The sequence below is a fragment of the Petromyzon marinus genome, unplaced genomic scaffold (assembly GCF_048934315.1).
Source record: "Petromyzon marinus isolate PM22_M1 ecotype Great Lakes invasive population unplaced genomic scaffold, UKy_Petmar_22M1.pri1.0 PM_G_Scaffold_14, whole genome shotgun sequence".
Taxonomy (NCBI): Eukaryota; Metazoa; Chordata; class Hyperoartia; order Petromyzontiformes; family Petromyzontidae; genus Petromyzon; species Petromyzon marinus.
This window is the reverse complement of record NW_027422695.1, coordinates 2745176-2817264: the sequence shown is the minus strand read 5'-3', so window position 1 is coordinate 2817264 and position 72089 is coordinate 2745176. Positions and strand designations below refer to the sequence as shown.

The 72089-nt window shown below is 46.3% G+C and overlaps 1 protein-coding gene across 1 annotated transcript; it reads right to left on the bottom strand.

The window, feature by feature from the left end:
* Positions 1–46859: 46859 nt before the first annotated feature.
* Positions 46860–66814, bottom strand: LOC116937363 (heterogeneous nuclear ribonucleoprotein L-like). Its single transcript, XM_076059960.1, has 14 exons — positions 66743–66814; positions 64616–65018; positions 62661–62779; positions 60212–60449; positions 59745–59830; positions 59517–59613; positions 58013–58082; positions 54091–54177; positions 53347–53603; positions 52870–52991; positions 51991–52192; positions 51321–51378; positions 50377–50472; positions 46860–47603 (listed from the first exon to the last, which is right to left on the bottom strand). Exons 2-14 carry the CDS (start codon positions 64868–64870, stop codon positions 47548–47550), a joined length of 1743 nt encoding a protein of 580 aa, XP_075916075.1. The 5' UTR covers positions 64871–65018; positions 66743–66814; the 3' UTR covers positions 46860–47547.
* Positions 66815–72089: the final 5275 nt, after the last annotated feature.

Genomic DNA, 72089 nt, shown 5'->3' with positions numbered 1-72089 from the left:
CCACCAGAATACAATTGTTGTATTGGGGCAGTCATCAGTGATATTGTTTGCACCTCACTACATTCACAGTTTGTTAAGTCCTTGATCTTCTAATCATGGGCAGAAATGGGCAGCTCGATGGGTTGCATTTAGACTAAAATGGATAAGATATTTTTTTCATAATTAGATTTTGTAGTCATTGGTAACAGAACTGAAATAACAAACTCGCGAGCCTTGGCAACTTACTTTAATCTCATCTGGCCAGTCAGAGTCAAACCCAAGATGTCAAGTTAGTAGCCGATCCGGTGCTTGGGCAAATGCAAAGCAATGTCCCAATGAAACAACCTGCTGCCACCACCACCACTTTTTCTGTTAATCACGGATTGACTTTATCATCGCACGGTGAAAGGTCAGTGTTGTAAAAAATATTCAAGCATTTTTTTTCGGATTTCACATCATTAATGGTTCTCCATCGTTATATATCAATAGTGGACACCTTGTTCACATTTTGAATGTAAATGACTATAATCTTAATTTTCATCTTATTGAGATGGAGATTTTAGTTTTTATCTAAGTGTTATAACAAGAAAATGCCACATCTACTTCGAGAAAGAGACTGATTTTCTGCTAAAGGCAACCTCCTTTCTACGCAAACACGATTTACAATTAAGCGTAATGGTTGGTATGGACTGTGTCATATAATCAGAGGCCACAAACAATAAACCAGTCATCAATAAGAGACACGGTGAAGCCGATAAATTATTAATGAAAAAATAATGTACACCCCTTTGTCAATCGACTGTTAGATGACAGTCTTCCCACATTGTTTTACGATTTTTTAAAATTTGATTCTCATTCGGCCCGATGGTGTCAAGTGTAGTCTCCAACCCTGATTCACTCTCTCTCTGTGTGGCCTCTCTGTTTACGTATTATAAAGAATGGACATTGCCCAAAAACATCACCAATTATATACTTTTTATTTCAAAAGCAATGTTAATGACAAATATGTTGAGGTTTGATTACGTTTTTTTTTACTTTTAGATAAGAATCACGATCACTGGCGCACCGCTGCAGAATGCATCTGTGAATCAGCTGTTTTCAAGGCATTTAATATGTCCTGGCCATACAAACGTCAGGTCGCATTATAGGACACGCCATAATTCACGGGCTGTAATAACACTGGGATTCCCCCAGGATATTGCACAGGTTAGCAGTCCCAGCACACATGAACGCAGGCCCTGTCTCAATCCTCATTAATTCTCATTACCGTGCCTTCGCATGGCTGGGCAAAAGGCATTTCTGCTAAACCCAAAACATTCAAGCAATGGAGGAGTTGTATGGCGGGATCCACGGAGTAGGAGCCAGCCGCATCAATGTTCTGCACCCACTGGAATAAAAAAAACTCGGTAAAACTAGGCCTAAATTAAGCACCGAGTAAGGGCAGCCTCCTCAGGTTAACATAGCTCTGTGGTCAGGTTGAACAGTCAGTTTGCTCACCACCGGAACAGTTTTGCGTGGAGTTGACCGATCAATTTCACAAACCACCCAGTAATTTCTTTAGGAAATTTGCAACTGGCATTAAAGTCTTTGTAACATAAATTTACAAGGGCGGGCCATTGTGCACGCCAGTGTCATTTGCCGTATTCGATGTTTTGCTTGTAAAATAGGCAAAAAAGCGACAATTAAGGTTGTCCCTTCATTTGTCAAATCGTCGGATGTAGCCAGCAAAGTAGATAGATCATATTTCCCAAAGGGCAGGAGGCTGTTTAAAAGACCTCGGAATTGACACCGCTGTGTAGGTTTTCGCTGTATCGTTGAGTTTGTGCTGAAAATGTTTCACGTACATTTCCTGAAGAAGACCTCAGCACCTGGGGGTGAAACGTCGCGCGCGTTGCTGAAAAACACGCAGTGCGACTCAACTCACTCAACAGAAGAAAAAGCTTGGCCAGCCGCCAACAAAGTGTCAGCAGCTCCACAGAAAGAGCGCGCGCCGGTGCAGCTCATCCAGCAGTGGAGAGAACGGCTGTCAGCGAACCAGCACGGGCGCGTTCGCGCATCTTCAAGGAGAGAGAGCGCGCGCCATCAGCACCAGCGCTGAGATGGCAGCGGGCCCGCACTCGACACCCATCATCGTGCGACGACGGCGAGCGTCGTGCTGACTCATCCAGCCAGCGGTGGACAGAAACTGTGACAAAGCCGTTCGTATGCCCCCCCCTCCCCCACACTCTCCCCCTCACTCCCGCGCCGCAACACACAGGAAACACATTTTGGACACAAGAGATGCTAACCTCGGCATTTACGCAAAGATTTGAACCAGTGATAAAGAAGACATACGATACGCATATCGGGATAATCAAGAAGGATTGCCACTCCAAGGTGGTGCATTAAAAATCAATTCATAACGAAAAATACTGCTGTCATTGAGTTGCTTAATAACCAATCGTCCTACTGTTAACAATGTGATAAGAATTGACTTGAAGGTCGATGAATGGATGTGGTACTGTGTGGGCAATGTTTAAACACGAATTTACATATTATACGGTTAAGGTTTTGATAGAATAGTTTGCATGTTTTAATCTCTCTCTCAACAACCGATTGATTGTGTTACGCGTCGGGAATTAACCACAGGTGCCGTTATCGAAGTGAAACAACGCAATCGTGATGTGTACCATGTTAATGCTGTGTTGAAATCCCGATATTTGAGAGTTCTCATATTATTAAAAAATTAAAGTTTAGCTAGAAAATATAATTGATTAAAGCATAAAAGTTGTGTGTGATTCTTCCTGAAATTCTGCATAAAATTGTTCTGCGAATGAGATTATGAACCTTGAGGGGACCTATCACCGCACATAATCCATAACACATAATTCATAATGTTCAATCGAGAGTAATCGTATCCTTATCGATAATACGGAATTAAATAGCAGAGTCGAACCGACTCTCTCATTCATGCTCACAACACCTACGGAACTGCATGCGATTAATTGCGTTATTCCAATTCATAACACAATCCTCGTCACGGAGGCTGGACCTAATTATCATAACGACCTGCATTATAACCACACCCACTCGCATAAAGTAATACGATTATCTCTCGAATCAGCATAATTGATGCACATAATTACACGAATTAACATAATTTCGGATAAATTACGCAAATTTCATTAAATTTTCATTATTTTCATCAATTTTCATAACACCCCCATATACAACACTGAACAGGCACGCTCACCATCATGAAGGTCCTTAATGATCGTGAGCAGAGGGCCAGGGAATTCGAAAGCACAAAGAACAACCCAGAGCCCAGGCCTACTGATGGTATCATAGGCCTTGACCAGGTCAATAAAGCAGAGATGTAGGTCTTCTTTGAATTCCCTACACCTCTGCTGTAGCAGACGGATAGAAAATATGGCATCTGTGCAGGACCGCCCTTTCCTGAAACTACATTGGGGCTCCGCAAACCTCTCCTCAGCGTGCCTGGCAAGGCGATGTTGAATAATCCTTGCTAGGACCTTTCCCGGCACACTGAGGAGGTTTTAAACCTGGGTGAGTGATGGTGTTATTGTGGGCCTATCCGATGCAAAGACCAGAGGGGGGTTGATGTAGGCATTAACGCTTCAATGAGATTTGGTTAATCTCAGAAAATGCACCACCTATTATTGGTGGGTTTAACGACCCATTTATATTTACGCGATCGAACCCAAAAAAGCCTCATGGGTATCGGTCGCGAAAGCCTACGTGTTCAACATTATATGACTGTATCATTAGACCTCCTTTGCCAGTACCAAAATGTAATAATAGGGTTTTTCCCCTTATTTTCTGGCAACAAAACTGAAACGTTTTTGCAAGGATTCATGTCTGCATTAACCACAATACTTGCAGTCAAAATGCAAACAAAACACATACTATGATAATATGATGCATTGTCCTTGAAACTGATTGGTCCACACCAAGGGACGGCTTTCTTTTGAGCCTCGACCCAATTGGTGCTCGACCAGATGACATCAAAAGGCTCAAAAGAAAGCCGTCCCTTGGTGTGGACCAATCAGTTTCAAGGACAATGCATATATTATGATAGTATGTTTTTTGTTTGCATTTTGACTGCAGGTATTGTGGTTAATGCAGACATGAATCCTTGCAAAAAGGTTTCAGTTTTGTTGCCAGAATAAAAGGGGAAAAACCCTATTATTACATTATATGACTGCTCAGCCCGAGCCATGTTAACGATCTGATATTTGCATTGCCCTTGGACTGCTCGCCCTTGTAAAGGTGTTGTTTTCTGGTCTCCTAACACCGGTGCAGAGACAGGGCAATGAAGGATTGCCGTGTCTGGGTGTCGGATAATCAGCTGTCTAAGGACAACGCCGCACATTGTTTTCAAAGCATCTTTGTTTCCACGTTTTTTTGCCGCAAGCGTGACACACGTAGTTATAACGTGGACGCTCCATGATGCCCTGCACGAGGTGTGTGTCTGTTGGGTGTGTGAATATCTCAACACCTCCAGTATTACTGCCGGAGAGGGTAATAAAGGCTTTTTATTCATAACAGGCATCGTTTTTTAAAGCGCGGGAAACCAAAGCTTGCTCACTTACGAGCTTGACCAGTAAGAAATTATTATCCTGACACAATGTTAATGTGAACAAAACAACTCAATAGGAACATGCGTGTGTGTGTGGGGGGGTATAAGATATACAGGGTGTCCGACATGAATATACAAAGAAGTTTAATAGTTTAGTTTAACACGTAGGCTTTCGTGACCAATATCATCCACAATACAGGTTTTTTAAGGGTTAGATCATGTATAAATCTAACCCAAAAAACCCTTATTATAGTTGAATAGTTTAATTGTTATTCGTGATGCTGACATACATTTTATCTCTAAATACATTAGACTTACGAGTTTTAGTTTGTGAATATATCAATTGGCACTTGTTTCAGGTTAAAATCCCCGGTTTCTGATATAGCGGAAAGTCCGCCCGTTCGCCCGACTTAATGCCATTCGATGTTTTAGCTCTGGCGGTGTTAAAGGTAAAGTCTTACGCGAACAAACTACGGGGACCTTGAAGAGCAGTGTCGATGCAGTGCCATCATCACCCACACCTACAGCTGTGTTGGGAAATGTTTCCTTAGAATTAGATTGATTGCAGTGAATGTCGGGACAGCGTGTTTATTAATCATAAAGTATTTTGGGTTAGATCGCATTAAGTATAAATGTGTTGTAACCCTCCACCACCCGACACAGCCAGTAAGGTTTGTCACGTAAACAACGTGCCAATTAGTCACTAGTATAATTCATATACTAATAGTGTATAGCAGTGTGTGGTGTAGTGTATAGTGTAGTCTATAGTGTCGTGTATAGTGTAGTGTAAAGTAGTGTATAGTAGTGTAGTGTATAGGAGTGTATAGTGTAGTGTATAGTAGTGTAGTCTATAGTAGTGTAGTGTATAGTGTAGAATACACTGCACTTTCGCGGTGTATTTCGAAACGTCTCATTTCCTTAAGACTCCTCGAGATACTCCCCATCGTAGTCTCCGTGCACACGGAGAGTTTTTTCTTGATATAATTCCCGACGCCCCCCGAGCCCACGGCCGCTCACGGCCGCGTACGTGCATCCCAGCGTGCGCCACAAAACGGTGTTCGGAAAAAAGACCCCCTCCCTAGACTCCTCATACGGCTGGCCCCTCCCTGTGAGTCACCGAATGCCGCAGAAGGTGGCGACGAAAAGCAAACCTCTTGCCGCACACGGCGCACATGTACGGCCTCTCGCTCATGTGCGCACTTGCGTGCGTGTGCAAGCTGTGCGCCTGCGTGAACCCCTGCCCGCACTCATCACACACGTACGGCTTCTCGCCCGTGTGCGTCCTGGCGTGCTGCTTCATGTTGGAGCACCTGGGAAAACTCTTCCCGCACTCCATGCACACGTACGGCCTCTCGCCCGTGTGCGTCCTCACTTGCAAGTTCAAGTTGCAGGCCTGCGCGAAGCCCTTGCCGCACTCAAGGCACACGTACGACGTCTCGCCCGTGAAGCACTTGCCGCACTGCCCGCACGCGTGCCGCTTGTCGCCGGGGGCGCTCGCAGTCTTCTTGTCTCCTGCAAAGGTACGGACGGGCAGAGTGAGCGGTGTGGTGGGAGCGTTGTCTGGGCGCATTGTGCCCGTACGTGGCTTCCCGTCAGCGTTGGGCTTAAGGTTTGGGCTTAAGGTTCGGGTTAGATCACGTCGTTAAACCCGCCACCACCCAACACAGTAGTAAGTGCACCTCAATGTGTGCACTTACTACTATAGTCCTTAGATACAACTACTGTAGAGCGGGCGGGGGGGATGGTGGGGGAGGGGTAGCAGCCCAGCCCCAGCCTGCAAAGGTGCCACCTTGGCCGGCTGGGCAATCTAGGCGAGGCCGGCGGCTCTCCACGGGACTAGGCCTCACCACGGCACTTTGTATAGTTAGTAGATACTGCTAGAGTCGATATATACTTTTATAGAGTCGGTATATACGATTATTGAGTCGGTAGATACTACTATAGAGTCGGTAGATACTAATATAGAGTTGGTATATACTGCTATAGAGTCGGTAGATACTACTATAGAGTTAGATACTACTATAGTCAGTATATACTACTGTAGTGATAGCAGATACTGCTATAGAGTCGATGGATTATATTACAGAGTCAGAAGATACTACTACAGTCAGTAGATACTAGTATAGTCAGTTTCTACTGCTATCAAGTCGGTAGATACGCCTATAGAGTTAGTAGATACTACTATAGTCAGTATATACTACTGTACAGTTATTAGATACTACTATAGAGTCAGTAGACATACTACAGTCAGTAGATACCACTACAGTCAAAATATACTGCTGCAGAGTCAGTAGATACGTCTATAGAGTTTGCATATACTGCTATAGAGTCAGCAGATACTACTGTAGAGTCAGCAGATAATACTATAGTTAGTAGTTACCATAATCAGTAGATACTATGCTATTATTTAATTTATTTTTCTTTCTATGTGAATTTACCGAAAGAACCAAAGAGTAATTCCTGCAGTCATGAAAGATCCAAATCAAGTTTCTACTCCTATAGAGTTGGTATATACGACTCTAGAGTCAGTAAATACTATTACGGTCAGTTGATACTACTACAGTCAGTAGATACTACTACAGTCAATAGATACTACAATACAGTCAGTAGATGCTACTATACTCAGTAGATACTACTGTACAGTCAATAGATACTACTAAAGAGTTTCGAGATACAACTATAGAGTCAATAGATGCTACTATAGAGTCAATAGATACTACTCACTTTATTGTATATAGGGTGTGTAGGTATATTTGCCTATGGTGGGTAAAAACATTATTTTAGGGGGGGTCGACAATTTTCGGAAACCTTTTAGATCAACTATTTACCCCCCACTTTGTTACTTTTTGATTCAGGACTTCTGCAAGCCTCTAATAATTTTGTTGACGGACAAATGGACAGACAAATGGAACACCGGGCTTCCACAACAGCTTAGTATTTGTGTATGTTATGTTTTTAAGAGAAGACAAGTTTCAAAATATATTTTCCCCCCAGGCAATGCCGGGTACTTCCCATTAGTACTGGTGCTTCCTGATTTGCTATGTCGGGTGGTGGCAGGTTTAACGACACATTTATATTTACGCAATCCAATTAACAAAAATATATAAATTATGGATGATGTCGGTTGCAAAAGCCGGCTAGGTGTTAAACTAAAGGTTTGATTACAGTAAACCCACACTACGCACCAACGCTGGATTCGTTGAGTTTTGCAAATTTGCAAGTTACTAGATGCGTGCCAATTCCCCCAACGGCAAGTCCACTCAGCTCCACGTCCTCCTGTACCACATCACTCCATCTCTTCTCTAGCTTATGCCGTGCCCGTTTAGCCCCCGAACAAGCTGTTTAGGCATGCGGTGGCTGGACAGGTGGCCTACATGGCCCAGCCATCACCACCACCACCTCCATCGTCTTCAAATCGTCATCATCATCATCAAAGGTAATTAAAGAACACAGTTATTTTTAATGGATTATTTATTTATTGCAGTAATTGATATTGAACAAACTTGATTTGGCGCTTTTGTGACTGCAGGAATTACTCTTTGGTTCTTTCGGTAAAGTCACCGAAAGAACCAAGAAGATGAATCCCTGCAGTCACGAAAGCTTTAAATCAAAATGTACTCTTTGGTTCTTTCGGTAAAGTCACGTATAAAGAGGAAATAATTAATTAAATAATAGCATGCGACGTTTCGATTGCAACACAAGCAATAATCATCAGGTACAAATGAAAGAGAAAACAAACCTAGTAAACTTAGAAATATAATGCAATACAACACAGATAGTCGGCCAACATAACAGTCAACACCCTACCTGGTTGATCACGTTCTTCCAAAGACTGCCAAATTTAAGAGAGAGATAAAACACAGAACCAGAGACACATAGACAGACAAGCAGAGAGAGATGACACAGAGACACACAGAGAGAGAGACACACAGGCACAGAGAGGTGTGTGTGTGTCGGGATCGAACCCACGACCTCCTGTATACCAGGCGAGGTAGTCAACATCTCCTAGCCACCGTGATGCTGATGAGAGAGGTACACGCAAACTCCAAATATACAGCAGGCAGTGTCAGGGTCGGGATCGAACCCACGACCTCCTGTATACCAGGCGAGGTAGTCAACGTCTGCTATCCACCGTGGTGCCACCGTGCTCACCAGCATCAATGTCTTGCAGTCTCTCCATGAAATCTAGCCACGTCCCAAGCCCTGCATTCTCATCTATTTCTTGCTTGACTAACGCCAATTGAATGTCAGAAGCCATCTGGCAGGGGGAAAGCAAAGAAAAACAACGACAATGAACGTAGACAACCAAACACATCCATAATAGAGGTTTGTTTGTTTGGGTTAGATGGCGTAAATATATAAATGTTGCGCCGTCGTTAAACCCGCCACCACCCGACACAGCCATTTAGTAAGGTTTAGTGCCACGTGAACAGAACGTGCTAATTCATTACAAAGTACAGCACTAGTGTGGAGTGTATGGTGTAGTGTATAGTTTATAGTGTAGTGTATAGTGTAGTTTATAGTAGTGTAGTGTATTGTAGCGGAGTGTATATTGGCATGTATAGTGTAGTGTATAGTGTAGTGCATAGCAGTGTATAGTGTGGCATATAGTGTAGTGTATAGTGTTGTGCATGGGGGAGTGGTAGTGTTGTGGTTAGCACGCTGCGCTATGCACCCGGCGACCCCGGTACGATTCCCGCTCATAGCCAACACCAGTGAGGATGATCTGAACCAGTCCTGGGCCTCCCCTAGGTCGATTCAGCCTCAAATGAGTACCTGGTGCGGTGTGTAGTAGTGGCACTCTGAGTGACCCCGGCTGGACACGTGACCAGATCCAGGTGGGGGCCAGGGGCCCTGGGGGACCCTGGGGGTCACGTGGTCGGGGAGTGGAGCCTTCTTGTGGGTTCGAGGAGGGCGTGGCTGGCCACACCCTAGCCAGGGGGGCTTATAAGCCGGCTCAGCACAGAGAGCTGAGCTGTTCGTGCCTGGGATGAAGACGTCTCATGAAGAATCTGAAGGAAGAATCCTCCAGTCATCGTGGCCAAGCAGAAGCCCTCCTGGCTTGGCCACGCCAAGTAGAACCCGAGTGTTAGCGAGAGTAGGCGGTGGTCACCACCTCATGTGTAGGGTGTGTTGCAGTTGTGTTGCAGTTGTGTTAAATAAATAAGTGTTGCCTCCACACGAGTGTGCGCGCCTCTGTCGAACCATTACAGCAGTATCTGGCTCTCCAGTAGTAAATGACTCTATAGTAGTAACTACTAACTCTAAGGCAGTATCTACTGACTCTAAAGCAGTATCTACTGACTCTGCAGCAGTATATACTGACTGTAGTGGCATCTACTGACTGTAGTATTATCTACTGACTCTATAGTAGTATCTACCGAATCTACGGTAGTATCTACCGACTATAGTAGTATCTACTGACTCTGCAGGAGTATCAAATGACTCTATAGTAGTATCCACAGACTATAGTAGTATCTACTGACTCTGCAGTAGCATCAACTGACTGTATAATAGTATCTACTGACTGTAGAAGTATTTACTGACCGTAGTAGTATCTACTACCTTTACAGTAGTATCTGTCTCAATAGTACTATCAACCAACTCTATGGTAGTAAATAGTGACTGTACAGTAGTATCTAATGATTATAGTAGTATCTACTGAATCTATAGTATATATTGACTGTAGAGGTATTTACTGACTGTAGGAGGATCTACTAACTCAACAGTGATATCTACTGACTCAATAGTAGTAACTACTGACGGTAGGAGTATTCACTGACTATAGTAGTAACTACTAATGCTACAGTAGTATCTACTCTATAGTAGTATCTACTGAAGTATTAAAGCTTTCGTGACTGCATAAAATTACTCATACATGACTTTACCGAAAAAACCAATGAGTAATTTTATGCAGTCACGAAAGCTTTAATACTTTATCACACTTCTACGGGGAAGTTACCGTTGTAATTATGTATAAGATGTGCCTTTTTTGAGCTGCCGTTTTGTATTTACAAGAGGTGGTCATTTTTTGAGCTGCCGTTTTGTATTTACAAGAGGTGGTCCTTTTTTGAGCTGCCGTTTTGTATGTGTAAGAGGTGCGTGTTTGAGCTGCCGCTCTCGCTCTGGCCCCTCCCCCCCTCCAACCATATTTCCTATTTAAGCTTCTGTTCATCCCTCTGCCCCCCCCCCCTCTCTCTTCCTCCCTGTCCGTCTTTCCTCCCTCCTTACCTCTTGGTGGACTTGTATATGTATTTCTACTGAACGTGTACCTCGTATTTTTCATTCAATCTATGCTGGTATGTGCAATCCAAAGGTTGAACACGAAATTGAACACTTCTGAAATTCGTGGTCCGCCAGGAAGTGTCTGTGTTGTTGGCCTGACTGGATGTGCTTCACATGTTTTTTCAGGTTTGTTGAATTCTCGTCTCTCATCTTTTTGTTGTATTTACCTCCGTGATTTGTTCTTGACACCTGATGAAGATCGCTTGCGTTGTGATCGAAACGTCGTGATTGTTTTTTGTTTTAATATAATTTTATTGTATTTCTACATACGTGACTTTACCGAAAAAAACAATGAGTAATTTTATGCAGTCACGAAAGCTTTAATACTTTATCACACTTCTACGCGGAAGTTACCATTGTAATTGTGTAAGATGTGCCCTTTTTTGAGCTGCCGTTTTGTATTTACAAGAGGTGGTCATTTTTTGAGCTGCCGTTTTGTATTTACAAGAGGTGGTCCTTTTTTGAGCTGCCGTTTTGTATGTGTAAGATGTGCGTGTTTGAGCTGCCGCTCTCACTCTGGCCCCTCCCCCCCCTCCAATCGTATTTCCTATTTAAGCTTTTGTTCATCCCCCCTCTCTCTCTGCCTCCCTGTCCGTCTTTCCTCCCTCCTTACCTCTTGCTGGACTTGTATATGTATTTATACTGACCGTGTACCTCGTATTTTTCATTCTATCTATGCTGGTATGTGCAATCCAAAGGTTGAACACGAAATTTAACACTCTTCTGAAATTCGTGGTCTGCCAGGAAGTGTCTAACTGTGTTGTTGGCCTGACTGGATGTGCTTCACATAATGTTTTTTCAGGTTTGTTGAATTCTCGTCTCTCATCTTTTTGTTGTATTTACCACCGTGATTTGTTCTTGACACCTGATGAAGATCGCTTGCGTTGTGATCGAAACGTCGTGATTTTTTGTTTTAATATAATTTTATTGTATTTCTACATACGTGACTTTACCGAAAAAACCAATGAGTATCTACTGACTCTATAGTAGTATCCACTGACCATAGTAGTATCTACTGACTGTATAGTAGTATATACTGACTATAGCAGTCTTTACTGACCGTAGTGGTACCTACTGACGACAGTAGTTTCTACTGACTCAATAGTATCTGCTGACTATAGTAGTATCAACCAACTCTATAGTATATACTAACTCTACAGTAGTTTCTAATGACTATAGTAGAATCTACTGAATCTATAGTCGTATCTATTGACTCTAAAGTAGTATCAACTGACTATAGCAGTAACTGCTGACTCTATAGCAATATCTAATGAGAAGATTGGCATGTTAGAGAACAGGGCACGAGGTGGCTTTTGTGCCCGGTTCTCTGACACTGACTTGCCAATCTTCTCATTAACACAGCCGCTACTGGGGGAGCCATCTCACATTGACATGCTAATCTATAATTTATAGCAATACAATAGCCGCCTCTTCAGTACCCTATTCGTGGGGTTACATTAACAGATTGACATGCTAATCTTCTGCAATACAATGGGCGCCTCTTTAGCACCGTAGTCGTGAGGTATATCAGGCTCTCCGATCTTACATTTACATGCAAATTCCATCTCTAGCCCTGCCCACTTACCCTTGAGTTGCACCCATCTCAAACCTATATAACCTATTGCAGCAGCTCTCCCGCTATATTTCTCGATCGCAACACGCGCAAACGCGCGTGTTGCGATCGAAACGTCGTGGTTTTTATTATTTTTCTATCTACGTGACTTTACCAAAAGACCCAAAGAGTATAGTATCTGCACACTCGATAGCAGTATCTACTGACTCTACAGTAGCATCTACCGACTCTGCAGTAGTATCTCCCGACTTTACAGTAGTATCTACCGACTCTACAGTAGTATCTACTGACTCTATAATCGTATCTACCGACTCTATAATAGTATCTAGTAAGTATACAAAGTGTCGTTGTGAGGCCTAGTCCCGTGGAGAGCCCCCGGCCTTGCCTAGATTGCCCAGCTGGCCGAGGTGGTGCCTTAGCAGGCTGCGGCTGGGTTGCTATACCCCCCCCCCCCCCACTGCCCGCTCTATAGTAGAAGTAACTAAAAATTCTGCAGTAGTATCTACCTACTCTACAGTAGTATCTCTTTATAGTCGTATATACCGACTCTATAATAGTGTAGTTGGCACCTTGGCAGGCTGGGGCTGGGCTGCTATAATGTAGCGGCATCGTTGAGCGCTGTACGTGATTGCCACTACTTGTAGCGTGTAATAACGGCCTCGAGTCAACAGGGAGCAGAAGGGAGTCTAAGGGTGATGAGTCAGGCCGTTGGGCTAAGGTAATCCTAAGGCAGCTCGGGACCACAAGTACAAACCCCCAGACCCCCAGGAAGACGGTTCCAGAAGGGAGGAGTAGCCAGGGGCGGGTGAGGCAGAATCCGGTATAAAAGACAGTCCGCTGAACGGGTCCGGCAGGCGTCATTCACCTAAAGACTCAAGAGCCATACTCTTTGGTTATTTCTGTAAAGTCATGTAGGTGAAAAAAAATAGAAATAAATCACGACGTTAAGATTGCAACACAAGCAATCATCATCAGGTGTGACAACCACAGCAAGGATTTTTTTACTGAAGTGAGAGAGACCAGGGTTAGGGCAGTTAAATAAGTCAGAGAGGGGGAGGGTAGGGGGGGTGAATGGTACGAGGAGTGTGAACACTGCAAGTACAGCAGAGACGCTGAGAGTAATGAGGGCAACATGATTTCTGCCAAGATAGATGATGACATCCAAAGCAAAATAGCCACACTGCTAAACGCTGAGGATGCAATTAACTCGGTAAAATAGACTAATACCTGGTAAATAAGATGGAACAACTTTGAACAGGTAAATTTTACTTGGTTAATAACATCTTAATAACTCAAGAGCCACCCTGGAGCTGTAACCTTGAAGACCCGAAGCGAAGAGCCCAAAGGGCTGAAGCAAAAGCTTGACCAGTGAAGAGGCTAGAGCATACTCTTTGGTTCTATTCGGTAAAGTCACGTAGGTAAAAAATAAAATAACAAAAATATCACGACGTTTCGGCCACAACACAAGTGGCCTTCATCAGGTGAAGGGATTGGACTGTCCAGAGGACAGCGTTGGAGTGAAGACAGCAAACCCAGGTCGCGTCCTTTAAGCTGTGTGGGAGGAAACAAAAAACGCCTTGACAAAGGAATTAGCATAAAATGATGTACTGGACCGGCATGGTGGGGGGGGGGGAGTTTACATAATATTGGTGTGAAGGGAAATAAGCTGCTGTGAAAGTTTGGAATACCACTACTTGAATAAATATACTGTACCATTGAAAATTAGTTTAATGTTTGGTTTGATTTAGAACATCTTTCCAATGATTTCTTAATTTGAAACCATCCTCTCGGTTGAAACTGTGTCTGTGTTTGTAAATCTGAATTGCCTCGTGGACAAATCTCTGATAAAAACCCGTGGGTTTGCAGAGAACCTTGGTATCGGAGAAAACTGTATCGTGATCATCCACAGCGTTGTAACAGTGATCAGCTACGGCAGAAGAATTCGTTCTGCCGTGTTTCGAATCTGATTTGTGCTCGCGAATTCGGTCAGAGACATGTCGTTTCGTCTCCCCGATATAGCAGTCACAACAGGTGCAGCTCAGTTTGTAAACCCCGGGGTACTGTAAGTCAGGAACGACATCCTTCACGGATGGGATCAGGTCACGGATTTCGTGTACTGTATTGAACCGGACCAGGATCTTGTGTTTGTTTAGAATTTTGGAGATCTTTTTAGTAACGCCTGCTATATATGGTAGTGTGATGGTTTTGACCGGAGTATCAAGTGGTTGTTTCTGTATGGAGGGAGAAACAGCTTGGCGGATGGTACGGTCAGAGTATCCGTTTCTCTTGAGGGCCAGGTGTACATGTTTTAATTCACTGGTCAGGTGGTGTTGGTCCGAAATGCAATGTGCCCTGTGGTATAACGTTTTGATGAGAGAATTCTTTTGAGCTGGGTGGTGGTGGGATTCAGGTTTCAAGTAGGAATCTGTGTGGGTGGGTTTCCTGTAGACAGAATGCCCCAGTGAGCCATCAGGTCTCCTCTCAAACAGAACATCCAAGAATGGTAGCTTGCCATCTTTCTCCACTTCCATGGTGAATTTGATGGCGGGATGTCTGGAATTGATGTGGTGTAGGAAAAGGTTCAAAGCTGGGAGGCCATGTGGCCAAATGACGAAAGTGTCATCCACATATCTCTTCCACAGGGAAGGTCTGAGAGTGGAAGTCTGGATGGCGTCCGATTCAAATTTCTCCATGAAAACATTGGCTATCACTGGTGATAAGGGAGAACCCATGGGGGTACCCTCATTATTGTTTGTAGGTGAGGCAGTGCTAGAGCATAGCCAATGTTAGGTAGGCTAGCCGGAGGAATCTCTCCATAATTATCGGAAGGGGCCGTACCCCTTTGTGTTATTGTTACGTGCTGCCTCCAGAAGAGAGAAGTCTCCGCATGTTTTATATCCACTACAATAGTATATATCGACTCTATAATAGTACTAATTTCACAGAGTGTAGTGGTGAGGCCCAGTCCTGGTGCAGTGTCCCCGGTTTCTCCTAGATTGCCCAGCCGGCCGACGTGGCACCTTTGCAGGTTGGGGCTGGGCTGCTACCCCCCCCCCCACCATCCCCCCGCCCGCTCAACAATAATATTTTCCAAGGACTATAACAGTAGTATCTACCGACCCTATAGTAGTAAGTGCACAATTGGGGAGAAGACATCACACTGAAGAATTGACCTCAGCGTTGGGTATTTTTGTTGCATTTTTAACACGAACGAGAATTCCGCCAACCCGATGGCGTGTGTGCGTTGCTAGGGGCAATCACCACCGCGGAGCCGACTTTCTCGCACATGCGCAGATGCGTGCACTGGCACCACGCCGTGCTTATAAAACAAAATAAATTGTTCACTTAACTACTTTAAACTTGACAGACGTGAAATACGATGAGCGATTTTTTGTCCCAAGGCATACGGCGTGGTATCTGTGTAATTTTTCGATGCGTAAACCCCACAGTTTGTAAGTGAAAAACGTCACAAGGTACCCACGCAGACAGACACGCAGACGCACAGACAAAAAATTACTTTTATAGGTAAGGTATCGTGTAGTGTATAGTGTAGTGCAAGGCCGTAGCCATGGAGTCAACATTGGGGGGGACCAGATCTTCCAGGGGGTCTGGGGGTCCCTCCCCCCCGCCCCCCAGAAAAATATCTAAATTTGAAAAATTATTTCCTGCCATTTTCTGCCTAAAATATAAAAAATTCACCAACCCATGGGATAGACTTTTTATTTACAATAATGTCTAATAGTTTATTACATTGCTCTGTTTTTACTTTTTTACCATTTCTTGCTTCATTGTATGTAATGTTTGAGATTAGGGATTAATAAAGTACAACCATAACCACAATCATATAAACAGAAATCTATGCATTGATTTATATGAAGACAAGTCCAGATGTTGTGGCCAAGATTTAGCAAATTGCATAGCAATTATTACTTTTAAAACATTTTTTATAGCAATATATTGGGGGGGACATTTTGAGCACATTTGAATATCGGGGGGGGATGTGTGCCCCCCAATATATTATAACTAGCTGTACTACCCAGCTTCGCCTGGGACTTGGATTCACCACGCCCGGCCGTCTTTGTCTCCCCAGTGGCGATGTTCACACCACAACAGTTACTCGTTTGAGGCTGAGTCGACCTAGAAGAGGCCCAGGACCGGTTCAAATAATCGTCAACGGGGTTGGCCGTGAGCGGGAATCGAACTCGGGTCGCCGGGTTCGTAGTGCTAACCGCTACACTACCGCTCCCCCCACACACGTCCATAGGTATACACACACACGCTTGCAGCAGACACACGCAACTTTCAGGGTGCGTACGGCAGTAAACGACTCAAATAATAAAGCAATGCTGCGCGAAGAACGCCTTAGACCTGCAACACATTTGTATTTCACTTTACCCGCGGAGGGTGTGGGGGGACATCAGCAGACATACTGTGTTACGCTTCCGCATAGGGTCACATCTGTCACATGACAGCTCACTTACCGTGCAAAATATATGCATTATTTGCATGGTGTACAGTCTGGAAAGTACCCACATGGCAAATTTAAAGTTTGGTGCATGTCGGGAAGTACGCTAAACATTTTGAACAGACACAATAAAAAATTCCCTTTTATATACTGTATATAGAGGAAGATTACAGCCTTGGTGTAGTGTATAGTGTAGTGTACTAGTACAGCACACCGGTGTGTTGGAGAGCAAAGCCACACCATCATCGGTGTGCTGTACTAGTCACGAATTGGCACGTTCTGTTGACGTGACAACCCTTGCTGATTGGCTGTAGTGATGTAGCAGTGGAGCTGGTGCCAGGCGCAGTGCAGCTACTGTAGTAATGTACCAGAGGAGCTGGTGCCAGGCGCAGTGCAGCTACTGTAGTAATGTAGCAGTGGAGCTGGTGCCAGGCGCAGTGCAGCTACTGTAGCGATGTAGCAGTGGAGCTGGTGCCAGGCGCAGTGCAGCTACTGTAGTGATGTAGCAGTGGAGCTGGTGCCAGGCGCAGTCCAGCTACTGTAGTGATGTAGCAGTGGAGCTGGTGCCAGGCGCAGTGCAGCTACTGTAGTGATGTAGCAGTGGAGCTGGTGCCAGGCTCAGTGCACCTAGAGCCGCAGTCGCGACGAGACCGAGTAAGGGGAAGCATCTTGAAGCTCACCAATTGGTCCAAGCAGCAGAGCTGGTGCCATGCTAGGTGCACCTGGAGCCACCATCGCCTCCTCCGATTGGACGGCGCCTTCCAGCAGCGTGCGCTTCTATTGGCTCAGCCACGCAGACCACGTTGTAGCCGATTCGATTCTTAATCATAGCTCAACACGATTCAACCGCTGTAAATCAAAGGGGGCGTTGAAAATCGATGCTCGAATCGATAAATCGTTTGTTATTGGATACCCAGACTGGAGAGAATCGATTTGGTGATCAAGCCGTTTGATCGATTCTGGAGTCGGGAAGGATTCGAAACTACGGAATCACGTTTGAGTAAATTTTGTATTGAAATTTACTTCTGATATTTCCGCGTTTATTTAATGTACTTCAACAATAAAGCAATTTTTTTAAATTTACATCTCCGCGAATGCCAACGGGAGTTTTATTGTTGAGTTTTTTTCTGCAATTCGGTACTTTAAAATATTTCCTCAAAGTCGCCTCTGCCTTGGACTCACACTGGTTGGGTGTCTCCCCTCCCACGTGACGCGAAGTTTTTTTTCCCGCCAAAACTTTTCGGCTCCTCCCCCTCGCCCGCCGCCATTTTAGGGGGGCCGGGGGTGAAGGCGGTGGCCATGGAGTTGTGTTGATAAGTTGATAAGTTGACGACGATCGGCCCGGAGTGCGAGGTCTCTCCACTTGTGAGGTAAATAATGCCCTCCAACGTCCAGTCCGTGATTTTCAGATGATTTGCAGGTGCAGTGTTGAGTCTATGGGTGGCAGTGTTGAGTCTATGGTGCAGTGTTGAGTCTATGGTGCAGTGTTGAGTCTATGGGTGGCAGTGTTGAGTCTATGGTGCAGTGTTGAGTCTATGGGTGGCAGTGTTGAGTCTATGGTGCAGTGTTGAGTCTATGGTGCAGTGTTGAGTCTATGGGTGGCAGTGTTGAGTCTATGGTGCAGTGTTGAGTCTATGATGCAGTGTTGAGTCTATGGTGCAGTGCTGAGTCTATGGTGCAGTGCTGAGTCTATGGTGCAGTGTTGAGTCTATGATGCAGTGTTGAGTCTATGGTGCAGTGCTGAGTCTATGGTGCAGTGCTGAGTCTATGGTGCAGTGTTGAGTCTATGGTGTAGTTCATAGTTTATTTATTTGGTATGGCCCTGTGAGCCATTCGGCTCTTGAATCGGGTGCAACCTCAACAAACAAAAACATGAACAAGAAAACATCTTAAAGTGATTATGTGACTGTGCAAACAGAAAATCCAGGAAAAAACAATCAAAATATTCCTGAAATAGCACCATACACCAACGCTGTGTGCAAAAATCCCAGTGGGATGCAAGTCAAACAATAACAACAACCACAAGACAACTAAGATTAAGGTCATCAGTCTAACTCCGTACTACAATAAACAAAAAAATGGCCAAAACAAAAAAACGTTTTCGAAATCACCAAAATAAAAGCCATAAATGCAATGTAACAGTGATCATAGGGACTGTGACCGAATTTTTTACAATAAACTACGTAAATAAATTATAACACCAAAATCTAGAGCCATATTTTAGGCCACTGAATAGCAGTGGCAGCTAGGGTTGTACAACTCCTCTAGAGCAGTTTTGAGTGAAGATCTCATAGGTAGTGATTCAAGTTGCAGTTTATTGGCAATAGCATTCCAGACCCTGGGGGCATCAATAGCAAAGGCCCTTCCTCCGGTTTTTGTACGGCAATAGGGAATGTGAAGCTGGTAGCTGAGCGAAGACCTGAGGTCAAATTTGTTCTTTGAAACAAGAGAGGAGATCCAGTAGGTAGTCTGTGGATTTTTTTTGTAAGTACATCGTGAATAAATAAGATCTGGTGCTGAGTCTATAGTGCATAGGTTTCATTTCATAGTTTCATTTATTTGGTATAGCTGTGGTGCCGCCATAGCGGAGCCGTACCCACCGGCGCGACACCGTCACCGATGCCTCGGATTTCCTGCCACTCTCCCGGGGCCGGTGCCTTCTCAGACGTCCGCGTTTTGCCCACTGCACAGTCGCGAGGCCGCCGCAGCAGAGCCGCTCTGCCGAGGCCGTGCCCGCCGCCGTGAAGCCGCCACCGGGGGATGCCGACGCGGCGCACCCTCGCCACCCCCCCCCTTTCCCCCCCCCCCCACACGAACGCACACACGCCTCACGTAGAGCCGAGAGGAGAGGTCACCCGGCCGATAGGTTTTTTTCCAGAAGTCCCTAGTGGGATCGAACTTCATGGTTTCCTGCGGCCGGGAAATTGGGCGATCTTCCCCCTGTAGCTGACATGCACTGCGGCGCCGCGACCTAATATTAAAGTTGCATGGTCACGGCAAGGGCCATCGAACCACCGCGAGTGGAGCCTCACACACACAAGCACGGGTCAGTGGACTGGTAGCGGGAGAACAGAGCAGACGTCGGAGAGATCACTGCGGCGACGTCACCCGAGCTGGGATCCGGGTATCGAAAGGGCGGGAAAATCCGAGCCCCTGATTGGACGGGAGGCCAAGGGGGCGAAACGGCAGAATTCCTTTGTTGTAGGTGGGATAAAGGAAGGGGGATTCAGGTAGCAAGGTGAGAGTCAGCCGTTCGGGACGTCCGTGTGACGAACTCCAACGCAGCCAGGCTCCACTCTCGACGAGGCCGACCTACCATCTCCTCCTTCTACAACGTTCAGCGCAGCTTAAGGGAAGTAAGTGTGTGTAAGAGAAGTGAGTCCGGAGTGAGTTAATCGGGAGTAGAGAGCGGAGCGATAGACAGTAGGTTCGGAGTGAGTTAATCGGGAGTAGAGAGCGGAGCGATAGACAGTAGGTTCAGCCTAGAATCCCCGGGAGGGTAGGCTGGCAGCCACTGACGCACACACTTACGCGTAGTTAAACGAGTTGCTCAAGTAAATCAAATTCGCTAGTGGGGGGATAAAACTGTGTTTTGTGGTCTTTTGGGAGCGTGAAGTGGAGGGCAGAGTGTGCTGGGTGTCTACGTGTATGCGCGGCTGTTCACCTCGGGACGAAGTGTGTGGTGTTTACGTACCCGCACGATTGTTTACAATAGCGCGTAGCGCTCGCATACCGGTGTGACTGCGTTGCGATCGCGCACCCGTGCAACTGTGTACAGTACTGTGCGGCGTGTACGGGCATACGTGGAGATTTTCGGTGGTGCCCAGTGCTCGCGTACCGTGATATCGCTCAGAGAGAGGAACACGCAAACTCCAAATATACAGCAGCAGCAGTAGCAACAGCAGGCAGTGTCAGGGTCGTGGATCGAACCCACGACCTCCTTGTAGACCGGGCGAGGTCGTCAACATCTCCTAGCCACCGTGGTGCTGACCAGAAACGATGTCTTGCAAGTCTCTCGGCGGAGTCTGGCCACGTCCCTGCTGTATTCTGGTCCATTTCTCATTTGACACGTGCCAACTAAATGTGAGAAGCCATCTGACAACCAAATATAACCATGATAGAGGTTTGTTTGAATCTTGACTTAAAAGCTGTCATGACTGCAGGAATTCATTTCCTTTGAGTCTTTCGGTAAAGTCAACGGGGGGTTTCAAAATTAATAAATTAAAAATAATAAATAAAAAAACCTCGACGTGCCAGTCTCAACACAAAGCAGTCATCTTCAGGTGTGGGGGCATCAACGGGAGATCAAATTCAGACACTGTTCAGCTAAAGGTGTGCTGGAATCGACGATCGAATCTAAGAATCGTTTGTTAATGCATTGAAAGAATGGAGAGAATCGATTTGAGGATTAATCCGCAGATCGATTCTGATGGATCGAGTCGGGAAAGAATCTTAACTACGGAATAGCATTTGAGTCATTTTTTTCGTAACTCATGAGATTTCTGATATTACCGCGTTTTATAAATATTTACATAACCAATATTTTTTTTATTCAGACCGCGCCAATGCCAACGCGAGTATTTATTGTTGATGGTGAGTTTTGTAAATTCATCGTACGGTTAAAAAGAATAAAGTTTTCCCATAAAATTATAAAAAATCTCTCCGCCTTGGAGCCAATCAGATTTCAGTTTCTCCCCTCCCACGTGACGCGGGGTTTTCTGGCTCCTCCCCCTCCTCGCTCGCCGCCATTTTGAGAGTCGTGAGGGAGGTGAAGCCTGCGGCCTTGACAACGACGAAGATTCACCAGGGTCAATGACAACCTCACACTCACACACACTGTGACAACCTCACACTCACACACACTGTGACAACCTCACACTCACACACACTGTGACAACCTCACACTCACACTGTGACAACCTCACACTCACACACACACACTGACAACCTCACACTCACACACACACTGACAACCTCACACTTACACACTGACAACCTCACACACACACTGACAACCTCACACACACACACTGACAACCTCACACTCACACACACTGACAACCTCACACTCACACTGACAACCTCACACTCACACACACACAGTGACAACCTCACACTCACACACTGACAATGTCACACTCACACACTGTGACAACCTCACACTCACACACACTCTGACAACCTCACACACACACACTGACAACCTCACACTCACACACACACAGTGACAACCTCACACTCACACACTGACAACCTCACACTCACACACTGACAACCTCACACTCACACACACACTGACAACCTCTCACACACACTGACAACCTCACACTCACACACACACAGTGACAACCTCACACTCACACACTGACAACCTCACACTCACACACTGACAATCTCACACTCACACACACACACACTGACAACATCACACACACACACACTGACAACCTCACACTCACACACTGACAATGAAACACTCACACACACTGTGACAACCTCTCACTCACACACACTCTGACAACCTCACACACACACACTGGCAACCTCACACTCACATACTGACAACCTCAAACTCACACCCACACTGACAACCTCACACTCACACACACTGTGACAACCTCACACTCACACTGACAACCTCACACTCACACACACACTGGGACAACCTCACACTCACACACTGACAACCTCACACTCACACTGACAACCTCACACTCACACACACTGTGACAACCTCACACTCACACACTGACAACCTCACACACACACTGTGACAACCTCACACTCACACACACACAGTGACAACCTCACACACACACACTGACAAGCTCACACACACTGACAACCTTACACTCACACACACACTGACAAGCTCACACACACTGACAACCTCACACACACACACTGACAACCTCACACTCACACACACACACTGACAACCTCACACTCACACACACTGTGACAACCTCACACTCACACACTGACAACCTCACACTCACACACTGACAACCTCACACACACACTGACAACCTCTCACACACACTGACAACCTCACACTCACACACACACAGTGACAACCTCACACTCACACACTGACAACCTCACACTCACACACTGACAATCTCACACTCACACACTGACAACATCACACACACACACACACTGACAACCTCACACTCACACACTGACAATGTCACACTCACACACACTGTGACAACCTCACACTCACACACACTCTGACAACCTCACACACACACACTGACAACCTCACACTCACACACACACAGTGACAACCTCACACTCACACACTGACAACCTCACACTCACACACTGACAACCTCACACTCACACACACACTGACAACCTCTCACACACACTGACAACCTCACACTCACACACACACAGTGACAACCTCACACTCACACACTGACAACCTCACACTCACACACTGACAATCTCACACTCACACACACACACTGACAACATCACACACACACACTGACAACCTCACACTCACACACTGACAATGTCACACTCACACACACTGTGACAACCTCACACTCACACTGACAACCTCACACTCACACACACTGTGACAACCTCACACTCACATACTGACAACCTCACACACACACTGACAACCTCACACTCACACACACTGTGACAACCTCACACTCACACTGACAACCTCACACTCACACACACTGTGACAACCTCACACTCACACACACTGTGACAACCTCACACTCACACACTGACAACCTCACACTCGCACACTGACAACCTCACACTCACACACACACTGACAACCTCACACTCACATACTGACAACCTCACACTCACACACACTGTGACAACCTCACACTCACACACATTGTGACAACCTCACACTCACACACACACTGACAACCTCACACTCACACACACACTGACAACCTCACACTCACATACTGACAACCTCACACTCACACACTGACAACCTCACACTCACACACTGACAACCTCACACTCACACACTGACAACCTCACACTCACACACACACACTGACAACCTCACACTCACACACTGACAACCTCACACACACACTGTGACAACCTCACACTCACACACACTGTGACAACCTCACACTCACACACACTCTGACAACCTCACACACACACACTGACAACCTCACACTCACATACTGACAACCTCACACTCACACCCACACTGACAACCTCACACTCACACACACTGTGACAACCTCACACTCACACTGACAACCTCACACTCACACACACACTGGGACAACCTCACACTCACACACTGACAACCTCACACTCACACACACTGTGACAACCTCACACTCACACTGACAACCTCACACTCACACACACTGTGACAACCTCACACTCACACACTGACAACCTCACACACACACTGTGACAACCTCACACTCACACACACACAGTGACAACCTCACACACACACACTGACAAGCTCACACACACTGACAACCTTACACTCACACACACACTGACAAGCTCACACACACTGACAACCTCACACACACACACTGACAACCTCACACTCACACACACACACTGACAACCTCACACTCACACACACTGTGACAACCTCACACTCACACACTGACAACCTCACACTCACACACTGACAAACTCACACACACACTGACAACCTCTCACACACACTGACAACCTCACACTCACACACACACAGTGACAACCTCACACTCACACACTGACAACCTCACACTCACACACTGACAATCTCACACTCACACACACACACTGACAACATCACACACACACACACTGACAACCTCACACTCACACACTGACAATGTCACACTCACACACACTGTGACAACCTCACACTCACACACACTCTGACAACCTCACACACACACACTGACAACCTCACACTCACACACACACAGTGACAACCTCACACTCACACACTGACAACCTCACACTCACACACTGACAACCTCACACTCACACACACACTGACAACCTCTCACACACACTGACAACCTCACACTCACACACACACAGTGACAACCTCACACTCACACACTGACAACCTCACACTCACACACTGACAATCTCACACTCACACACACACACTGACAACATCACACACACACACTGACAACCTCACACTCACACACTGACAATGTCACACTCACACACACTGTGACAACCTCACACTCACACTGACAACCTCACACTCACACACACTGTGACAACCTCACACTCACATACTGACAACCTCACACACACACTGACAACCTCACACTCACACACACTGTGACAACCTCACACTCACACTGACAACCTCACACTCACAAACACTGTGACAACCTCACACTCACACACACTGTGACAACCTCACACTCACACACTGACAACCTCACACTCGCACACTGACAACCTCACACACACACACACTGACAACCTCACACTCACACACACTGTGACAACCTCACACTCACACACACACTGACAACCTCACACTCACATACTGACAACCTCACACTCACACACACTGTGACAACCTCACACTCACACACATTGTGACAACCTCACACTCACACACACACTGACAACCTCACACTCACACACACACTGACAACCTCACACTCACATACTGACAACCTCACACTCACACACTGACCACCTCACACTCACACACTGACAACCTCACACTCACACACTGACAACCTCACACTCACACACACACTGACAACCTCACACTCACACACTGACAACCTCACACACACACTGTGACAACCTCACACTCACACACACACAGTGACAACCTCACACTCACACACACACACTGACAACCTCACACACACACACACTGACAAGCTCACACACACTGACAACCTCACACTCACACACACACTGACAAGCTCACACACACTGACAACCTCACACTCACACACACTGACAACCTCACACACACACACTGACAACCTCACACTCACACACACACACTGACAAACTCACACTCACACACACTGTGACAACCTCACACTCACACACTGACAACCTCACACTCACACACTGACAACCTCACACTCACACACTGACAATCTCACACTCACACACACACACTGACAACATCACACACACACACACTGACAACCTCACACTCACACACTGACAATGTCACACTCACACACACTGTGACAACCTCACACTCACACACACACTGACAACCTCACACTCACACACACTGACAACCTCACACTCACACACTCTGACAACCTCACACACACACACTGACAACCTCACACTCACATACTGACAACCTCACACTCACACACACACTGACAACCTCACATTCACACACACTATGACAACCTCACACTCACACACACACTGACAACCTCACACACACACACACACTGACAACCTCACACTCACACACACTGACAACCTCACACACACACACTGACAACCTCACACGCACACACACTGACAACCTCACACACACACACTGTGACAACCTGACACTCACACACACACTGACAACCTCACACTCACACACTGACAACCTCACACACACACTGTGACAACCTCACACTCACACACATACTGACAACCTCACACACACACACACTGACAACCTCACACTCACACACACTGACAACCTCACACACACACACACACTGACAACCTCACACACACACACTGACAACCTCACAACCACACACACTGACAACCTCACAACCACACACACTGACAACCTCACACTCACACACACAGTGACAACGTCACACTTACACACTGACAACCTCACAACCACACACACTGACAACCTCACACTCACACACACAGTGACAACGTCACACTTACACACTGACAACCTCACACTCACACACTGACAACCTCACTCACACACACTGTGACAACCTCACACACACACACTGACAACCTCACACACACACACACACTGACAACCTCACACTCACACACACTGACAACCTCACACTCACACACACTGACAATCTCACACTCACACACACGGACAATCTCACACACTCACACACACACACTGACAACCTCACACTCACACACTGACAACCTCACACTCACACACTGACAACCTCACACTCACACACTGACAACCTCACACTCACACACACACACTGACAACCTCACACTCACACACTGACAACCTCACACACACACTGTGACAACCTCACACTCACACACACACAGTGACAACCTCACACTCACACACACACACTGACAACCTCACACACACACACACTGACAAGCTCACACACACTGACAACCTCACACTCACACACACACTGACAAGCTCACACACACTGACAACCTCACACTCACACACACTGACAACCTCACACACATACACTGACAACCTCACACTCACACACACACTGACAACCTCACACTCACACACACAGTGACAACCTCACACTCACACACTGACAACCTCACACTCACACACTGACAACCTAACACTCACACACACACTGACAACCTCTCACACACACTGACAACCTCACACACACACACAGTGACAACCTCACACTCACACACATTGTGACAACCTCACACTCACTCACTGACAACCTCACACTCACACACTGACAACCTAACACTCACACACACACTGACAACCTCTCACACACACTGACAACCTCACACACACACACAGTGACAACCTCACACTCACACACATTGTGACAACCTCACACTCACTCACTGACAATCTCACACTCACACACTCTGACAACCTCACACACACACACTGACAACCTCACACACACACACTGACAACCTCACACTCACACACACACACTGACAACATCACACACACACACACTGACAACCTCACACTCACACACTGACAATGTCACACTCACACACACTGTGACAACCTCACACTCACACACACACTGACAACCTCACACTCACACACACTGACAACCTCACACTCACACACTCTGACAACCTCACACACACACACTGACAACCTCACACTCACATACTGACAACCTCACACTCACACACACACTGACAACCTCACACTCACACACACTGACAACCTCACACTTACACACTGACAACCTCACACTCACACACACACTGACAACCTCACACTCACACACACACTGACAACCTCACACACACACACTGACAACCTCACACTCACACACACTGACCTCACACTCACACACACACACTGACAACCTCACACACACACACTGACAACCTCACACTCACACACACTGACAACCTCACACACACACACACTGTGACAACCTGACACTCACACACACACTGACAACCTCACTCACACACACTGACAACCTCACAACCACACACACTGACAACCTCACACACACACACTGACAACCTCACACTCACACACACAGTGACAACGTCACACTTACACACTGACAACCTCACACTCACACACTGACAACCTCACACTCACACACACTGTGACAACCTCACACACACACACTGACAACCTCACACACACACACACACTGACAACCTCACACACACACACTGACAACCTCACACTCACACACACAGTGACAACGTCACACTTACACACTGACAACCTCACACTCACACACTGACAACCTCACACTCACACACACTGTGACAACCTCACACACACACACTGACAACCTCACACACACACTCACACTGACAACCTCACACTCACACACACTGTGACAACCTCACACTCACATACTGACAACCTCACACACACACTGACAACCTCACACTCACACACACTGTGACAACCTCACACTCACACTGACAACCTCACACTCACAAACACTGTGACAACCTCACACTCACACACACTGTGACAACCTCACACTCACACACTGACAACCTCACACTCGCACACTGACAACCTCACACACACACACACTGACAACCTCACACTCACACACACTGTGACAACCTCACACTCACACACACACTGACAACCTCACACTCACATACTGACAACCTCACACTCACACACACTGTGACAACCTCACACTCACACACATTGTGACAACCTCACACTCACACACACACTGACAACCTCACACTCACACACACACTGACAACCTCACACTCACATACTGACAACCTCACACTCACACACTGACCACCTCACACTCACACACTGACAACCTCACACTCACACACTGACAACCTCACACTCACACACACACTGACAACCTCACACTCACACACTGACAACCTCACACACACACTGTGACAACCTCACACTCACACACACACAGTGACAACCTCACACTCACACACACACACTGACAACCTCACACACACACACACTGACAAGCTCACACACACTGACAACCTCACACTCACACACACACTGACAAGCTCACACACACTGACAACCTCACACTCACACACACTGACAACCTCACACACACACACTGACAACCTCACACTCACACACACACACACTGACAAACTCACACTCACACACACTGTGACAACCTCACACTCACACACTGACAACCTCACACTCACACACTGACAACCTCACACTCACACACTGACAATCTCACACTCACACACACACACTGACAACATCACACACACACACACTGACAACCTCACACTCACACACTGACAATGTCACACTCACACACACTGTGACAACCTCACACTCACACACACACTGACAACCTCACACTCACACACACTGACAACCTCACACTCACACACTCTGACAACCTCACACACACACACTGACAACCTCACACTCACATACTGACAACCTCACACTCACACACACACTGACAACCTCACATTCACACACACTATGACAACCTCACACTCACACACACACTGACAACCTCACACACACACACACACTGACAACCTCACACTCACACACACTGACAACCTCACACACACACACTGACAACCTCACACGCACACACACTGACAACCTCACACACACACACTGTGACAACCTGACACTCACACACACACTGACAACCTCACACTCACACACTGACAACCTCACACACACACTGTGACAACCTCACACTCACACACATACTGACAACCTCACACACACACACACTGACAACCTCACACTCACACACACTGACAACCTCACACACACACACACACTGACAACCTCACACACACACACTGACAACCTCACAACCACACACACTGACAACCTCACAACCACACACACTGACAACCTCACACTCACACACACAGTGACAACGTCACACTTACACACTGACAACCTCACAACCACACACACTGACAACCTCACACTCACACACACAGTGACAACGTCACACTTACACACTGACAACCTCACACTCACACACTGACAACCTCACTCACACACACTGTGACAACCTCACACACACACACTGACAACCTCACACACACACACACACTGACAACCTCACACTCACACACACTGACAACCTCACACTCACACACACTGACAATCTCACACTCACACACACGGACAATCTCACACACTCACACACACACACTGACAACCTCACACTCACACACTGACAACCTCACACTCACACACTGACAACCTCACACACACACTGTGACAACCTCACACTCACACACACACAGTGACAACCTCACACTCACACACACACACTGACAACCTCACACACACACACACTGACAAGCTCACACACACTGACAACCTCACACTCACACACACACTGACAAGCTCACACACACTGACAACCTCACACTCACACACACTGACAACCTCACACACATACACTGACAACCTCACACTCACACACACACTGACAACCTCACACTCACACACACAGTGACAACCTCACACTCACACACTGACAACCTCACACTCACACACTGACAACCTAACACTCACACACACACTGACAACCTCTCACACACACTGACAACCTCACACACACACACAGTGACAACCTCACACTCACACACATTGTGACAACCTCACACTCACTCACTGACAACCTCACACTCACACACTGACAACCTAACACTCACACACACACTGACAACCTCTCACACACACTGACAACCTCACACACACACACAGTGACAACCTCACACTCACACACATTGTGACAACCTCACACTCACTCACTGACAATCTCACACTCACACACTCTGACAACCTCACACACACACACTGACAACCTCACACACACACACTGACAACCTCACACTCACACACACACACTGACAACATCACACACACACACACTGACAACCTCACACTCACACACTGACAATGTCACACTCACACACACTGTGACAACCTCACACTCACACACACACTGACAACCTCACACTCACACACACTGACAACCTCACACTCACACACTCTGACAACCTCACACACACACACTGACAACCTCACACTCACATACTGACAACCTCACACTCACACACACACTGACAACCTCACACTCACACACACTGACAACCTCACACTTACACACTGACAACCTCACACTCACACACACACTGACAACCTCACACTCACACACACACTGACAACCTCACACACACACACTGACAACCTCACACTCACACACACTGACCTCACACTCACACACACACACTGACAACCTCACACACACACACTGACAACCTCACACTCACACACACTGACAACCTCACACACACACACACTGTGACAACCTGACACTCACACACACACTGACAACCTCACTCACACACACTGACAACCTCACAACCACACACACTGACAACCTCACACACACACACTGACAACCTCACACTCACACACACAGTGACAACGTCACACTTACACACTGACAACCTCACACTCACACACTGACAACCTCACACTCACACACACTGTGACAACCTCACACACACACACTGACAACCTCACACACACACACACACTGACAACCTCACACACACACACTGACAACCTCACACTCACACACACAGTGACAACGTCACACTTACACACTGACAACCTCACACTCACACACTGACAACCTCACACTCACACACACTGTGACAACCTCACACACACACACTGACAACCTCACACACACACTCACACTGACAACCTCACACTCACACACACTGTGACAACCTCACACTCACATACTGACAACCTCACACACACACTGACAACCTCACACTCACACACACTGTGACAACCTCACACTCACACTGACAACCTCACACTCACACACACTGTGACAACCTCACACTCACACACACTGTGACAACCTCACACTCACACACTGACAACCTCACACTCGCACACTGACAACCTCACACACACACACACTGACAACCTCACACTCACACACACTGTGACAACCTCACACTCACACACACACTGACAACCTCACACTCACATACTGACAACCTCACACTCACACACACTGTGACAACCTCACACTCACACACATTGTGACAACCTCACACTCACACACACACTGACAACCTCACACTCACACACACACTGACAACCTCACACTCACATACTGACAACCTCACACTCACACACTGACCACCTCACACTCACACACTGACAACCTCACACTCACACACTGACAACCTCACACTCACACACACACACTGACAACCTCACACTCACACACTGACAACCTCACACACACACTGTGACAACCTCACACTCACACACACACAGTGACAACCTCACACTCACACACACACACTGACAACCTCACACACACACACACTGACAAGCTCACACACACTGACAACCTCACACTCACACACACACTGACAAGCTCACACACACTGACAACCTCACACTCACACACACTGACAACCTCACACACACACACTGACAACCTCACACTCACACACACACACTGACAAACTCACACTCACACACACTGTGACAACCTCACACTCACACACTGACAACCTCACACTCACACACTGACAACCTCACACTCACACACTGACAATCTCACACTCACACACACACACTGACAACATCACACACACACACACTGACAACCTCACACTCACACACTGACAATGTCACACTCACACACACTGACAACCTCACACTCACACACACACTGACAACCTCACACTCACACACACTGACAACCTCACACTCACACACTCTGACAACCTCACACACACACACTGACAACCTCACACTCACATACTGACAACCTCACACTCACACACACACTGACAACCTCACATTCACACACACTATGACAACCTCACACTCACACACACACTGACAACCTCACACACACACACACACTGACAACCTCACACTCACACACACTGACAACCTCACACACACACACTGACAACCTCACACGCACACACACTGACAACCTCACACACACACACTGTGACAACCTGACACTCACACACACACTGACAACCTCACACTCACACACTGACAACCTCACACACACACTGTGACAACCTCACACTCACACACATACTGACAACCTCACACACACACACACTGACAACCTCACACTCACACACACTGACAACCTCACACACACACACACACTGACAACCTCACACACACACACTGACAACCTCACAACCACACACACTGACAACCTCACAACCACACACACTGACAACCTCACACTCACACACACAGTGACAACGTCACACTTACACACTGACAACCTCACAACCACACACACTGACAACCTCACACTCACACACACAGTGACAACGTCACACTTACACACTGACAACCTCACACTCACACACTGACAACCTCACTCACACACACTGTGACAACCTCACACACACACACTGACAACCTCACACACACACACACACACTGACAACCTCACACTCACACACACTGACAACCTCACACTCACACACACTGACAATCTCACACTCACACACACGGACAATCTCACACACTCACACACACACACTGACAACCTCACACTCACACACTGACAACCTCACACTCACACACTGACAACCTCACACTCACACACTGACAACCTCACACTCACACACACACACTGACAACCTCACACTCACACACACACACTGACAACCTCACACACACACACACTGACAAGCTCACACACACTGACAACCTCACACTCACACACACACTGACAAGCTCACACACACTGACAACCTCACACTCACACACACTGACAACCTCACACACATACACTGACAACCTCACACTCACACACACACTGACAACCTCACACTCACACACACAGTGACAACCTCACACTCACACACTGACAACCTCACACTCACACACTGACAACCTAACACTCACACACACACTGACAACCTCTCACACACACTGACAACCTCACACACACACACAGTGACAACCTCACACTCACACACATTGTGACAACCTCACACTCACTCACTGACAATCTCACACTCACACACTCTGACAACCTCACACACACACACTGACAACCTCACACACACACACTGACAACCTCACACTCACACACACACACTGACAACATCACACACACACACACTGACAACCTCACACTCACACACTGACAATGTCACACTCACACACACTGTGACAACCTCACACTCACACACACACTGACAACCTCACACTCACACACACTGACAACCTCACACTCACACACTCTGACAACCTCACACACACACACTGACAACCTCACACTCACATACTGACAACCTCACACTCACACACACACTGACAACCTCACACTCACACACACTGACAACCTCACACTTACACACTGACAACCTCACACTCACACACACACTGACAACCTCACACTCACACACACACTGACAACCTCACACACACACACTGACAACCTCACACTCACACACACTGACCTCACACTCACACACACACACTGACAACCTCACACACACACACTGACAACCTCACACTCACACACACTGACAACCTCACACACACACACACTGTGACAACCTGACACTCACACACACACTGACAACCTCACTCACACACACTGACAACCTCACAACCACACACACTGACAACCTCACACACACACACTGACAACCTCACACTCACACACACAGTGACAACGTCACACTTACACACTGACAACCTCACACTCACACACTGACAACCTCACACTCACACACACTGTGACAACCTCACACACACACACTGACAACCTCACACACACACACACACTGACAACCTCACACACACACACTGACAACCTCACACTCACACACTGACAACCTCACACACACTGACAACCTCACACTCACACACTGTGACAACCTCACCCTCACACTCACACACACTGACAACCTCACACACACACACTGACAACCTCACACTCACACACACACTGACAACCTCACACACACACACACACACTGACAACCTCACACACACTCACACACTGACAACCTCACACTCACACACTGACAACCTCACACTCACACACACTGACAACCTCACACTCACACACACTGACAATCTCACACTCACTGACAACCTCACACACACTGACAACCTCACACTCACACACTGACAACCTCACACTCACACACACTGACAATCTCACACTCACACTCACTGACAACCTCACACTCACACACACTGTGACAACCTCACACTCACTCACACTGACAACCTCACACACACACTGACAACCTCACACTCACACACACTGACAACCTCACACACACACTGACAACCTCACACTCACACACACTGTGAAAACCTCACACTCACACACACTGACAACCTCACACTCACACACACACTGTGACAACCTCACACTCACACACTGACAACCTCACACTCACACACACACACTGTGACAACCTCACACACACTGACAACCTCACACACACACTGACAACCTCACACTCACACACTAACAACCTCACACTCACACACACTGACAACCTCACACTCACACACTGACAACCTCACACACACACACACTGACAACCTCACACACACACACTGACAACCTCACACTCACACACACACACTGACAACCTCACACACACACACACTGACAACCTCACACACACTGACAACCTCACACTCACACACACTGACAACCTCACACTCACACACTGACAACCTCACACACACACACACTGACAACCTCACACACACTGACAACCTCACACTCACACACACACACTGACAACCTCACACACACACTGACAACCTCACACACACACACAGTGACATCCTCACACTCACACACACTGTGACAACCTCACACTCACACACACACTGACAACCTCACACACACACACTGACAACCTCACACACACTGACAACCTCACACTCACACAGGCTGACAATCTCACACACACACTGACAACCTCACACACACTGACAACCTCACACACACTGACAACCTCACACTCACACACTGACAACCTCACACACACACACACTGACAACCTCACACACACTGACAACCTCACACTCACACACACACACTGACAACCTCACACACACACTGACAACCTCACACACACACACAGTGACATCCTCACACTCACACACACTGTGACAACCTCACACTCACACACACACTGACAACCTCACACACACACACTGACAACCTCACACACACTGACAACCTCACACTCACACAGGCTGACAATCTCACACACACACTGACAATCTCACACTCACACACATCTCTCAGGGACATGATCTAACCCACGACCTCCTGAAGGCCACCGCGAGGTTGTTTTGTTAACAAAGTAAATAATCTCCTCATCGTGTACATGTACACACACGTGTGTGTGTAGAGAGAGAGTGAGAGTCACGAGTGATAGATAATTAATAATTAAGCTGAAGTTAGCCGTCCAAGTGGGAACGTGAAGAGTTTGCGGTGTTGGTTTTGGTGACGGTTTGTTTTTGGCGGGAAAAGTGGAAACGGCTGCGCTGGGGGCTCGCGTGAGGTAAACTTTTAATTAAACACAACTCTTAAATTACTCGCCTAATGTTTATTTTATCATCGTAATATACACGGCGTTTAATATTTGCGCAGGTTGAGCACGTTTTGGGCAAAGGGGGGAGCGGTGGCACAATGGTTAGCACGCATTGACCAGAGTGGTGAAGTATGGTCAGGTCACATTGACCAGCGTGGTGAAGTATGGTCAGTAAACATTGACCAGCGTGGTGAAGTATGGTCAGGTCGCATTGACCAGAGTGGTGAAGTATGGTCAGGTCACATTGACCAGCGTGGTGAAGTATGGTCAGTAAACATTGACCAGCGTGGTGAAGTATGGTCAGGTCACATTGACCAGCGTGGTGAAGTATGGTCAGGTCGCATTGACCAGAGTGGTGAAGTATGGTCAGGTCACATTGACCAGCGTGGTGAAGTATGGTCAGGTCGCATTGACCAGGGTGGTGAAGTATGGTCAGTACACATTGACCAGCGTGGTGAAGTATGGTCAGTACACATTGACCAGCGTGGTGAAGTATGGTCAGGTCACATTGACCAGCGTGGTGAAGTATGGTCAGGTCGCATTGACCAGGGTGGTGAAGTATGGTCAGTACACATTGACCAGCGTGGTGAAGTATGGTCAGTACACATTGACCAGGGTGGTGAAGTATGGTCAGTACACATTGACCAGCGTGGTGAAGTATGGTCAGTACACATTGACCAGCGTGGTGAAGTATGGTCAGTTCCCATTGACCAGCGTGGTGAAGTATGGTCAGTTCACATTGACCAGCGTGGTGAAGTATAGTCAGTACACATTGACCAGCGTGGTGAAGTATGGTCAGTACACATTGACCAGAGTGGTGAAGTATGGTCAGTTCCCATTGACCAGCGTGGTGAAGTATGGTCAGTTCCCATTGACCAGCGTGGTGAAGTATGGTCAGTTCACATTGACCAGCGTGGTGAAGTATGGTCAGTACACATTGACCAGCGTGGTGAAGTATGGTCAGGTCACATTGACCAGCGTGGTGAAGTATGGTCAGGTCGCATTGACCAGCGTGGTGAAGTATGGTCAGTACACATTGACCAGGGTGGTGAAGTATGGTCAGTACACATTGACCAGGGTGGTGAAGTATGGTCAGTAAACATTGACCAGGGTGGTGAAGTATGGTCAGTACACATTGACCAGCGTGGTGAAGTATGGTCAGTACACATTGACCAGGGTGGTGAGGTATGGTCAGTACACATTGACCAGCGTGGTGAAGTATGGTCAGTACACATTGACCAGCGTGGTGAAGTGTGGTCAGTAAACATTGACCAGCGTGGTGAAGTATGGTCAGTCCACATTGACCAGCGTGGTGAAGTATGGTCAGGTCGCATTGACCAGCGTGGTGAAGTATGGTCAGTCCACATTGACCAGAGTGGTGAAGTATGGTCAGTACACATTGACCAGGGTGGTGAAGTATGGTCAGTCCACATTGACCAGCGTGGTGAAGTATGGTCAGTACACATTGACCAGGGTGGTGAAGTATGGTCAGTACACATTGACCAGCGTGGTGAAGTATGGTCAGTACACATTGACCAGCGTGGTGAAGTATGGTCAGTCCACATTGACCAGGGTGGTGAAGTATGGTCAGTCCACATTGACCAGCGTGGTGAAGTATGGTCAGTCCACATTGACCAGGGTGGTGAAGTATGGTCAGTACACATTGACCAGCGTGGTGAAGTATGGTCAGTACACATTGACCAACGTGGTGAAGTATGGTCAGGTTACATTGACCAGCGTGGTGAAGTATGGTCAGGTCACATTGACCAGGGTGGTGAAGTATGGTCAGTACACATTGACCAGGGTGGTGAAGTATGGTCAGTTCACATTGACCAGGGTGGTGAAGTATGGTCAGTCCACATTGACCAGCGTGGTGAAGTATGGTCAGTCCACATTGACCAGCGTGGTGAAGTATGGTCAGTACACATTGACCAGCGTGGTGAAGTGTGGTCAGTAAACATTGACCAGCGTGGTGAAGTGTGGTCAGTCCACATTGACCAGCGTGGTGAAGTATGGTCAGTCCACATTGACCAGGGTGGTGAAGTATGGTCAGTACACATTGACCAGGGTGGTGAAGTATGGTCAGTACACATTGACCAGCGTGGTGAAGTATGGTCAGGTCACATTGACCAGCGTGGTGAAGTATGGTCAGTCCACATTGACCAGGGTGGTGAAGTATGGTCAGTACACATTGACCAGGGTGGTGAAGTATGGTCAGTCCACATTGACCAGCGTGGTGAAGTATGGTCAGTACACATTGACCAGCGTGGTGAAGTATGGTCAGTACACATTGACCAGCGTGGTGAAGTATGGTCAGTCCACATTGACCAGCGTTGTGAAGTATGGTCAAGCAAATCGCTCCTCAACCTCTCACCGGGAGACTAGCATGATGTTTTGTGTTTCTCACTCATGATGGGACTTTGTAGTATGAACGTTGAGATGTATAAGGGGCACCGAGGGGTGATCAATAAGTTCTGAATTACTCATTGGTTTTGTCGGTAAAGTCACGTATGTAGAAATACAATAAAATTATATTAAAACAAAAAAAACACAATCACGACGTTTCGATCACAACGCAAGCGATCTTCATCAGGTGTCAAGAACAAATCGCGGAGGTAAATACAGCAAAAAGATGAGAGACGAGAATTCAACAAACCTGAAAAACCATTATGTGAAGCACATCCAGTCAGGCCAACGACACAGTTAGACACTTCCAGGCGGACCACGAATTTCAGAAGAGTTTTACATTTCGTGTTCAACCTTTGGATTGCACATACCACCTGATGAAGATCGCTTGCGTTGTGATCGAAACGTCGTGATTGTTTATTGTTTTAATGTAATTTTATTGTATTTCTACATACGTGACTTTACCGAAGAAACCAATGAGTAATTTCATGCAGTCACGAAAGCTTTAATACTTTATTAAGTTCTGAATTGGCCCGTAGTAAGGTAGGGGCAACTGATGAGGGGTTGACAGCTGCGCCATCGAGAGGGAATCTTGATGGTTACGGTGTTTGTCTTTGTGGGTGAAGGACGCCAGTGGGAGAGCCTCGCCATGGACACGTCAGGTGACGAACTTGGCCGTGGTGGCAGCAGCAGCAAGGCCGCTTCTGACAGCCGGTGATGGCTCTGTGGTGATCGTGATGGGGTTGGTGGTGGTGATTGTGAGGGTGGTAGTGATGGGTGGTGATCGTAATGATTGTGGTAATGGTGGTGATCGTGAGGGTGGTTATCGTGATGGGGTTGGTGGTGATCATGATGATGGTAGTGATGGTTGGGGATCGTTATGGTGAATGTGAGGATGGTAGTAATGGTGGTGATCGTGAGGGTGGTTATTGTGAGGGTGGTTATCGTGATGGGGTTGGTGGTGATCATGATGATGGTAGTGATGGTTGGAGGTCTTTATGGTGATTGTGAGGGTGGTAGTGATGGTGGTGATCGTGAGGGTCGTGGTGATGGTGGTGATTGTGAGGGTGATGGTGGTGATCGTGATGATGGTGGTGATCGTGATGGCGATGATGTTCATGACGATGGTGCACGTGATGGGGATGGTTATGATGGCGATTGTGGTCATCAGGGCCATAGAAAGTCATAGACGACAGTTAGGCAATACAAAAAAAAGATGTGTTCCTGACCAGGGAGTATACATTTTGTGAAGTATAATTACCTTCTCAGGGAGTATAATTTCCAACAGTTTTGCACTATTGGACATTGTGCTCCCTAGTTGGATCGTATTCTCCCCATACAGAAATTCACGATCACATTGTGTCTCGTACATTTTCTCTCCCACCTGTCACAATCCCAACACCAGGTACGATTCCAACACCAACTATGACCCTTCCACCCAATTATCTCCAGCCGCCGAGGAAGCCTCGACCCTGCTCTCAACCCCCTTGGGCAGGCCCACCTCTGACGATCTGACAAACGAGCTGGAAGCACTGGTGCAGGAGATTAACGATAAACGCGCCAGGGACTTGGAGATGTTGAACGAGTTCCAGAATTCACTATTATTCGAGGTGAGAGGATGTTACTACGACCCAGGGTCGCCTTAATCTGGCTCTCTTGAGCCTCTGGGGCTTAACACCTGGGTCCTTAGGCACCCTCATTCTGGCTTTGAAACTGTGCGAAGGATTTATGAAACAAGCCTCAGAGTTGTAACACTGAACCTGACGGGGAGCCTTCAGACCAAATTGAACGAGGGCCATTTTCAGGAAACGGTTGGCAAAAATAATCAATGATGATTGCATGTGAAAGAAATGCTGTATCTTAAAAAAAAACTGACTCAAATCTGATGACTTGATCTCCCTTTTGTACATTTGGGTAAGCAACTTCCGTTGAGATCTTAGAAGTCACCTTTCTTGAGGTGCGCTCTTCAGATACCCAGTGGTCGCCCATGTAACCCACGTAGCAACAAACTCGTTTTTTTACCAGCTAGACCAGGGGTGGGAAAATTTTTTGACTCGCCGGCCACAGTGGGTTCTAAAATTTGGCAGAGGGGCCGGGCCAGGAACAGATGGATGGAGTGTTTGTGTGAACTAAATATAAATGACGTGTTAAAAATAATTACGTGAAAGGATTTGGCCTTTAACAGGTAGCAAAGCATTTATTTGCAAGGCAATTTAACAAAGTGCACGAACATAAACAATACAAAACATAAATTTTGATTTAAAGCTTTCGTGACTGCAGTAATTCATATTCTTAGCTCTTTTGGTAAAGTCACGTTGAAGGGAAACAATTAAATAATAAAATATATAAAACAATAAAAATTCTCACGACGTTTCGACCATAACACAAACGGTCGTCATCAGGTGTGTCGGTTTGCATTAATTTATTGTTTCATATATATTTTATTTTATTGTTTCCCTTCAACGTGACTTTACCGAAAGAGCTAAGAATATGAAATACAAAAACGTGTCGTAACTCGCGGTCAAAGTGCACCATCTAATGGGGAAACGGGGGCATTACAGGAGAAAGGGAAAATTCTATTTAATAATAATATTTGGACAAGTTCGGCGGGCCGAATTAAACGGCCCGGGGGCCGTACTTTGCCCACATCTGAGCTAGACACAACTCTTTCACCATACGGCAGGATTCCTCACGTTGGCTATTAGGCCACGTGACATCACGCACGTTATCTCTGTCTTGGGGGAGCTTGGCTGTCATCACGCTTTATCTCTTATCTCCAGCTATTTAACAACAAAAAAACACTCAGTGGGACACTCCAAGAGCATTTGACTTACAGAACCACCAGTTGCGCATTTACTTACCGTGACAATGTGTGTTTCCCTCAAGTTTAGTTCAAATAAATGTTTAACAAGGTGAGAACTCAAGGGACCAGGATAGTCTCATTGTTCAAAATCGATCCCCCGAGTCCAAGGTTGACAAAAGAGTAAGCAACAAAGAAACTACAGAAATTATCACATAAAAAAATCTGAAGAAAAAAACAACTGCCGCCATTCACCGCTCCGCCACTAACTGGTGGTAATGTCACCAAATAGCTTGCGCCTTTGAATCCATGGTGCCCATTTCGAAGGCAAGAGGTCATTGGACAGGCCCAGATCATTGTGGGTTAACTGACCGAGGTAAATGGCAGATGCACGGCCTGTGAGCCCCAATGTGCCAACTTGTGTGTTTTAGCCGCCCACTGCTCCACTCTTTAGCGTCGCTCCTCCACCCTACATTGATGCTTGCAGAGCGACTGCCTCCAACTGCCCAGTAGCATCCTTCATGAGCCTCCTCCACAGAAGCCGATCTTGACAACGCTGGTACCAATCCTTGGCAAGTCCAATCAGCTTTATATTCTCCTGTACCACAGCAGCCCCTGTGTTTTGTAGCTTGTACCATGACCATTCAGTCCTTTCTATCTGGCTAGACAGAAACTGATTGGGCATGCGGTGGCTGGGCATGTGGGCTATGTGACCCAGCTAACACACAGTCTAGCCTCATTGAGGAAGTCACTGGTGTGACTTTGTCCAGATCTTTCAAGAACATGTGAGTTCCTCACAACACAGCCTGGTTAAACGCAGGGTGGATTGGAGGCAGGCCAGCCTGAATGTTTCAAACCGATGCAAAATGTTCCTTTAAATGTGTTCAGTTCCACGAAAACAAAACACGATCATATGAGGAATTGAAAACATTTCCCTCCATTATTGCTTGTAAAATTGCCCTTTCGCCCCCCCCCTCCCCCCACTGTAGGTGTCTCAGGTGTGCGATGCTATCCGCTCCTCCGTCATGTCACGTCACGAAGGCTACAATATCCGCTTGACCATGCAGTTTGGGGAAATGGCGACGGTGCTGCAACAAGCTCGACAACAAGAGGTAGCCCTCGCCACCTCGTGGCAAGCCCTGGACTCAATCATGCAGTTACAACAGAGTCCCTAGAGGGCGTCAGTAATGGTCGTGTCAGACATGAGCCCTGGGGTATTTATTTACAGAGAGAAAAAGCAATGTAGGAAGTTCACAACGCCCATGGTAGATTGACAACGGATTTGTTGGTAAAGTCACGTAAAATAGAAATAATAATAAAAGGAAATGAATAAAAATAAAACCTACGACGTTTCAATTGCAGCGCAAGCGGCGGTCGTCATCAGGGTTCATATTGGCCATGCCATGTTCTGACTGAGTTCGTACCGGATTGAGGCTTCACTTGAGCCTAACGAGGTGCAGAGTAATGGGAGAAAACTGGCAGAGGAAAAAAAACCCTATAGAGGAATCGAGCCGGAGGACTCCACCATTTGTGGAGGTGCAGATGTGCGTGTTTGGCAGGGGTCTTACACGAGACCAGCACTTAAAACATTCATATGCCAGGTTCCTAAACTTAAATACAAATTGTTGGCTAATCCTTCACTCACAACGCTCCTCCACACGTGGAATTATATCACATTTGTATAACATCTAAACATGATCCTAGCCCACTCAGTTTTTATAATTGTCAAGTCAAAGTTGATTTCCTGCTCAAATGTGCAATGGTGTTGTGTTTTTACGGCCCTTAACCAGTCTTATAAATGTCACATTTCAATGATGGGTGTGAGTCGACCCATAGGACAACCACTGTTTACTTCCCTACTTAGTGGTACTAATTGTATTGTCCCTGGAGGGCTCATAGGCTGAGTCAACCCCCAACCTTAGGATTTTATTGGTTTTTAATAAGCTATTAATTCCATAATTGGATGTTATAAATTTGAGCGCTTTTCAGTTTTGTTGCATAAATAGTATGAGTTTTCAGATTTTAGTTAGACCTTTTCGGCAATGTTAATTGTAAAATGTTGTGAAATGTATTCTAATATATTCTTAGCTGTTACTGCAACTGCTTTTAAAATTGCTTTGTACTTGCTGTGCTTTCGTGATGTTTCATGAGTGCTGACCCAGGGCTCACTGAAATAAAATACATCGAGACTCTGGGCTTACACTTGGTTATAAAGTTAATACTGGTAGGAACCTCCTGGTTATTACACCACCAGCCCACAGGGGATTATTGTTGGGTCCGTCCGTCGTGCATCCACAAATGGGAGGGGTGGGGCTGGGTGGAGAGGGGAGGGTGGGGAGGGGCTGGGTGGGGAGGGGAGGGTGGGGAGGGGAGGGTGGGGAGGGGAGGGTGGGGCTGGGTGGGGTGGGTGGTGGAGGGGCTGAGTGGGGTGGGTGTGGCGGGGTGGGGAGGGGAGGGAGGGGAGGGTGGGGCTGAGTGGGGATGGGTGGGGCTGGGTGGGGAGGGGCTGGTCACCCCGTGGTGCCCTTATAAAACTCAACGTGTAACCTACTCACGCCGGCTCATGCCCGCCCTCACAGTCGAGCATATTTACGGAATACACCACGTGGTGGTGCCGCCGTTGACCCTGGCCATTGACCGAGCAGCCCAACGTTCCTACTACCAGCTCCCTCCGCAGGAGAATCTGTTATGTTATCTTATGGTTGTGCCTCTACGTGCCTTTGGCCTTGCTTTACATACCCTTTAACTCTCTAAACATTGGGCCTCACTCTTTGGTCCTTTAGGTAAAGTCACGTAGTAGGTATAAAATAAATTAAATCCGCGACATTTCGGGCGCAACACAAGCGTCCGCCGTGAGGTGGGACAACCACAGCAAGAAAACAATTGCTGAAGTGGGCAAAAGGGCTGCTGTGACAAGAGGCTATGTAGGTAAGAGAGGGGTTTAGGAGCCAGGGAGGAGAGAGTGGAGGGGGTGTGGAGTAGGGGCAGTGGAGTGCTGCAAGTGAGTCACATCTAGATTGGGTCTTGCGTTTCATTATCAAGTTACATTTTCCGAAAGCGCACCAACCTGCTCTCATCCGCTTATTTTGTAAGTTTGATCCCAGGCGGCCTTCAGTTTTATGCGTGCCTCTTATGGCAGCCAGGATGCGTTCTTGATAAACGGAACACTTCGTGAAACAGCGCTGTAGGAGGTCATCATAACATGCTTCCAATGGAGATGCATTACCGAATGAGCATTGGTTTTCCTCTGTCCAAATATGAGCACTTTATTGGGGTATCAGTACCCGCCTTAATTACGATACTGTACACATGATAAATGTTTAGAGTTTTTATATGTATTTAAAACAAGTTCAATGGTTACAGACGTAAGAGTTATGCCTGTACATGTGTAGTGGGTTCTTTAAGACAGCGTAGAGACGAATCGGTAGAGGCAATGCTTATTTATTACAAAGGTGCTTAACACAATACAATACAGCCTTCTACTTGAAGGGGTAACGGCCCCTTCACCCGCTGCTGAGGAGGTACGGCTTCGGTCTAACTCGCCCTATTCCTGGGCTAGGGTCTCGGGGTCCTCCGGCTAAGGGGGTCCTAGGGGAGGCTAGTCTGACCTGACCCAGCCAAGGTACAGGTCTCGACCACTGGCCACATGGGACCCATCCCTGATAAGCCACCCACACAGACACACACTCACCTAGCCACCCACACACTCAGTCACTCACTCACCTAGCCACCCACACAGTCACTCACCTAGCCACCCACACACTCAGTCATTCACTCACCTAGCCACCCACACAGTCACTCACCTAGCCACCCACACACTAAGTCATTCACTCACCTAGCCGCACACACACAGTCACTCATTCACGCACTCACCTAGCCACCCACACACTCACTCACCTAGCCACCCACACAGACACACAGTCACTCACCTACCCACCCACACAGACACTGTCACTCATTCACTCACCTAGCCACCCACAGTCACTCACTCACCTAGCCACCCACACAGTCACTCATTCACTCACCTAGCCACCCACACACTCAGTCACTCACTCACCTAGCCACCCACACACTCAGTCACTCACTCACCTAGCCACCCACACACTCAGTCACTCATTCACTCACTCACCTAGCCACCCACACACACTCATTCACACACTCACCTAGCCACCCACACACTCAGTCACTCATTCACTCACTTAGCCACCCACACACTCATACACTCAGTCACTCACCTAGCCACCCACAGACACAGTCACTCATTCACTCAGTGACTCATCTAGCCACCCACACAGTCACTCACCTAGCCACCAACACTCAGTCACTCACCTAGCCACCCACACACTCACTCATTCACTCAGTCACTCACTTAGCCACCCACACAGACACTTAGTCACTCATTCAGTCACTCACCTAGCCACCCACAGTCACTCACCTAGCCACCCACACAGTCACTCATTCACGCAGTCACTCACCTAGCCACCCACAGTCACTCATTCACTCACTCACCTAGCCACCCACACACTCAGTCACTCACCTAGCCACCCACACACTCAGTCACTCATTCACTCAGTCACTCACCTAGCCACCCACACACTCATTCACTCAGTCACTCACCTAGCCACCCACACACTCAGTCACTCAGTCACTCACCTAGCCACCCACACACTCAGTCACTCACCTACCCTATGCCCAACTTCCTTCATGTCTCCACGCTCATGTTCAATCGATTCCAGTTCGATGTCAAACATGCATCTCTCCATACTTTTATTTTCAAACACTGTTCTATTTTCTCTTGGGGTTTATATTTGCAAGCGTATTAACCTGCTAAATACACGCACTGTACAGAATGCCAACCCATGTTTTTCAATGGGATTTTCAATGAGTCGGGGTATATTTTTACCAGCCCCCCCCAAAAGGGTCTCTTTGGCATTTATTTCAGAGCTCTCCGTTATGAAATTAAATGGGCAATATTAGTGCCATGGGCTACAGCAAGAAAGGAGCATCACTCGTGGTGGGAGCAAAAACTTTGGCTATGAGCAAGTTGAGAACCCCCCGAAATTGTAAATTAATTGGAGCCGCTAAAGTTACGGCACCCGAGGACTGCCAAGTGAAATCTGGTTTGGGGCTCATGGACAAAATAGCAATGCACACGGCAGACAAACTCGGCAGGTTAAGGAGACTAATCATAATTATTTTAATTTCAACATTCTTCATTTCCACTGCGACCTTTAAAATCTTTCGGTGCAGTCAATATAGAAATCTAAATTAATCCTCCAAAAAATGACAACTAAAATGTAAACGCGTCAATTGCACTTTCGACCTATACCCACGGTTAACTTTCAACAAGAGTGATGGGACATTCACAAATAGTACACAAAGTGACAATGATGTTGACACCGACGTTCAATACGGCATGAAACATGTTGAGTTGTCTTCTATGAAGGCTGGGCAGTAGAGAAGCACAGTTTGAGGGTGTAGAGGTATGGAACATCTGAGAAAATAAAAACAGGGGAGCCACATGACGTCTTCACTGGAGCACACAAAAACTTAAAACAATGAAGCGATTCTTAGGAGGGTCTTTGTCGATGTCAACAAACTCGTTCAGGGAGCTAAGATAACGTTGAGTTGTGATAAGTGAAAGTGCTTGGCTATGTCAACTTTCAATTCCATTCTGTACATGCAAACAACAACGAAATCCAAATCGCCCATAAATAACAACCTGTTAATATATAATACAACAAACTACAACTGCTTTCGCTTCCTGCAATTTCACCCAAGGCTGCTAGGCAGCCAGTGTACACAGATGGTGCTATGGCAGTGGTTCTTAACCTGGGTTCGATCGAACCCCAGGGGTTCGGTGAGTCGATCTCAGGGGTTCGGCAGAGCCCCCGCCACGGAGGTCCGGACACACTTGAATTATTGTGTAAATTTGTGATGACACACACGGCCCGCTTGGCCATCACTGGCTGCAGATAATCATGCTACACTGCTTGGCCAATCAGCGCTGCGGGGAATTTAGTGCGTACTCAGTAGTCAACGTGTGACTGTTGTTGTCGTACGTCGTGTGATTTCTTTAATATTTTATCCATACTAACTATGTCGGGCAAAAGCAGAAAGTGGTCGGACGAATATGTATAACATGGATTCTCATGTATCACGGAACGTGATGGGAGTGAGCGTCCTATCTGCATGATTTGCAACGCCAAGTTGAGCAACTCTAGTCTTGCACCGGCAAAACTAAAGGTACACTTCTTGCAGCTGCATGGAGACGGGGAATACAAGAACACAACACTTGCTGAATTCAGGGTGAAGAGAGCCAGATTCGATGAAAGGGCCACTCTGCCTGCTCTTGGATTTGTACCTGTTAACAAACCGATCCTGACAGCATCGTACGAAGTTGCTTACCTGATCGCAAAGCAGGGCAAGCCACACACCATTGGTGAAACACTTGTGAAACCAGCTGCATTAAAGATGGCGAATCTGATACTCGGAACAGCGGCCGAAGGTAAATTATCCCAAATTCCCCTTTCAAATGACACCGTCAGTGACAGAATAGAAGATATGAGTAAAGACATCTTGGCTCAAGTAGTCGCGGATCTGATTTCAAGCCCGGCAAAATTCAGCCTTCAACTCGACGAAACCACAGACGTTTCTGATCTAAGCCAGCTTGCTGTTTTTGTACGCTATGTGAAAGACGACATGATAAAAGAAGAGTTTTTATTTTGTAAGCCTCTTACAACAACAACGAAGGCAGCCGATGTGAAGAAGCTTGTGGATGACTTCTTCAGAGACAACAATCTTTCATGGGATATGGTTTCTGCAGTTTGTACGGACGGAGCTCCAGTCATGCTGGGAAGAAAGTCTGGTTTTGGTGCGCTAGTAAAGGCCGATGCACCACACATCATTGTGACGCATTGTATTCTGCACAGGCATGCGTTGGCAACAAAAACCTTACCTCCAAAAATGGCAGAAGTATTAAAAACTGTGGTGGAATGTGTGAACTATGTGCGAAAAAGTGCTCTGAGGCACCGCATCTTCAGTGAGCTGTGTAAAGAAATGGGCTCTGAATTTGAGGTACTTCTGCTCCATTCTAATATTCGGTGGTTATCCCGGGGACAGGTGCTGAATCGTGTTTTTGCCATGCGTGTGGAATTAGCCCTGTTTTTGCAAGAGCACCACCACTGCCATGCAGATTGCTTCAAAAATCCTGAGTTCATTCTCATTTTAGCGTACATGGCTGATATATTCGCAGCTCTCAATCATCTCAATCAGCAGATGCAGGGTGGTGGAGTCAATATCATGGAAGCGGAAGAACACCTGAAGGCTTTTCAAAAAAAGCTACCGTTATGGAAACGACGAACAGAGAACAATAACTTCGCAAACTTCCCGCTTCTGGACGACTGTGCAAGTAAGATCGAAGATGTGTCTGGAATCGGAGATATTTCTGTATCCACGGAACTGAAGCAAACAATTGCCACGCACTTAGATGAGCTTGCAAAGTCTCTCGACGGATATTTCCCTACAAGAGAGTCATATCCAGCATGGGTGAGACAGCCGTTCACGTTTGCTGTTGAAACAGCAGATGTCAATGATGAATTCCTCGACTAAATCATTGAAATTCAGCAGAGCCAGGTTCAACAGCAACTCTTCAGAACAACAACGCTCTCAACGTTTTGGGTGTCGACAAATGAACAAGTATCCAGTTATTGCTAAGAAAGCCCTGGATTTTTTTATACCATTTGTTACAACATATCTTTGTGAGCAATCCTTTTCGAGGATGCTGGACATAAAAACGAAGAAAAGGAACAGACTTTGCTGTGAAAATGACATGAGAGTGGCACTTGCCAAGGTGAAGCCACGCATATCTGAACTGATCTCTCAAAGGCAACAGCAGAAGTCACATTGATTTCCAGGTATGTAATTTGTTGTGAGTTTATGCATTGTGTTGGTTTTATTCTTTGAACAAGGTAATGTTCATGCACGGCTCATTTTGTGTACCAGTAAAAAACATATCTGTCTTGAATTTGAAAAAAATCACATTTTATTTTTCACTAAAGAGGGGTTCGGTGAATGCGCATATGAAACTGGTGGGGTTCGGTACCTCCAACAAGGTTAAGAACCACTGTGCTATGGTAATAACAAGCGCCCCCCCCAAATCTGAACATTAGGTGCTCAACAGAGCGTACGACCAAAGATTTGCCGATAATGCAGCACCGCTTCAATGTCATCGCACCAACACAAATGGCCAACACCCCACAACTTACTTGCGTTCTTCAGGGGGTGATGGTTAATGCACGCCAGAGCCTCCATGGCATCGTTCTTGGTCTCCCACTCCATCAGGCCGGACACGCTCCTATCGGCTGGACACGTGGACGGACCGTCGCTCATGGAGTCATTTGGGTCGTGTAAAACGCAACACCCTTCGCCATTTTGATTTAAAGCTTTCGTGACTGCAGGGATTCATATTCTTGGTTCTTTCGGTAAAGTCACCACCACGTAGAAGGGAAACAATAAAATAATAAAAATATAAAATAAAATTCTCACGACGTTTCGACTGCAACACAAGCAATCATCATCAGGTGTGAAAACCACAGCAAGAAAATTTTAAAAAAAGTGGCGGTTATTTTTAACGTTAGCACCACGGAGAGCGATTTGGCAGTTGTTCAGATGGACGAGTCCATCTATGTTCTGAAAAGAGGAGGGGGGAGACGAAAATAATGGATGCGGTCTGAAAGCCACCGTAAGCGTGAACGATCAATTAAGACCCGAAATGGTTTATCAAATCCTTCCAATGATTGCTAAGCCAGAATCAATCTTCTCGGTTGAAATTGTCTGTGTTTGTATATATTTATTATTTTGTTGTTTCCCTTCTACGTGACTTTACCTAAAGAACCAAGAATATGAAACCCTTTGCCGTGTTTAAAGGGTGGTGCCAGTCGTGGGTGAATTTCTGCAGCAGGAAGGCTTCAGTCCGATGCCTTGGCTACGCTAACACGGTCCAGTCAGCTTGGGCGCGAGTGAATAGCAAGGACTGCTCTCGGGAGAGAATTTCTCACAGGGTTTCTTTAGCATGGCCTCATAGCACACGTTGCAGATCATCTGGTGTCGTGCTGTAAATCAAGCGACGATTGCATGGAGAATACAGTACACGATTTATTCTGTGCCATGACACGTAAGATAAATAATAAACATACTTTGCGGGACTTACTTTTTCCAGAAAACACTTTGAAAGAACGGGGCCTCGCAATCGACATTTCGTCGCACAGCTGCGGGGACAGAACGGGCGGCGTTTACGTTAATAGTTGGTAACAGTTAACGTGCAACGGTAAAGCATTCAGGAGATGTCAGTTTAATTGCAGGCACAAATCCCGTTGTCCATTTTTAAGATTACATTCGCCAGCTTAGGAGCAGTCTTTCAAAGTGCTCAGATTATTGTGAACACCAAGCATAGACTCCGGGGGAATGCAACCATTGGCAGAAACAATGTCCAAAGACTGAAATGTAAACCTTTCGAATACAAATGAATATGAATCGTAATGTATTAAACAGGACAAATTAACGCGAGGTGTTGTCTAGTCTGTAACAAAAAAGTCCCTTTGGAACATCGACTGCATTATTTATACATCTTATGTTTTAACCGCTGAAAGGAAACTACATTACACCATTTTACATTTCTCCCGTCACAGGAAACGTGTCATGGGCCACCACAAACTCCACAACATCAATAGGCTCATCTTAAAAACCCACGATTGTTTAACGTGCAAACTTTGGACTTGAATATTTATAAAAGCTTCACCTGGGAAAACTTTTAAAGAAACCGAACGCGCTCCCCTTCTGCGCTGCTGGCAGCAGGCTGAAGGGGCGGCGGGGGCACGGACCTGCGCGAACATCTCGGCCGTGATGTCCGTGGGCGCGTTGAAGAAGTGCAGCACCGCGGTGGGACGCTGGTTGCGGTTCTTCGCCGCCTTCTCGCTGTCGGCGTAGCGGTGGTTGCGAGAACCTGCGTAGTCCCTGTAGCTGTCGGTGCCGTCCGGCAGCTCGAACGCCTGGCCCGGCACAATCGACCGCTGCCTCGATACGCTGCCGAGACGAGGGCGGAAGGGAGGGAATAGCGCGAAGAAACTGTTTTTAGGTTTTATTTTATCACGTTCCAAATTTCACGTGCTCTTTGGTTCGATTCGGTAAAGTCACGTGGGTAAAAAATAAAATAACAAAAAATCACGTTTTGGCCACAACACAAGTGGCCTTCATCAGGTGAAGGGACTGGACTGTCCAGAGGACAGCGTTGGAGTGAAGACAGCAAGCCCAGGTCGCGTCCTTTAAGCTTGTTGTCGCGGCATCTTTTGAGGAAGGTCAGCGTCTCGATGAACTTTGACTTCTTGTCCCGTTGTCTGTTGAAAGCTCTAACAGATAGGTGAAAGCCCTCCCCGTAGAGCTTCAAATCTAGAATTCAAATTTCACGTTCGCTATTTCAATAAAGGCCCTCCCCGTAAAGCTTCAAATCTAGAATCCAAATTTCATGTTCGCCACTTCAATAAAGGCTCTGGACAGCAAGTCATCGGGGTCCTCGTGAGCTGTGTGACAAGTGTTTCGTTCACGGTATTCATCAGCTCTCTTTTTCACCGTCCTAAAATTTCGTCACTTGCACTAAATATTTAGTAAAAGTGTCTTCCCTAAAGAGAAAGCAGTATCCAATTACATTAACAGGATATGACGAGTTACATTTACCAATTGAACACGGGAACAAAAAGGCTCACCAGAGGTTGATTTTATTTCCAAAGATCTGAGACATATTGAGGTGAAAAACCGCCCTGTGCACGGCGTACTGATCTCCCATCTCGACCATGGCGGCTCCCGGCTTGCTCTTCAGGAACTTAACCTACAAAAATAACAACCCGTAAGACGGTTCAGCATCGCGCAATCTTGCACGAAAATATCTACAAGTTTCGTTGTAACGCATTGTTGAAATGTGAAGTGTTGGCCGAGGGGCCATTAGAAAACATGCACAAAGAACACTTCGCATTGGGTACATTTTTGTAAAGAAAATGACCAAATGTGTATGTTGTCAATCGGTGAACAAATTTGGTCGTGTGAATCTCCCACTTTATATAACACGATCAGCGCACGACGTGCACCACACGCATGCGTACGCATTGCACCGCGGTTGAACCTTTGGAAGAAAAAAAACGGGGACTCATTTCAAAGCAGGTGCGCGCAACACCCAGCGAAGGCACCTTCTCCACGTCGCCGAAGAGGCAGAGGATGTTAAACACGCGGTCGCAGTTGAAGCGTTCGGCATCCAAGTCGTACACAATGAGGACCTTGTTGTCGGCCTGCTGGTTCATCATGGCCTGCACGTGCTGGCCCTGGGTACCACCCTGGGGCCCAACCTGGTTGCCCATGCCTACTCCCATGCCCATTCCTCCCCCACCGCCCATGCCGTCGCCGCCAGATCCGTAGTCGACGCCCGGTGGTGGTGGCTGCTGGTGGCCTGTGACGCAAACACACAAGAGGGGGAAACGCATCGTGAACTAGCTGAAACTCTCTAAACTTCTCTGAAAAACAGATTTATGACAACCATCATCTTACACACGTGTGCCCTTTCCTATAAGGTCAGGTAACCCAGGAATCACCACTCTACTCCTTGGAGACACTGGAAAACATTGGTCCAGAAGACTCAGTTGCCTAGGGAATAGACTAAACTAGTTTTTATTTTAGGTTGAGGGCCACCAAGCTAGAGCTCTTATTCAGCATAGCTTGTTTTAAATACCCAATACATCTGATAGCTATTGGAAATATCGTCTCTTAAAACACAAAGCAACTCATACGTTGCAATTGTTAATCGCAAAAAAAGGTTTTTAGGATGCACCTTAACACTAATTCCAAATAAGAAATGTTCTCAACAGGCAGCAGGTTCTTTCAATCTGACAGCAAGCTGAAGGAAACCGAAATTATAGCATTCGCAACAAGGGGATTACCTCCACAGTCGCCACCACCGCAAGCGTGTGCTTTGGGATGGTCGCCAAGGAGAGACGTTTGCTTCGCTGGCATCATTGCATTGTCCTCTGAAAACAACAAAAAAACGATCACCAAATTCACCCACGGGAAACATAAGCGCTCATTGCTGCACAAAATAAGGACAATCCAAAAAATGCATTCTGCACCCAGAACATTCACATGACCAACACATTAAGAAATTCCGGGCACACTCCACACGGGGGTGCGCTGCGTCTGTCGATAAAAACAATTGGCGGTATTTTTAAAATGCAGATTTCACACGGCGCAACATAAATAACGAGCACCATACAAAATACAGCGCGTAAAGAAACGCTCATCGCAAGAAGAAGAAAAAACAAAATTTATTGGAGGTGTACAGATGCACGCGACAAATTGTTCCGAGGTGCGGCGTCAGCGAGTGTCCGTGGTTGCCGCCTGCGATGCCCGCTCGTTTCTTACCCAGTCTACGCTTCGACGGGAACACAAAGTTGCCCAGAGTCGGGCGGCGGCTGACGACCCATCGCGAGGAGGATGCAACAGAAAGGCCGGCACCTTCTTTCCTGCGCCAACAGCAGTCACGCTTGGCACAAATGCACCCCCCCGCGTTGTCCGTGCCACCGCACCTCTCGCTCTCCGGCGACCCTTTTTGGTTTGGGGCTTAAAATTGGGACGCTTGAAGTGGGCGATGGGGCCTTACGAACCTTTAAAATGAAAAAGATCGCCGCTTATAAACCGATGCGAAATGCGTTGTGTCTGGCATCTGCAATGTCAAAAGCCTCGTTTGCAAACAAAACTTTAGCAAGGCAGTCTAAACGTACGAGCGTGGAGGTAAATTCTCACCAACGGAGCGATTTTAAGCCCCAAACGCATCGGCACGCGTTCCGTTCGGCTTATTTCCAAGTCCCGTTCGCGGTGAATGCGGGCTTTCGTCGCTCCCGGCTTCTTCGCGGCGGTTCCGGTGCTTTGCCGGTCTGTCAGCGCCGTGTCCCCCGGTGCCTGCGGCTGGACGCGGGTTATCCGATGGCCTCTGCCAAGCGGCACGTGGCGGTTGCGGTGCAGCGGATGCAGCGTGCTGCGCCGAGTGTTCCATGACGTGGCGCTGCAGGCGTGGGGTGCGCGGGTCGGCCGTGCGTGTCACAGCGGTGGCGGCGTGTTGGTTGCTTGGTCCCTGGTGCCTCCCAAGTGCCGACGAGGATGTCGCCAATGTCGCCGTTCGTGTCGTCGCCGTTCACGTCGGTGGCTGTTGGCTGCCGGGCGCTTGATTGCTCGTGTGTTGCTTGCAAATTGCCTCCGTGTGCTTCTGTGTGCGGCAATGCTCGCAGATGCTCCTTGTAGCGTTGATGTTGGGAGTGAGGAAAATACTCTTCGAAGCGTTTACGGAAATTTGGCGATTAAATCAAACCGAACCGTGTCCCTGAAGCTCCCTTGATAAAGTGGCGAGACTTACCTCTTCAGAAACTAATATCTGTGCGTACACACAATGTACTCGGGACAAAGATACCATTTTCCTGTTCAGGCTCAATCGTACCAAATTAAAAGGGTTACTTTATAATAAGTGATATTTTCAATCGTAAATATCGGCTTTTCTGACATCCTCTAAGCTTCTCCGCTTAGTATCCAGACACCACATAATGCAGTCAAGGTTTCTCAACCCTACAAAATATAAAAACGCAACGTGCAATGTCCACCTCAAATATGCCATTGAAAGTTGGCACCTACTTCTGATCCAACAGACACACACCCTGGTAAATCTAAATATAAAAGTAAAACCTTGGATTGCGAGTAACTTGGTCTGCAAGTGTTTTGCAAGACGAGCTAAAATTGTAAATAAATATTAACTTGATAAACGAGCGAGGTCTTGCAATACGAGCAGTGTACGTGTAGACACACTTTGTACTGCCGTGAGTCACGTGATCACACAACTGATAGACGAGTGCTTTGATGTACGAGCGCTTTGGATTACAAACACGTTCCCGGAACGAATTATGCTCGCAATGCAAGGTTTTCCACTGTAGTGTAAAAATGCCCAGCCTTGATACACCCCGAACAACCGAGTACCCGCCTATGGGCCACATGCACTTGACGTTGGGAAAATCTTCAAAGCTGATCAAAATCTAAAACGCCACCAACTTAATGGAAATGTCTATCGCATGTCCAGTACCAGGGCAACAGCTTTAATGGTAACAAAAAAATTAATCCAATGGATTATTGAACACTCCAGCAGCCACATACCTCCTTGTGAATCCTGTTCTTCACAACATTCACTTATACTGCCACATTGTTGTGAAGGGTAAACTAGAAAAACAAAGTACACGGGCAGGAGTTTAAAACCAATCTGCCCAGAGTAAACTACGCAAGCTTAGCATGGGCTAAAAAAACACAAAGATTATTTAGTTATATGTTGCGCTAGCTGTTACTACCCGGCTTCGCCCGGGACTTGGATCCACCACGCCCGGCCGCCTTTGTCTCCCCAGTGGCGATGTTCACACACCGCAGCAGTTAGTCGTTTGAGGCTGAGTCGACCTAGGGGAGGCCCAGGACCGGTTAAAATAATCGTCACCGGTGGTGGAGGTGAGCAGGAATCGAACTTGGGTCGCCGGGTTCGTAGCGCAGCGTAGCGCTAACCACTACACTACGGGTCACGTGACAGATTTGACTCTCACAGCTCACTTGCCGTGCAAAAATTAAATGCATTATTGAGCCCCCCCCAAAAAAGTGTATTTGTATAATGTTTGCACGGTGTACAGTCTGGAAAGTACCCACATGGCAAATTTCCAGTTTGTTGCATGTCAGGAAGTACGCTAAACATTTTGAACAGACCACATATTCACAACTTTGCCTTTTATGTGTAGTGTTGTAAGGACGAGCAGACTTCTTTAGGAGGCACACTCTGTTTATTGTATTATTTCCTTATACAACGCTTAACACACACAGAGGGATATTCGGTCCCCTCACCCGATACCCTAGGGAGGTACAGCCTCCGGACCTGGCGGGACTCACACGTCTACCGCTAACCTCCTTGATACCTAAGGAGGTACAACCTCCGGACTTGGCGGGACTCACACGTCTACCGCTATCCTAGTCCTCCGGCTAGGACCTAGGGGAGGCTATCTGACCCACCGCTGGCCCGGTGGGTCCTGACCACTGGGTATGCCGAGCCTTAGCCCTTAGAAGGGCTGAAAGGCTGGTCCAGGGTCCTAGCTAGGCTTCAGCCCAGTCTTCTATCTTCGTGCAGGGAGAGAACTCCCCAAGGTCCGTTGGGTCACCCGTCTTATACCCCTTCGTGGCCAGGCAGAACCAATCATACATTCCCACGTGGAACCGTCTGATTGGTTCGTACCAAACCCTGGCCACGATCCGTTTCACCTCGACTGACCCCAACCGTTGTACCCAGGGGTAATGCTGCACTGCCCTGGTGGCAATGCAGGTTACGCAACAGCGCGTAGTTAACACCTCTACATATGTATATGGAGAAGATAGGTATAAACAAAAATAACCTTGACCAGCTCTACACAATTGCAGTGATTGCATGTTTGATACAAAAGAGGGGAGTGGCGTTTCAAATAACTTCCTGTGACAACGACCAAGTTCTGTCGATTGTAAACAGTACACCAATGTGCTTCAAGACAACCAAGTGTGTCTGCAGGTGTGACATTTTTCTGCAACCAAAATCTCAAGTGCAGAAGCTGCATTATCCTCTTGAGAACGCTCCAAACTTCCCATTCTACTTGGCCACGGATCTTCAAGTATAACACGGCAAAGCCGATGCCTGTTTCATCACGCCGTGCACCACACCCCTCCCCCTTGCGTTAAAACGTCACCCCCCCCCCCCCACACACCGAGGGCTCACCACCACCAGCTGTCGAGAGAGCGCGGCTCTGATATGCTCGATATTGGTCTTACCTTGCTTGAGGCCAGGGTTGGTGAAGTCCCAGGTCTCAGAGTCATTTTTAAACACATTCAGACGCGTGGCCTGTAAAGAGGACACAGCAGGGGGAAAATATAAACATTATTCATGGCCAGCATATAGGGCATAGATGCTCGGAAAAAAATATATATTACTTTAGAACCTTCTTTGGTTCTTTCGGTAAAGTCATCACGTAGAATGATAATAAAATAATAAAATAAAACAATAAAATTCTCACGACGTTTCGGCCACAACACAAGTGGCCTTCTTCAGGTGAAAGGAACAAACCTGTCATCCCGACCTTGTGTTGTGGCCGAAACGTCGCGAGAATTTTATTGTTTTATTTTATTATTTTATTCTCATTCTACGTGGTGGTGACTTTACCTGAAAGAACCAAAGAAGATGAATCCTTGCAGTCACGAAAGCTTTAAATCAAAACTTTAGAACCATTTAAAATGTACAAGCATAATAATTATTAAGCGGTCATTACCCCCGAGACAATTACGGCATGCAACTTGCGGTGAAGCCGAGGTACTTAACGCAACCCTTAACCTCCTGGGAGATGAATAAGAGCTGCCACACGTAGGAAGTCAACGGTAAGCTAAACTTTCGTACCGTACGTAGCAAAAGCGTGCTTATCTGAGTTGTGGGAAAACAGTGGCCTTCTGCCACCAGTTTTTTTTAAGATCACGTGTTGATTATCCCCTTCGTTGGAACAAGCTCCCTTCGTGTTTGCAGATAAAAATCGCTATCCCTCGGTGACCTATTTAAATTCCAAACTTGTTTAATCGCACATAAGTTTGGCATGCTCTGCCTAACTCGGTATTATTTATTCGCGGTATTCCTCATGTACTGTAAAGCGTTAGCCTTGATCGTATACCTCAAAAATGTTGAAGTGCCATAACCCCGTTATGAAAATGATGCATTCGTTATCACTGTTCTGTAATTTTATTTCCTGCTAACAATGTAACATCTCCCCTCAGGTACTCTGCAGGTCTCGCAAAGCAGCCTATGGCTGAATGTTAATCACCCGTCACCAAATAAAATGGAATTAAAAACCAACTCTACCCTTCCCACTGGATGCGAATTTTCCATTAACTAGCTCAGGGCACTGGCTCAGATGAGAACCACCCTCACGGTAATATCAATTGGGAAAAGTTTGACTTTAGACAACGGCAAGGATGCCCGTCATGCACAATGGGTTGTTGTAGGTTGTGGGGCTGTGTGGTGGGCAACAGTAAAATCCATTGGGTGCATTGTATTTCTATGCTGCCACAATATATGCTACACTCCTTTACCACGCACACAAGTCAAATAACCCCACAACAGGCATCGAGTGCGGAAGCCCTCATCTGGCAATGAATTGCCGTGTGTATTCAGCATTATTTGCTCACCAAAGTGGTCAATTCAGAATATTAAATTAATCTTTGGTCTGCGGGTGACAAAACCCAGGTTGTAGTGCACACACTTGTGAATGTACAAAGTATCGGTTGTACTTGCCCTCGCATAGTCTACTATAAGAGTACAGCAGCCCGAATAGATGTCCGCTCCATTCAGAGATGAGTTCGCTCTCTCGGCGCTCTCAACCGAAACAAACGTGGCCAAAAATTAAGGAAAACACGACCATTTCATTTTAAAAACAATACATTTAGCATCTCCAAAATAACACGTAAAATTACGTGAATGGCGGACACATCGTTACGGTTATGCATCTCGTTGAAAGGATATTCCACAAAGGCCTGCAGGCCATTCTTCCTGAAGATCACAATGCGTTGCAGAGGCCCAAATGGTTTGCAAATGTTGTAAAGCACATCCTGCAGGACCACATGGAGCACACAAACGCAGCGAGGTGATTTTGCACGCATTACCAAGTAAATTTGAAAAGCTTTTTTTCCAGTGAATTTTTAAGATCGAGCCATACAGGACATCAACGCTTTCCAAAATCAACATTAGGTCTATATATTGTTTTTTATTCAATGCCATTGGTAGACTTCAAAGCACAAACAAAAAACACGACTTCAATTGCCTCAAATGAACCAAAGGATCAATGTAGTTTCCTTAGCAAAGCCATTCACTGTAATCCAAAACGGACATAATTTCACTCGTATAAATGAAACACGCGCGTGTGTGCATGGCACACCCGACAAACTATTCACACATTAATGTCCAGCTGCTGTAAGTGTAACAATGCCCACCGTGGTGATGGGGTAGATGGGGTTGAGAATGGTGAAGAGCAGGATGTGGTTGCTGTTGCCGTTGTCCCCCGGGACGCCAGGGCGCCAAAGCTTCTGGCTGGTAGAGAAGTTAAAGTAGGCCGGCTGCCCGCACACGTAGACGGAGCCCTTGGACGAGTAGTCGACGCAGCTGCGGGAGCTCTCCGGGTCTTCAAACTCCACCAGCGCCTGCCGCGTCTTGGGTATCATCACCACGTAGCTGCACGGAGGGAGCAATTCAAACGAGTGCCGTTATTCAAAGATGTGGCCGACTTTAAAACGCGTGCCTGTTGTTGTTAATTTTAATCATGAGGTTGGTCTGCTTCAAGTCACCTCATTTGATCTCAAGAAATGTTTCAATGCATGCAACGGAGTGGAGACTGGTTGGATGCAGGTTAGATGCCACGTCCCATTTCAGTTTGGCAGTGTAGTACGTTGGAATTGAATGTACTGTAAGAATATAATTATATTTAAAATACATCTTGAGGGTAATGTAGTCTTCTTCTGTCGATGTATCACCTGACAAATGAAGCCTCTTCAAACGTACATAAACAAGGTACGTGTGTGCACCATTTCAATACGAGATATAAATTTTTAACACGGTTACTAATCACAGTTGAACGTGTGCCGCTTTTGTCAGACGGCACAACAAAAGCAGCAGCGGCACTTTAATTCGGAGGGAATTCGTGACTTGGGGAAATTGAAGAACAAACGGTTTTTGTTTCCATTTAAAGCTTTCGTGACTGCAAGGATTCATCTTCTTTGGTTCTTTCGGTATAGTCGCGTAGAATGAGAATAAAATAATAAATTAATAAATAAAAAACACAATAAAATTCTCACGACGTTTCGGCCACAACACAAGTCGCCTTCATCAGGTGAAGGGACGAGACTGTCCCATTTCAGTTTGGCAGTCTCGTCCCTTCACCTGATGAAGGCCACTTGTGTTGTGGCCCGAAACGTCGTGAGAATTTGATCGTGTTATTTGAATTTTTATTAATTTATTATTTTATTCTCATTCTACGCGGTGGTGACTTTACCGAAAGAACCCCAAAGAAGATGAAGTGGTTTTTGGTTGGTCACTTCAGGCTGGCAAGGCCCCGAGTGAGCCACGCACGGCGTCGCCGATCACGCCGTGACGTGGGCAACGCCGCGCCCTCTCGTCCGCCGCATAATGCGGCCACGACTTTTTATTTACGGAAGTGGTTCTTGAGCTTTAACCTGCAGCCTTGCCACCCCCCCTTTGGTTCTCAATATTTTTTTTAAAACGTACAATGTTTATTAATTTAGAGGTTTGATGGAACAAAGTAGCGGTGCGTACGTGCCCGTGCTCAATGTGTTTCGATGGATTTACCTTGTTAAAAAATAATCTGGCACGTCTTGGACCCCCAGAAAGGGCATCTCCCACCCCGTGCTTAAGAACCATCGAGTATTTTCGTGTTATGCAATTTCTTGAGTTATTGAACCGAAAACCGGTAATACTCGAATTTCCAAGGTCTACGTTCACTCCACGTCCGCAAACACCACCACCACAACAATAATAACAATAATAATAACACCAATAACAATAACTATAATAACAACAATAATCTTTGTTTTTTTCGGTAAAGTCACGTATAAATAAGAAATAATAAAATTACATAATAGCGTACGACGTTTCGGTTGCAACACAAGCAGCCATCATCAGGTACAGAAGAGCTAAATTTAAGAGAGAGGGGAAACACATAACCCCAGATGTATATACAGACACCCAAGTAGGGGGGAACTAACACCGACACAATAGGGGACACAGAGAGAGAAGCATACCAAACAGACAAGAGTTTAGCAGAATTTGGAAACCAAATAAAGCAACACAGACGGTCGGTCAAAACACAATTAACGCAAAGCCTGGTTGATTACGTTATTTCAAAGATTGCTAAATTGCAAGTTAAGTATGAAATTTAAGATACAGACGGCACACACACACATAGACATTCAAGTAGAGCGGACCAGCACAGGTACAAGCACACAGTGAAGTCGCCTTAAATAGGCAGAGAAGGCAAGGCTGAGAGGCAATGGGACATATTAGCATGAGAAGGCAAGGCTGAGAGACAATGGGACATTTTAGCATGAGGTATGCATAGAGCAAAGTGGAGCACGGTAGCAAACATTCGGAAGCACCAAGACCGACACACAGGCAGAGACAGCACAGAGAAACAAATCCAAGCACAGACACAAAGGCAGATACACAAGCAGAGACAACACACAGACAACACAAGACAACACAAAGACAGACACAAAGATACAGACCTTATACCTCCCCGTAGAGGCGGTTTAAACTTGGTTCAAAGCTTTCGTGACTGCAGGAATTAATCTTTGGTGTTTTCGGTAAACAATAATAATAATAATACAGCTTCCTTCCCCATGCGGGCAACGGTCACCACCAACTGGTCACCTGACTAGGCCAAAGTACCGCACGGCCTCCACGAGGTCCGACTCGAGGGCTGTGTCCGAGAGTCCCCGCACGTGAACCACAGCCGACGGTGGGGGCTTGTGTGGGTCCTCAAACGTGTCCTGTGCACGTCGGCAAGGAAGCAAACTCAACACGACTATTGTGCAAAGCTGTTGTTTCCTCCTATACCGAGAAGACAGTTTTCAGTTTCATTTATTTGGTATAGCCCTGTGAGCCATTTGGCTCTTGAATCGGGTGCAACCGCAACAAACAAAAACATGAACAGGAAAAACATCTTAAAGTGACTTTGTGTGACTGTGCAAACAAAAAATCCAGGAAAAAACAGCAAAATAATCCTTGAAATAGCACCGTACACCAACGCTGTGTGGAAAAATCCCAGTGGGATGCAAGTCAAACAACAACAACAACCACAAGACAACTAAGATTAAAGCCATCAGTCTAACTCCGTACTACAACAAAACAATCATGGCCAAACCATAAAACTTTTTCAAAATCACCAAAATAAAGCCACGGCTAACATCGCCGGCAAGTGATATCGGAGCAGATGCAGACACTTGCATTAAAGGGCTTTTTAAATCTGCATCCGTTTGGCAAAAAAATGGCCATAGCTCAGTGCCATCATTTCAGTAATCGCTAAGAACGTTCGCGAGTTTAACTTTAAATCTAAACGGCCCTCGAGTTACAAACTCTGGAACTCGCATCCCCCACCGCCAGGTGCGCTTTTGTAGACGCTGTAAAGTTTTATTCCGCAAAGTTTTTAATCACATTGGGGAGGGTCGAAGAGCTACCCCACGACGCTATCGCGTGGGACATTTAACATATCGGTATTTTAACTTAATTAGTATTTTAACTTTTGATTTAAAGCTTTCGTGACTGCAGGGATTAATATTCTTGGTTCTTCCGGTAAAGTCACCACGTAGAAGGGAAACAATAAAATAATAAAAATATAAAACAATACAATTCTCACGACGTTTTGACTGCAACACAAGAAGCAATCATCATCAGGTGTGAAAACCACAGCAAGAAAATTTGAATAAAAGTGGCATTTTTTTTAACGTCAGCACCACGGAGAGCGATTTGAGAGTTTGTTCAGATGGACGAGTCCATCTATGTTCTGAAAAGAGGAGGGGGGAGACGAAAATAATGGATGCGGTCTGAAAGCCACCGTAAGCGTGAACAATTAAGACCCGAAATGGTTTATCAAATCCTTCCAATGATTGTTAAGCCAGAATCCATCTTCTCGGTTGAAATTGTCTCTGTGCTTGTATATGTGGATAGCCTCATGAACGAATTTCTCCTGGTAGGCAATGTTTTTATTCGTGGTCCGCCAGGAAGTGTCTGTGTTGTTGGCCTGACTGGATGTGCTTCACATAATGTTGTTTCAGGTTTGTTGAATTCTCGTCTCTCATCTTTTGCTGTATTTACAGCAAAAGATGAAGATCGCTTGCGTTGTGATCGAAACGTCGTGATTGTTTTTTGTTTCAATATAATTTTATTGTATTTCTACATACGTGACTTTACCGAAAAAAACAATGAGTAATGTTTTTATTGTTTCATATTTTTTTATTATTTTAGTTCAGTGCAAAGAGAATACACACCCTTAGAAGAGAAAACGCCGTCTAAAAAAATTACACTGGAAATAGCCCAAAGTGTTAACGAACACGAAATCCACGTTTACCAAAACGCGTTTTACTGAACGTAAGCAGAGCCTAGCGATGCTGTGGTCCGCGTGGTCCATCCCCAACACCAACAACGAGAAGCTCTTCGCAACGGCACTGGAATCTGCGAGTTACAAAGCTAAACAATCACGTTAAATAATATAAACACGGCTGGTGGTGGTGGTGGCACGTCGCCTGAGTGAAGCCTCTGGCCCAGGCCTCACAACGAGGCTCTGGGCGAGGAGGAGTAAAAGAAACATCTTCTCGTTATAAAAACACCTCGTCAAGTCGCTCGTCACTGACGCTCACCATCGCGCCCGCCTGGACGCGGTCGTTGCCTTCGCCATTGACTCCCAGGCGCTTGGCCGCGTGCCGGGCGGCGGAGGCGGCGGTGGTCAACATCGTCGTGATGGCGTGGAGCGCCGGAGGGAATCGATTCGCGTTCCTGTCGCTAAAAATCGACGCCTGCGCGGATCGCCGAGCGTTAGCGGCAGCAGCGGGCGGCGGCGGCGGGGCGATTCCAACGCGTGACATCGATTCTCGGATCGATGTGTCCTCTGGCGATGTTCGCGCGGCTTGGTGTGACCCCACAGCCACTCGTCACGTGACGCCTCTCTCGGCCGACTGGGCCGGCGACGGAGATCTGAAGCAGTCGTGGGCCTCCCCCTAGGTCGGACTCGGACTACAATTAAATTTGATTATATTTTTATAATATTAAATAAATAATAATAAAAATGATAAATAAAAACTCAAATTTGATTTTTGTAAAATCATTATAAATAAAAATAAATTAAAAATAATCAAATTTGATTACTTTTAAATAAGAATAAATAAATAAAAACCAAATTAGATTATTTTTAAAATAAGCATAAATAAATAAAAATGTATAAACTAAAATAATGAAATGCAATTATTATTAAATAATAAATATACATTATATGTTAAAATAATCAAATTGGATTATTTTTTAATAATGAATGCAGAAATATTTAATTATTAATTTAGCCTTTCTTTATAACCAAATTTTAATATTTTAAAGTAATAATAAATAAAACTTACAAATAATCACATTTGATTATTTTAAATAATAAATAAATAACATTCCGTTTAAAATTTAACTAAGCAAATTTGATTATATTTAAATAAGAATAAATAAATAAAAATAATCAAATTTGATTATTATATGAATTAAAAAAGAGGGATGACATTGTCATCCTCTCAGCCGACAAGGTCAATGCCACTGTCATCATGGATAAAATAGAATATAACAACAAAATTAAAGAATTACTCAATGATGGTAGCTATACAAAAATAAAGAGATCCCACCAACAGCCTCGTCATACAAACCAAAATCATTTCTGATTCAACCACATTAATTGATCAAACCAAACAGTTATCTTTGAAACCTTCTGCTGCCAGGCCACCAAGATTATACGGCTTACCAAAAATACATGAAGTAGATACACCCCTTTGTCCCATCGTCTCTACTACAGTGAGGGAAAAAAGTATTTGATCCCCTGCTGATTTTGTACGTTTGCCCACTGACTCAACACCGCACCATAGACTCAACACTGCCCATAGACTCAACACTGCACCATAGACTCAACACTGCACCATAGACTCAACACTGCACCATAGACTCAACACTGCACCATAGACTAAACACTGCTACCCATAGACTCAACACTGCACCATAGACTCAACACTGCACCATAGACTCAACACTGTACCATAGACTCAGCACTGCACCATAGACTCAACACTGTACCATAGACTCAACACCGCACCATAGACTCAACACTGCCCACTGACTCAACACTGCACCATAGACTCAACACCGCACCATAGACTTAACACTGCCCACTGACTCAACACTGCACCATAGACTCAGCACTGCACCATAGACTCAGCACTGCACCATAGACTCAACACTGCACCATAGACTCAACACTGCCCATAGACTCAACACTGCCCATCGACTCAACACTGCACCATAGACTCAACACTGCACCATAGACTCAACACTGCACCATAGACTCAACACTGCACCATAGACTCAACACTGCACCATAGACTCAACACTGCACCATAGACTCAACACTGCACCATAGACTCAACACTGCACCATAGACTCAACACTGTACCATAGACTCAGCACTGCACCATAGACTCAACACTGCACCATAGACTCAGCACTGCACCATAGACTCAACACTGCACCATAGACTCAACACTGCACCATAGACTCAACACTGCACCATAGACTCAACACTGCACCATAGACTCAACACTGCACCATAGACTCAACACTGCACCATAGACTCAACACTGCCCATAGGGGGATCCCTGCCTAGGGGGTGTGAGGGGTCAAGGGGATCCCTGCCTAAGGGGTGTGAGGGGTTTTACCGGCACGAGGTTTTCGCCGAGGCTTCGCGGTCCGCCTCCCTGAGCCGCTGTAACTTTAGTGACACCACGTGGTGGCTGTAACTTTATTGACACCACACGGTTCCTGTAACTTTATTGACACCACGTGGTGGCTGTAACTTTGACACCACACGGTTTCCTGTAACTTTATTGACACCACGTGGTGGCTGTAACTTTATTGACACCACGTGTGTCACTGTGTGTATCGCTGTGTGTGTCACTGTGTCACTGTGTGTGTCGCTGTGTCACTGTGTGTGTACACTGTGTGTGTACACTGTGTGTGTGTGCACTGTGTGTGTACATTGTGTGTGTACACTGTTTGTGTCCGCATTGAACCGAACCCCCGGCAAGGCCATCTACTTAATGACGAGAGAAAATTCACACGAAATGTCCTTTTCAATGAAGGCTTCCAGATGTAAATTGATACAAGCTTTTAATGAAGAAATAAAATCATCTAATTCAAAACACAACACAATTCAAAGATGCTTCATTTTAAAACTTCAAAACGGAGCATGGGGTACTTGCGTGAATGCGTCCTTCGTGTGCAAATGTTGTGACTTTCCTGGCCTGAAGGCCGTCAATGTGTTGGACCCTTATTGGTGCACAGCGTCTCAACAACAGCAGTGGGGTTTGCTTCAACCGATAGGTACGAACATCCAGACGTCAATCAGCAAGGAGCATTTATAGTCCTAGCTAGACAAAATCTACGTCAACACGTAAGACAAAACTACAATTCGTGTTGTAGAGAATGTACCTCCTCCTATACGTGTAACTTTTAAGTGGTATGCCTTGTAACTGATGAATGATCCGAGCGTGCTCCCTATTTCAAAGACAATGAGTTGCTCCAGAGGCAGACGCTTTGTGAAACACAAAAGTACCCTTTGACCTGTATCACAAGAACAATGAGTCTCACCTGAGTTCTCTGTACAGGTTACTTCCAAACACACACACACACACACTTTGTCCTAACATCACTTATTCAATGTTTGACCCTCAGACAAAATGTTACATGCACGCGCACAATCAGACAAGTATTCATTCTAAATCATTGACGGGCATATTAACAACATTGAATTACTGCAACGAAATTGACTGCATCACGTTACATCGTATTAACAAGAAGTTATTTTACAAATACGCACCGTCTGCTTAACAGTGTATGTACAACAAACTATTGCTTTGTCATTCAAAACGAGTAGGCCGTTGCATGCTGGCGTCTGGGTCAAAATGTAGCAAATTCTAAACATTACGCTACAAATACTAAATGAGGGCGTTTCGATGGCAACACAAGCAATCGTCATCAGGTGGGACAAGCACAGCAGCAATAAGAACAAACTGCTGGAGTAGGCGCCTACTACTTCAGCAGTTTCTCTTGCTGTGGTTGTCCCACCTGAAGACGATTGCTTGTGTTGTGATCTAAACGCCGTGATCTGTTATGTTTCTACCCACGTGGTGACTTTACCAAAAGAACTCAAGAGTGTGGATTCCTGCAGTCACGAAAGCTTCGAATCAAGATTACCTACAAACTACACAACTGAGATGACGCATCAATCATCGCCCCCTACTGACAGGCTCTTGTCCACATGCAGGCTGGTGCAGGGCCACCACCTTGTGCCACACAGGGGCAGCTGCTACTTGGGGATGCTCTTCGAGTGTTTCAGACGAGGTACGACACAAATCTTCGTGTTGCTGAGGCGGTTAAGCAAGCACCATGTAAATACAAATATTATAACATAGTGAATGCTTGGGAGCTTATTGTCTCTCGCTCCTGGTTAAAGATCTACCCAACCCACTGGTCCACAAAGATTGGCCGCCCTTACTCTGCAGGTTGCACCTAGGAACTGAGTGTTCAACTTCACATTCTTGTCATTAAAGGCCTGTGACAAAGGTGCATCTATTGGAGCGACATCGTCTCTGGCTTACACATCTACCGGGTCTCCACTTGACTTTGGATTGTCTCGGAGGAAGTCCACCCACACCTCCACTTCCACAAACTGCTGGGAGTTGTCTCGCTCTGCCTCACAGTCAGAATTCTCCTCCTGCTTTACGTTGCCTCCATCGATGTGAAGGTCCCATTTTGGTGTTGAATCTTCATCTTCACATTTCACCTTCACTTCTTCACTCTTCACCATCACCTCTTCCCTCTTCACCATCACTTCTTCCCTCTTCACCTTCACTTCTTCCCTCTTCACCATCACCTCTTCATATTTCACCTCGATACCTTTAAAAGTGTCCAAGCTGGGATTTTCTTCCGGGTCTTGTTTCAAGAGGGATGGGCTTATTGTGGCACTTTGACTTTCACAAGCTTATTTCAGACTCCACTCCTTGTGGATCTTCTGATGCTTCTGTGTTTTCCAGTGTTCTATAAGATGTGGTTGCTGTGCAAACGCCTTCCCGCACGGAGTGCACCTGAAGGGTTTCTCTCCCGTGTGTGTTCTCTGGTGTATTACAAGAGTAGATGAAAGTGTAAACGCCTTCCCACACAGAGTACACTTGAAGGGTTTCTCTCCCGTGTGTGTTCTCTGATGTGTTACAAGATTACATGACTGTGTAAACGCCATCCTGCACATCGTGCACCTGAAGGGTTTCTCTCCCGTGTGTGTTCTCTGGTGTTTTACAAGATCAGAGGACTGTGCAAATGCCTTCACGCACAGACTGCACTTGAAGGGTTTCTCTCCCGTGTGTGTTCTCTGGTGTGTTTTAAGAACAAATGAACCTGAAAATGTCTTCCCACAAACACTGCACTTGAAGGGTTTCTCTCCCGTGTGTGTTCTCTGGTGTATTACAAGATTATATGACTGTGTAAACGCCACCCCGCACATCGTGCACCTGAAGGGTTTCTCTCCCGTGTGTGTTCTCTGGTGTTTTTTAAGAGTCGATGAATCTGAAAATGCCTTGTCACACACAGTGCACTTGAAGGGTTTCTCTCCTGTGCGAGTTCTCTGGTGCTGTGTCAAATTTCCAGTCCGATCCGTGCTGTATGCACGCTGGTCGCAATGTTGACTTGTCGTACCGAGCTGCTGTGCTGAGTGCATTTGCTCCATCAGACCAGCGTCAGCTGCAGACAGAAAATAAGAATATCCACACCATCTACACGTCAGTATCAAGCCATGGAGGAATTAATATATACAGTCACACGTGACTTAGACGTCTATATTCATTCATGTATTCATGACTAGCTGTACTGCCCGGCTTCGCCCGGGACTTTGATCCACCACGTCCGGCCGCCTTTGTCTCCCCAGTGGCGATGTTCACACCACAACAGCAGTTACTCGTTTTAGGCTGAGTCGACCTAGGGGAGGCCCAGAAGCGGTTTAAATAATCGTCGCCGGTGGTGGCCGTGAGCGGGAATCGAACTCGGGTCGCCGGGTTCGTAGCGTAGCGTAGCGCTAACCACTACACTACAATGTGTTACGCTTCCACATACACACAGACACAAAAACACACAGACACACACACAGACACACACACAGACACACACACACACAGACACAAAAACACAAACACACAGACACACACACAGACACACACACAGACACACACACAGACACAAACACACACACACAGACACACACACAGACACAAACACACAGACACACATAGACACACACACAGAGAACGCTAACCGCTACACTACAATGCGTTACACTTCCACACACACACAACGCTAACCGCTACACTACAATGTGTGACGCTTCCATATGCGAGGGTCACGTGACAGATTTAACGTCACAGCTCACTTGCCGTGCAAAAAATCTATACATTATTGAGCTCCCCCCCCCCCCCAATAAAAACCAAAAGTGTATTTGTATAATGTTTGCACGGTGTATAGTCTGGAAAGTACCCACATGGCAAATTTCCAGTTTGTTGCATGTCGGGAAGTACACTAAACATTTTGAACAGACACACACAATCACAACTTTGCCTTTTATATATATTTGGAGATGCAGTGAAAAACTTTCCCAAAATTCATCACGCGGTTTCAGTTTTTTGATTTTCAGTTTGATTTATTTTGGTTATAGTCCCGTGAGCCATTCGGCTCTTGAATCGGGTGCAACCACAACAAGCAACAAAACAAAAACACGACCAAGAAAATCATCTTACAGTGACTTTGTGTGACTGTGCAAACAGCACTGTCATGGCACGCAATGAGAGGGCAAATGTCATAAATATTCCTGTAAGCCCTCGCATCTTCAACATTAATGTTGCCATAGAAACGTTGTGGGCTTTTTTGCTTCATTTAAAAAAATATAGTATCTGTTATTTTAATTGTATTTTCTATCTACGTGACTTTACCGAAAGAACCAAGAATATTAATTCCTACAGTCACCAAAGTTTTAAGTCAAAACATTCACACACGTTGACAAAGCCTCACCTTGTGTTGTTGTGGGCAGGTCGCTTCTGATAACAAGAACGGTATAGCAGCTCAAGCGGGCTTGGCCTGCTAACAAAAGAAAATAAAAACTGCGTGAATATTTGCAATAAAACAAAGTTACAAAGTGGCGAGCCGGGTGAATTCAAATTAAACTTAAGCGAGATAATAAAAGTGAATGCAATCAGGCGAGGGCAGGAGGCCAGGCCCCGCGTTGTAAAGTTCCAACCTGGACATCGATTCCCATGCTCGCTGCTACTCAACTGACATCCCTACGAGAGAGAGCGAGGCTCTACCTTGGTAAACAACAACAACAACAACCACCACGACCACCACCACAACAACCACAACCGCAATGAGAATTTCTCACCTCGGATTTCAGTGCACGTCACGAGGTAACAGGAAGCGATAGCTTCGTGACGGCACGCGCAGCAGGTGACATGACGTCACTTCCGGGGAACTAGACATAGTTCATAGTTAGTTCATAGTTCATTTATTTGGTATAGCCCTGTGAGCCATTCGGCTCTTGAATCGGGTGCAACCGCAACAAACAAAAAACATGAACAAGAAAACATCTTAAAGTGACTTTGTGTGACTGTGCAAACAGAAAATACAGGAAAAAAATATCAAAATATTCCTGAAATAGCACCGAACACCAACACTGTGTGCAAAAATCCCAGTGGGATGCAAGTCAAATAACAACAACAACAACCACAAGACAACTAAGATTAAAGCCATCAGTCTAACTCCGTACTACAATAAACAAAAACATGGCCAAAACAAAAAAAACTTTTCGAAATCACCAAAATAAAAGCCATAAATCCAATGTAACAGTGATCATAGGGACTGTGATCGAATTTTTAACAATAAACTACATAAATAAATTATAGCACCAAAATCTAGAGCCATAATTTAGGCCACTGAATAGCAGTGGCAGCTAGAGTTGTACAACTCCTC

What these genes read in the sequence shown, in the direction of transcription:
- LOC116937363 (XM_076059960.1), bottom strand. Translation starts at nt 64,870, where the DNA reads ATGTCACGCGTTGGAATCGCCCCGCCGCCGCCGCCCGCTGCTGCCGCT. An exon ending in CCATCTACCCCATCACCACG is followed by an intron (nt 59,831 to 60,211) that starts GTGGGCATTGTT and finishes GTGGTCCTGCAG; the next exon opens with GATGTGCTTTACAACATTTG. An exon ending in CAACCCTGGCCTCAAGCAAG is followed by an intron (nt 54,178 to 58,012) that starts GTAAGACCAATA and finishes TGTTGTTTTCAG; the next exon opens with AGGACAATGCAATGATGCCA.